The sequence below is a fragment of the Castanea sativa genome, chromosome 8, assembly GCF_040712315.1.
Source record: "Castanea sativa cultivar Marrone di Chiusa Pesio chromosome 8, ASM4071231v1".
Classification (NCBI taxonomy): domain Eukaryota; kingdom Viridiplantae; phylum Streptophyta; class Magnoliopsida; order Fagales; family Fagaceae; genus Castanea; species Castanea sativa.
The window spans coordinates 34,566,123-34,638,211 of record NC_134020.1 but is presented as its reverse complement, the minus strand read 5'-3'; the positions used below and the strand labels follow the sequence as shown (position 1 = coordinate 34,638,211).

The following is a 72,089-nucleotide window of genomic DNA, read 5'->3' as shown; positions in this document are numbered from 1 at the left end:
CTTCATTCACAACCAACATCTAGTCTATTAAAAACACTCACCTTCTCCAAAAAATACAAAAACAAATAAACAAACAACAACCAACATCCACCACCCTCTTCCGTCACCCTATATAGTAAACTAACGAAATTAAAAAAAAAAAAATTGCATAAGCTTATTTTGCAAACACTAAAGTGAAAATCTTATTTTGCATAATGATATATACATGAGCTGATGAGGGTGAATTTTTGGATTTATTGGGCAAATTTAGGGACTCATTCTATTTTAACTTAAATGATGAGAATGCTCTTAGTTAAGAGGCAAAATGATTTTGAATCCAAGTATTAAAAATTATTATCTAAGATAAAGAGAAAATTAAACTAATTTTAGTATTTTCAATATAAAACATTTGCAAACAGTTTTGCCAAAGAAAGTGACAATGAAATGGCATTCATTTTATGAAAAGTAATATGCGGAAGCTTGCAAGATATGCGCTTATATGTACTGGAGAATCTATATATATATATATATAGACACACACACACTTGTGTAAAAGCATTTGCAATAAACAATATAAACTATAAAAATTGCTCAATTTTACACATCTGAATCCCAAAATCACTCACATTAATTGATGATGCATAAAATCTTCAATGAATTGATCATCCACACGCACGCCAAATGAGGTACTTGAAGAAAAAGAAGACGAAGAACCAACAAAGAGAATCGGTGGGGTGTCGGCCAAAGACCCTCCAAAGGTTAAGTCAGTGATAGAAGAATCTCCAATAACTCAAAAGTATAAGAGTTGGGAAATTGCACTTACCTCAAGAAAGAGGAGGCCTAGTGCTTATATAGTGGTGTAGAGCTAACCAAGATCCCTTGAATGTAGGGTTTTTCCTTGTAGAGAAGATTTGGAGTTAAGACCCTAAGATCTTGGGCTTTTCTTCCCATATAGGGAAGACACGAGCGTGCAGTATAGTCTTTGGGCGTGGTGCGCAAATTCTTTCCATATAAGGATGCATGAGTGAAGAATACGTAAAGGTTTGTGGGACCCAATTACTTAACCATCAATATGACCATTCATTGTGGGACCCAATTACTCAACAATTAATATAACCATCCATCTATCGGTATGAATACGAAGGATAAGATGTGACCATCTGTCGAGTACAAATGCAACCATCTATTGGGCACATATGTGGAGCACTGATTTGTAGAGACTTCAAGGAAGTTAAATAAGAAGTTCATCCATGGGTCTGTAGTTGGCGAGTCCCACCAGAAGAGGCTCATACCCTGGGTTAGTGGCAAAGCATTCCATCCTAATGGGTCAAAGTTCTTGAAGGACTTTATTGGACGAGAATACCCTTATTAGTGTGTAAGTTGGTTTGTTGATTGGACGATTATAGTAGGTCTTCTATCAAAGGTGCCTCATCAATTTAGACAAGTTAGATTCTACATGTTTGGACGATGAATAGGATACCTAACGACCCCTTGGTACGTAGCGACCATCAGGGTGTAATGTGTCACGTGGTATCAAGGAAAGTACCTGACGACCCCTTAATACGTGACAACCCCTTGATGCGTGACGATTGTTAGAGAGGAATGTGTCTCATGGTGTCAAGGAAGGTACTTGACGACCGTACTTGGGGACCCATTAATACATGACAACCATCAGGGCAAAGCGTTTTACACAGTGTTAGGAAATGTACTTGACAACCCCTTGGTAGCTGACAATCCATTGATACGTTACGACCATCAAGACGAAGCATGTTGTGCGGTGTCAAGAATGGTACCTAACGACCACTAGGTCCTTGACGACCCCTTGGTACATAACAACTTATTGATACAGGACGACCATCAAGGCAGAGCATGTCAAGCGATGTCAGGGAAGGTACCTGATGATTGCTGGGTACCTAACGACTCATTGATACGTAACGACCGTCAAGGCAGAGCATGTCGTGCAGTGTCAAGGAAGGTACCTGATGATCATTGGGTCCCTAATGACCCATTGATATATGATGATCGTCAGGGTGGAATGTATCACGCACTGTTAGTGAAGGTACCTAACGATTGATAGGTACCTGATAACCCATTGACACATAACAACTGTCAGGGCAGAAAGTGTCGTGCATTGTCAGGGAAGGTACCTGACAACTACTAGATACCTGACGACTCATTGATACATGACGGCTGTCAAGGCAGAGCGTGTTGTGCAGTGTTAAGAAAAGTACCTGACGATTGCTAGGTCCTTGACGACCCCTTGGTGCTCAACGACCTATTGATATATGATGATTATTAGGGCGAAGCGTATCACGCTGTGTTAAGGAAGGTACTTAACAATCACTGGGTACCTAATGACTCATTGGTACATGATGACTAACAATCGTCAAGGCAGAGTATGGCGCATGGTGGCACACTCCCTTTTTGATCGATGATGCTTTTGGTGACTGAAGATTCTTTTGGTAAGCTCATGATGTTTCTGGTGACCGAAAACTCTATGGTGTTAGAAAAAAAAAAATTCTAGTGAAAATATTCCCTATCAATTACCCCCTTATTTCGTGGTCGACACACATGTGGACGAGTGCAAAAGATGAAGGCTTATGCTGTAATCGTAGAATGTTGGGGGTTCTTTCGCTTGCCCCCCATTCCATGAGTGACTTAATTGGAGGATCATTACTTAAGTCGATTGTCATCGAAGGATCGCTACTTGACTCGATCATCTTTAGAGGGTCCTTCGTCACCTTGGTGACTTGGTTCGACGATTTCTACTTGAGTCGATCATCTTTAGAGGATCACTTGGATCATTCGTCACCTTGGTGACTTGGTTAGATGATCTCTACTTAAGTCGATCATCTTGGGAGGATCACTTGGATTGTTTGTCACCTTGGTAACTTGGATCATTCATCACCCTGTAGGTAGGAGGACTTAGATCTTTTACCAAGGCACTCGTTGGAAACTTGGTATTCGTCCGTCCACGCGTAGGTAGTAGGACTTAAATTTTTTACCAAGGCATTTGTGAGTGGCTTGGTTCGTCCATCCTCCCGTAGGTAGAAAGACTTAGATTTTTGACCAAGGCACTCATGGATGGCTCAGTTTGTTTGTCCACCTGTAGGTAGGAAGACTTAGATTTTTTGCCAAGGCACTAGTGGTTGGCTTGGTTCTTCCATCCACCTGTAGTCAATTTTGGTTGTTATTATTCCCTCTTAGGTATGAATTTACTTTGGACCACCCACCCTCAGCAACTTTGGTTTTTTATCCACCCGTAGGCGACTTTAGTCATTGTCCTTCCCCCTTAGGGATGACTTTCCTTTGGACCGTCCACCCATAGGTGATTTTGGTCATTATCCTTTCCTTTTGGGATGACTTTATGTTGAACTGTCCTCCCGTAGGTGACTTTGGTTGTTGTCTTTCCCTCTTGGGGATAGCTTTACTTTGGACTGTCCACCCATAGGCGACTTTGGCTGTCTGTCCACCCGTAGGTGACTTTGGTTGTTGTCCTTCCTTCTTAAGGATGACTTTATGTTAGACCGTCCACCCATAGGTGACTTCAGTCACTATCCTTCCCTCTTGGGGACGACTTTACTTTAGACCATCCACTCGTAGGCAACTTTGGCCGTCTGTCCACCCGTAAGCGACTTTGGTCTTTGTTCTTCCCTCTTGGCAAGAACTCAATGTTGGACAACTTTATGTTGGACCGTCTACCCATAGGCGACTTTGGCCATTGTCCTTCCCTCTTGAGGATGAATTTACTTTGGATCGTTTATCTGTAGGCGATTTAGTCGTCTGTCCACTCGTAGGCGACTTTGGTCGTTGTCCTTCCTTTTGGGGATGACTTTACTTTGGACCGTCCACTCATAGGTGACTTTGGTCACTGTCCTTCCTATAGATACTGTATTTTGTACCCCTTACGACTCGGGCCCCCGTTCCCCAATGATATTGAATTTTAAGACCCAGGGTTGGTTTAGGGACCAATCAGATGTTAAATTAACTTGAGAAATGTTAAAATGGAAAATATAACTTTTATTGAACAAACAAATCTATTTTTGAAAAAGTGAGGCCAAGAAAACCCTCGCTATGCACACGTATGAATCGGCATATGCACGCAACTTTCTACATGCGCACGCAGGCACGATCTTGTGCGCGCATAAGGAATTCCAGAAACTAAACAAGATAAGTTTTCTGCATTAATGTTGAGATTTGGAACGAATCCCACATCATTTAGGAGTCGTTCCAAACACCTATTTTAACACTATAAGTAGCCTTATATGGTATATTTTCAAAACACACAAAAATCTCATGGGAAAATACTAAGATTCACTAGAATTAGTGAATCAAAGAGGGAGATTTTCACAAAATATCCTCAAGTCAATTTTCTTTTGATTATGGCCTTTTCTGGCCTTGATCTTTGAGTTTAGGTTTACTAAACACTCATTTATTGAATTGTGAATAGATTTGATTAAGGGGAACAGTAAAAAATCAAGCTTGAAGAGCTTTTGTTTGAGGTATCTAGTCTAAACTTTTCCTTTTTTTTTTTTTTTTTTTTTTTTGCTCTTTAATCTTTCTGTTTGCTTTAGTTTCTTGTTATAATATGTTTATGTATTCTAGGTTTATGTATTTGTATGTCTAAAAAGTATGTTAGGATGTTAGATTTAGCATTTTAAAGCTTTGCTGTGTTTCTAGGTAGAAACCCATGTGCGCATAATCTTGCTTGCGCATGCAGGCTTGATTATGCGCACGCAGAATTGTTCATGTGTGGAGATGAATCAGCCTAGAAACCCTAATTTTTTTTTATATCTTTTTTTGCTTCTGCCTTCAAATGTATACATCTGTTTAACCTCTTTGACATGTTTGTATGGTTTTAAGTCTTTTGTTTCACATGTTTAAATTGCTTGTTTGCCTTCGCATGTTAGAATTAGGGTTTGTTCTATCTTTGTTTTGATTCCATGAACATGTAGGGCTAGCCCTAGGCCTAGGCCAATTAGGCCATCGCCTAGGGCCCCCTATTAGAGAAAGGCCCCCAAATTTTGGGCAAAAATTGATATATTTTTTTGGGAAATATAGGGAAAAAAATAGTTTTACATTTTTTTTTTCTACTTTTAAGAAGTTCCAAAGAATTGAGTAATGTTAGAGATAATACAACTTTAAATATGTGTGTTTTACAAATACGTGTCATTAATTATAAAAAATAATTCAAATAGAAAAATGCTAAAAATATTATAAATTTTACTTCAAAAGCTTTAAAAATTGATGTAACAATTAATATAATTTGTGAACGTAAATAACTTATTAAATACATTTTTGAATTGGTGATATATCGTTATAAACCTCATGTTATCAAATTTATAATATCCTAACATCCTTCATTCAAATACTTGTTTATTATTTTCTTGAAGTGTCACTAATCACATCATTGCTACATTGTTTGTAAGTTTTTTTTTTTTAATAATAAAATTTGCTATAGCTTTAGCATTTAAAAAAAAAAAAGCATATTACAAAAAAAAGCACATTTTGTTATAAAAAAATTATGATATTAAATACTTGTTAAACATTATTTAAGTGATAACAAAAAAGACTTATAAAAAAAGTGATAACGAAGAGGCCTCATTTAAATATATCGTCTTAGGCCTCCAAATTAGTTGGGCTGCCTTTGTAAACATGCATTCATATGCTCATGCATAATGTTGTAGGAGCTGAGTTACTACAAGGTAAATGAGGTAAGTTATGCATTCACACAAACATGCATCTTTGAGTAGGATTTTGTTTAATGATAGATGTGAATATGATTGTTTCAATGAGTTGCGCTTAATCACATGTTTGTTTGAACCTTTTAATGCCAATGTTTCTACCTTGAATGGATATGATGATATGATGATAGTAACATGCTAGGGTTTATGTCATGCCATGCTAAATGAATGTTAGGGTTTATGATGTGATGATATGTTTAGATGTATGTTAGGCTTTGTTTGACAAGCATGATAGATGTATGGTTAGGGATGATTGATGACATGTTGTGTGTTTAGATACATGTTAGTGTGTGTGTGTGTGTGTGTGTGTGTGTGTGTGTGTGTGTGTGAGTTAGATAACAATTAATATTAAGTGTGCCTTTAATAAGGTTAAGACATAAGACACAATGAGGGGAAGCCAACCTTAAGGTTGAGCGGTTTTGGGTGCCTAACACCTTCCCAAGTTCGTACTTCAACTCTGAACCCATATTTCTGCTAGTAAGATCAATGGTCCTTTCTCGAGAGGACGCAATATATATGGTTCCCAGACCATTGTAAAAACTAGGTGGCATCTCTTGACATTCTATTGTGCCCACACTTGTCTCTTGGGAATGACTTTACTTTGGACCAACCCCCCGTAGGCAACTTTGGCCATTTGTCCACCCATAGGCGACTTTGGTCATTGTCCTTCCCTCTTAAGGATGACTTTATATTGAACTGTCCACCCTAGGCAACTTTGGTCGTTATCTTTTCCTCTTGGACTAAAGTGAAATCTTATTTTGCATAATGATATATACATGAGCTAATGAGGGTGAATTTTTGAATTCATTGGACAAATTTAGGGACTTGTGCTATTTTAATTTAAATGATGAGAATGCTCTTAGTTAAGAGGCAAAATAATTTTGAATGCAAGTATTAAAAATTCTTATGTAAGATACACAGAAAATTAAACTAAACTTTCTTTTACAATAAAATTTATAATAATTTTAGTATTTTCAATATAAAACATTTGCAAACAGTTTTGCCAAAGAAAGTGACAATGAAATGGCAATTATTTTATGAAAAATAATGAAGCTTGCAAGATATGCACTTATATGCACTATTAGACCACATCGGTATGCAAGCTTTGTTGTCTACAAAATTAGTTCTATTTACATCCTCTGTTAATTTTGTTGACGATTTTGTCACATTTTATCCATAATTTTTAATTGAATGAAGTCTTCCTTAAAAAGTCATGATTATTCTGAGCATAAATTATATGATAAGTGTGTGAAATTATATCATATAATTCTAATCTTCCTTGTAAAGTGATTATCGCGCCAAGTATGCATGGTGATAAGTTTTTTATTAAATAAACATAATTTTCTTCGGGACTTAACTCTTGATTAACTTAATTTATAACTAATTAGTAGACTAAATCTAGGTATTAAATGGTGTGGAACATACACATATCCCAAAATGTTATATAAATGATATCACATATTTATTCAATTGAGTAGTAAATATAATATTTTGGGATATCATAAATTGAGTAGTGAATATAACATTTTGGGATATCATCCCAAAATGTTATATTTAGAAGCAGGAATTATATGATATACAACATGTTCTTGTTACATAATAGACATGGCGTTCAAAGTTCTAACTACAGTAATTTTCCATTTTCTAACCATAAAATCAATTTTCTATTTTCAATTATTAATTACAACTATTACAAAAATGAGAGAACTAATGATTCAACAACCAAGAACCTTGGGGTTTTGATCCTTTGAAAACTTCAATGAAACAATGATTGCCGCCGAGCTTGCTTGGTGGATTCTATCCGACAAGGATAGTTTTTGTATCGAAAAATTGAGAGCTAAATACCGTGTTCGATCTACTGGGCATGTGACAGAAATTTGTCCTCGTAAGATATGGTGTTGTAATGCTATAGTTAACACATTTTATAGGACATGGTGATTATATTGTCAAAATTCGAATTGGGAGAGCACTTTTTTTTCCTAGTAATTGAAGTACTGTCAAATACATGTTTAATTTTTTATATTTTTTATTATTATTTTTAATTCTAAGCTATTTAAACAGTAATTCTAATTAAAGGACATGTTCGTTATGTTGACTAATTCAAGATTCGATTTGGGAGAGCACTTTTTTTCCCTAGTAATTAAAGTTTCAAATGTCAAATACATGTTTAATTTAAAAAAAAAAAAAAAAATCTAAGCTATTTAAACAGCAATTCTAATTAAAGTGTCAACCAAATTAATTTAAACTTTCTAAATATGTACAAATGATTAAATTAGTTAAAGAAATAAAAAAGACATGATTGAAGTAATCTTGAAGTAATCTTGCAAATTACATTAATATGCATTTTATAGGAAGGTTGACATGCACAAACAAAATAAATTAGTAATTTATAGGAAGATTGATATAATATGTTCTTATTTAACATATTCCCTAATAAATTCTTAAGAAAATTTTGTGAGTAATTACCTCAATTTTAGCATTTTGTTATTGGAAGTAATGATACTAATGGCATCAATTAACTTTCTATACAGGTGAAAGTCAAAATAATTATATAAGATAGTAGTTAACTTTACAAAGAAAAAATAAGTAGCAATTATACTTTCCATACAAGTGAAAGTTGAATTCAAGTTATAACCACAAACAAAAATTCAATTAAGATATTCGACTTTACAAAGAAAGAATAAGTAGCAATAATATTTTCCTTACAAGTGAAAGTCAAATTCACGTTCTAATCACAAACAAAAATTCAATTAAGCAAAAAAAATGTAATTACTCAAAAGGTGCACTTACTAAACCCAGAGAACAATTAGCATAATGTGCCTTGCATGGTGGCATCCCGACTAATTAATTAATGTAACAAAATAAATTGGGTTGGGACTTGGATAAATTAGTCCAGTTTTTTTGACACACACACAGTAAATTAAGGCCATTTAGAACATTCCAAGATAGAAAGGATCCCAGGAGGACTACCGAGGACATTAATGCTAAATTTTACCCGGACATAGGAGCTCAACCAAATATGATTTTTTTTTTCTAGCTTTTATTTTTTAATATAATATAAATTATTAATCATATTATTACAAAATTATTTTCTAAATATAAAAGGGACATATTAGTGACTACCTTTAGAGCTATTGTTAATAAACTATTTAAGAAATGTTTTGATCACTTTTATGAAAAATTAAAAAAAAAAAATTTAAATTAATTGTTTTTTTCTTTTCCCACAAAAGTTTACAAGAATATGTTATAAACCAATGTTCTTAGAGCATCCGTTAACTTTTCTTAATATTAAAATTTAATCATTATAATAGTTAGGGTAAATTGCAAATTACATCCCTAAAGTTTAGAGGTATTTGGAATTAATAAATTGAAATTTCAGAATTTGGATTTCACCTTCTGAAATTTGGACTTTGGATTTAACACCCCCAAATTCTGAAAATTTCATGGTGCAAATTCCAAATACTCCAAAACTTTAAGAAGTAAAATCCAAAAACCCCTAAGAGTAAATTTCAAATTCTAAAATATTAGGGTGTAAAATCCAAATACTCTCAAACTTCAAAGGGGTAAAATTCAAATTCTAAAATTTCAAGGTATAAAATCAAAACATTTTATTATAATTGTGTTTGTATATGAAAAATTAAAGACAAAAAATTTATAATGATAATTGTTATTAAAATGTATTTATTATTAAGGGAGTGTTAATTTCTTCAACCTTAAAGGAGGTAAGTGTTTTTTTTTCCCATTCATGTTTGGGGTGAAGTATCGTTCTCCCAAACCTCAAAGGAGGGAAATTTAATAGAGTAATGCTAGAAATACAAAATTTTCTACAATTTTTTTTTTTTTTTTTACAATCTACCAATGTGGTGAGTAATTATTGGTAAATAAAAAAGTAATATTAATGGTGGGTTTAGATGAAAACCAGTTAAAAGCTAGCCACATTAACAGTTTGTAAAAATATTGTAAAATAGTTTGTGATTCTAACATTACTCAATGTAATAAGCCCTTTTGGAAATAATCAATTTATATCATTAATGGCATCTTTTTTTTCTCTCTCTCTCTTTCTTAGTTATTACATTTAGTGGGGACTTATTTGTTTCTTTAATGACATTTTTTTTTCTATCTTTTATTTATTACATTTAGTGAGGGCTTATTTATTACAAAGAAACATTTGCCTCTCAAACCTAATAAATAGGAGAGAGAGAAAATGATGCTATTAATGACATAAATTGAGATGGCAAACAATAAATTCCCAATAATGACATGATCAATTGTAAATGATGTAATTTTTGTGAAGTTACAGTAGTTTTAACTTGAACCATCTCATAATGAATATTGATGTGTAAAATTGCGAGGCCTCAAGACATAATATGACAAAATATCATTAGTTTAACCGAAAGTCAAATGTCGTTGTTAAAAATGTATGATAGACCATTTGTCATGACAATAAACATCATATTTCCTTATAAAAATCAACAAAGTTTCTCTCTAAACTAGTTTGGAAAGAAACCATTCAAAGTCCTTATATATCTATATATTGAGTATAAATTTTGAAAATCTAACCATTAGATTAAATTTTTTTTATTATATAGTTCATGTCTGCACAATTTCAAGAAGGTCAAAGATTAATTGCCATGTCATCAAACAATTGTTAAAATTTCAATTTTTTGTGATATAAAATATATTTATTGATTGAATGTTAAATGACATCTGATTTGAACAAAATTTGATATGCATGTTAAGAATATAAGGAAAATGAAATTCTATAGTTAGATTTTCAAAATTTACACACAAAAAAGAAATATATGAGAAATTTGAAAACTTTCTTTCCAAACTAGTTTTGAGAGAAACATTGCTCTATATAAATAGGAGTTGTCATTACAAGATTTTCATGTACTAGCTTCAGGCTTTTTGTAAGATTGTGCACTAGTGAAAGAGAGCGATGGATTTTCAAGCACAGTTGTGCTTCTTCCTCTTGCATAGCTTTGCCACAGTGTGCTTTGCTCGCCAAATCCCTTTGGGTATGTATTCTACATTCGAAACAATGTTGAACAAACTTTCATTTCTCCATAATATAGAAGAGAATCATGAGAAATTTTTTTATTTTTAATTTAGTTGGCAATTTGGCAAAAAGATTTTCTTAAGACAATTCATTTTACTCACAAATAATGAGGAGACTTTGTTCTTCGACTACATCCCAACACATACCCCTCCACATACCTTTCAACCTTCGTCGGATGTGTCCACTTCACTTTTAAGTATGTTTGATAATTTTTCTTTACAAAACCATTTTCTACATAAATTGTTGTGAATAGCTTAATAGAAATTAATTTTTAACTTAGCAGAAAATTTGGCAAAGAGGGTTTCTCAAGACAATTCATTTTACTTGTAGAAAAGAGGAGACTTTGTTTCCCGACTACACCCCTCCACATACCTTTCGTCCTCCCCCAGATGTGTCCACTTTACTTTCAAGTATGTTTGATCATTTTTCTTTACAATAGCCATTTTCTACATAAATTGTTGCGAATAGATTAATAGAAATTAAATTTTAATTTAGTTGACAATTTGCAAAGAGGGTTTCTCAAGAAAATTCATTTTCCTTGCAGAGAAAGAGGAGACTTTGTTCCCTGACTACACCCCTTCACATACCTTTCATCCTCCATCAGATGTGTCCACTTTATTTTCAAGTATGCTTGATAATTTTTCTTCATAACAACCATTTTCTACATAAATTGTTGTGAATAACTTAATAGAAATTAATTTTTAATTTAGCTGACAAATTGGCAAAGAGAATTTCTCATGACAATTCATTTTACTTACAGAGAAAGAGGAGACTTTGTTCCCCGACTACACCCCTCCACATACCTTTCGTCCTCCCCCAGATGTGTCCACTCTATTTTCGAGTATGTTTGATCATTTTTCTTTACAGTAGCCATTTTCTACATAAATTGTTGTGAATAGATTAATAGAAATTAAATTTTAATTTAGTTGACAATTTGCAAAGAGGGTTTCTCAAGACAATTCATATTACTTGCAAAGAAAGAGGAGACTTTGTTCCCCGACTACACCCCTCCACATACGTTTCGTCCTCCCCCAAATGTGTCCACTTTACTTTCGAGTATGTTTGATTATTTTTCTTTACAACAACCATTTTCTACATAAATTGTTGTGAATAGATTAATAGAAATTAAATTCTAATTTAGTTGACAATTTGTAAAAAGGGTTTCTCAAGACAATTCATTTTACTTGCAGAGAAAGATGATACTCTGCTCCCCGACTACACCCCTCCACATACCTTTCATCCTCCCCTAGATGTGTCCACTTTACTTTTGAGTATGTTTGATCATTTTTCTTTACAATAGTCATTTTCTACATAAATTGTCGTGAATAGATAATGAGAAGACATTTCATGTTACTTACAAATAATGAGAAGACTTTGTTCCCTAACTATGACCCTCCACATGACCATAATCGGTCTCGTCCTCCTTCGTTGGACATGTCCACTTCACTTTCAAGTATGTTTATGTTTGACCATTTTTCTATACAATATCTGTTTTCTACATAAATTCTTGTAAATTGCTTATTTGAAATTAAATTTTAATTTAGTTAATAATCTAGCAAGGGGAATTCTGAAGATATGTCACATTATTTACAAATATTGTGAAGACTTTGTCCCCCCTATCCCCTCCACATGAAACATTTTGTAGGTTTTTCATTTATTTATTTGACACCTAAAATTGTGGTGAAAACTTAACACATCAAGGACCTACACTCTGCTGTACAATTATTGTGTTGAAAATTAATTTTTATTAATTAAAAAACAATTGAGTTCTTGATATTTGAATTTTTTTTGAGAAAATATTTGAAGTTAATTTATAGGAATTGAAAAGATGTTATGAGAATTATTATTATTATTATATTTTTTAAACAAGATAAAATTTCTACTCTAACATAATCTAAGTGTATATGTGTGTGAAGCTTCCTCTTGGAGACTTGAATCTCGGCCCTTGCCCCCATACCCTACAAGCACTTATACTTGTGGAGTGACCATCGCATCAAAGGTGTGCGATGATATTATGAGAATTATTAAAAGTTATTAACTGTAGAATAAATTAAAATTCCGTAAGTAGTGAAACATGCTTATTCATCCGTTAATTGTTGTACATATATACGTACGTGTTGTCTTATAGACTTTTACTCTTATTCACTATGTATGTGAAATTATTATGTATAGATTAACTTAAATTAGATAAGATAGATCTACACCATATTTTTCTTCAAAAAAAAAAAAAGATCTACGTCATATTGTTTTATTTATTATATAAATACAGTAGATTTTAAATCTATAACATCCTCTTCATAATAATTATTCTTATTATCAAGCTACAATACTAACTGCCAAAGGCCTTAAAGCTGAATTGGTACCACTGCATTCACAAAGTGCTTGGAGGTCTAGGGGGGAAAATGGTTCGAGTTGTGAGATTAGCAGCATGTTGTAATTATCTCTCTCTCAAAAAAAAAAAAAAAAAAAAAAACTATGATACTAACTGTGGGGAGTAAAAAGACCCTGATGGAGATATGGGCCTTTGGGCCGTGCTAAGGAAGGCCGACCTGCTCTTGAGTTTAGAACTTGTTAGTACTACGGGTCGGCCCATGCGCCGAGGATCCGAGGATCCAGTCGAGGGTGAATTCCTCTTCGGACGGACACCGGAGAACCCGGGACTTCATGATAAACGTTAGGCAATGACATGGTCAGAACCAATGGATAAAAGGGGTAAGCCCTTGAATGTCCTAGAAGCACCGATGTTAGAGAAACACCAAGGATAAAGGCTGTCACCTCCACATTAAAGACCCTGCACCTGCCACCCTGGCCGCATTAATGGGGAAGTGACACCTGAACAGTGGAAGGGAAACTTCTGGTTACTATTCAAAGGCACTGAGAAAAGAAATATCTAGGCTAAGGGGGAGTTGGGGCAACAGGTGTACAAAGTATCAAAAAGAGAAGTATTTAAGGAGCAACTTAGAATAGAAAGGGGGACCCCTTCTTTGTAACCTAAAAGAAAGAGAAAAAAGAGAGAGAAATAATATAAGAACAGTTCTCGGCTTACGTCCGAGCAGGTTGATTTACAGTATTCATTGTTGTTTTCAAGTGTTTACCATCTTTGGCTTGTCATTTAATCCTCATACACTTCTAACCTGGGTTTCAAGCCCACGCTCTACAAATCATATTGTTTAAGGCTCATTGGGCCTGAGCCCGTAACTGTTCTTGGGGCCAGGTGCAATTGTGCACTTACAATTGGCGCCGTCTGTGGGAAATCTAGTCTAGAAGTGGCAGGGATACTATGGCAGGCTTAGGTGCTCACCGTGCTGAGTCACAGGGATCACAGCCGGTGGATCATTTCGAATGTCTTGAACATCGAAGGGATCGTGAGGGGAGTGTCCATACAGAATATCCAGGTGCTAGCCATATTCATGAAGGGGGTAGCACCACCCACGATGAGGGTTCTAAATCCATGCAGAAGGAAATCAACCGTTTAAAGAGAAAGCTACGCCGCGCCAAGCGTAGGTTTTCACCGTCCTCATCTAATTCTTCCTCAGAGGAGGATAGGGGGGCTGGCTACAGCTCAAGGTCGCGCTCTCCCGCCAGTGCAACATCCTTCGATGAGGAGGGCGACCGGCCAACTCGCAGACGTAAGAAGCCTCGTTCTAGGGGCTTAGGCAACGATGCTATGAGTAGGGCGTTGCACCAGCTCTCCAAATCTCCATTTGCACGGAGGATTGAGAAAGGAAGGCTTCCCAGAAGGTTTACCCAGCCCACTTTCACTATCTATAATGGCCGGACTGATCCGGTGGAGCATGTGAGTCACTTTAACCAGAGGATGGCGGTGCACTTTCACAACGAGACTCTGATGTGCAAAGTTTTCCCCTCTAGCCTGGGACCTGTTGCTATGAGGTGGTTCAACGGCCTTAAGTCGGGGTCTATAAGTTCGTTTGGGGAGCTTACTAGGGCATTCGCTTCACGGTTCATCACGTGTAGCAGAGTACCTCGGCCATTGGACTCGCTGTTATCCATGACCATGAGGGAAGGGGAGACGTTGAAAGCATACTCTGATCGTTACTGGGAGATGTTTAATGAAATAGATGGCGACTTTGATGAGGTGGCGCTTAATACCTTTAAGGTAGGCCTCCCTACTGATCACGACCTGAGAAAGTCTTTGACTAAAAAGCCTGTTCGCAGTGTACGTCGCCTCATGGATCGTATTGACGAGTATAAGAGAGTGGAGGAAGACCAACAGCAAGGAAAGGGAAAGGAGAAGGTTATCCTGCAAGAGAGAAGGGATTTCAAGTCGGACAGATATCACAATAACAGGCCGAGGAGAGATTACGTTGGACAATCCGCCTCGGCAGCACCTCAGGCCGTGAACACTGTATTCCGGGAACCAGTACATCAGCTGCTGGAGAAAGTTCGTAAGGAACCCTTCTTTAAATGGCCTCGATAAGATGGCAGGAGCACCTCGCGAAGAGGAATCACAACCACTTTTGCCAAGATTTCACGGGATGTGGGCCACACTACCGAGAACTCGGACCCTCGTGGAACCATCCGGGAGCAGCTCGTCGGAGAGGAAAGTTAAAGCGACCGTGTCGGCCCCACCGGGTCGGTCAAAGTTGGCTTAAACAACTGTGAGGAACAATACGTCTCGGCCGGCATTGGGAACAATTAATGTTATCTTCGCCGCCTCCGGCAGACCGGTTCGGAGTCCCACTAGGGTGATGGCGGTTTCCCATCCACAGACCGAGGATGTGTGTCACAGGCCGAAGAGGTTGAAGGGCATTTTGCCCGTCTTGGACTTCTCGGAGGAAGATAAGGTAGGGACTATCCAGCCCCATGACGATGCTCTTGTGGTTACCCTCAGGATAGGGAACTATGACGTGAGAAGGGTGATGATAGATCAGGGCAGCGGTGCAGATATCATGTACCCTGATCTATTTAAGGGGTTAAGGTTGAAGTTGGAAGACCTTACTCCTTATGATTCGCCACTTATAAGCTTTGAAGGGAGAGCCGTTGTGCCGAAGGGACAGATCCGTTTGCCCGTCCAATCCGGCTCAGAAACGGTGGAGGTGGACTTCATCGTGGTTAATGCGTACTCTCCATACACAGCCATCCTTGCCAGGCCTTGGCGGCATGCGCTTGGAGCCGCCTCCTCTACCTTACATGTTAAAGTTAAATTCCCCTCGGGGGAATATGTTGAGGAAATCCTCGGCAGCCAATCGGTAGCCGGGCAAAGGCATATCGGCTGCAAGATCGCATCGAGAAACCGAGTCTTCGGCTTTGGTCACCAAAGACTTATAGCAGTTAACGGCTCCTGATTCATCTGGAATGGTGACAGGAGATGAGACACAGTGCGAGGGATTAGAGAAGTTTCCAGTGGCCGATGACCCGGAGAGATTCTTCCAAGTCGATGTACTTTTGCCACACCAAGAGAAGATGGAGTTGTTAGAGTTCTTGAAGGATAATGTTGATGTTTTTGCATGGGATCCTTATGAAGCTCCAGGCGTGGACCCGGGCTTCATTTGTCATCACTTAAATGTCAACCCAGCCATTATTCCGAGAAGGCAGCCACCTCGGCGCTCTTCCAGGGAACATTCCGAGGCTGTGAAGGAAGAGGTGCTTAAACTCAAGAGGGCTGGGGCTATCAAAGAAGTTTTCTACCCCGAGTGGTTAGCCCATACAATCGTTGTTAAAAAGAAAAATGGAACGTGGAGGGTATGTGTGGACTTTACTGATCTGAACAAGGCCTGCCCTAAAGATTCGTTCCCAATGCCACATATTGATCAATTGGTGGATGCCACTGTCGGACATCCTCGGATGAGCTTTTTGGACGCCTTCCAGGGTTATCACCAGATTCCCTTGGCATTAGACGATCAGGAGAAAACTGCCTTCATTACACCGACGGGGAATTATCATTATAAGGTCATGCCATTCAGCTTGAAGAATGCCGGGGCTACCTATCAAAGGATGATGACCAGAATGTTCGAACAACAAATGGGGAAAACCATTGAGGTATATGTTGATGATATGGTGGTCAAAAGCAAAACAATACCCTCACACGTGAAAGATTTGGCCGACACTTTTTAGATACTGAGAAGGTACAAGTTGCGCCTCAACGCCTCAAAATGCTCTTTCGGCGTGGGGTCTGGAAAGTTCTTGGGATACATGATTACTCATAGAGGCATAAAGGTAAATCCAGTGCAGGTCAAGGCTATTCAGGACTTGCAACCTCCTCGGAACCCAAAAGAAATTCAAAAGTTGACGGGAATGATTGCCGCTTTGAACAGGTTCATATCTCGGTCAGCTGACCGGTGTCGTCCTTTCTTCCAAGTTGAATAAGTGGAAAGGGTTTCAATGGACCGAGGACCGAGTTAGCTTTTCAACGAGCTCAAGCAATATCTTTCTCGGCCACCCATTCGTCTCGTCCCGAGGCGCATGAGATTTTGTTTGCTTATCTGGCAAGGTGGCCGTCCACGCGGTTAGCTCCTGGTCCCGATAAGAGATGATAACGGGGTGCAAAGACCGGGGTATATTACGTTAGTAAATCTTTGGGTGATGCCGAGGTGCGTTATCAACCCTTAGAGAAAGCGCTACGGCCGTGGTTCATGCCACGCGAAAGCTTCCCCATTATTTTCGCTCCCACACGGTGGTTGTTCCGACCCAATTGCCCCTTAAGGCATGCTGCGTAGCGCCGACTACTCAGGAAGGATAGCAAAGTGGGGGACCATCCTAGGGGCTTTTGATGTAAAGTATAAGCCTCGCACCTCGGTGAAGGGCCAGGTCCTCGCTGACTTGGTGGCGGAATTTGCCGAGCCATTACTGGAAGAAACTCTAAAAGAAGCGCACATGGATGAAAAATCAGTTGGTGTGATTACGGCTGTCATGCCTCTGATTTGGAAAGTGTATGTGGATGGGGCGGCTAATCAGAGAGGATCTGGTGTTGGACTTGTTCTAACGTCCCCAGAGGGAATTGTCTTTGAAAAATCTTTGAGATTGGCGTTCTCGGCTACTAACAATGAGGCCGAATACGAAGCGGTCTTGGTAGGCATGAAAATGGTGCATAGAATGGGTGGAAAGGAAATCCATATCTTCTCGGATTCTCAACTGGTGGTCGGCCAGGTCACGGGAACCATGGAGGCTAGAGATCCAAGGATGCAGGAATATTTGGCCGGATTAAGCGCCAAAGAAACCGAATTTGACTCCTTCGCCTTAACTCATATCTCTCGGAGCGGAAACACCCATGCAGACTCCTTAGCCACGCTGGCAACGTCCTCGGCTCAAGGTTTACCTAGGGTTATCCTCGTTGAGGATTTACTAGAACCCTCTCTTGTCATTACCAACGCGCCTCGTATCCATCTAATAAGGCCTGGACCTAGTTGGATCGACCCGGTCGTATCTTTTCTTAGGGATGATGTCCTTCCTGAGGACAAATCTGAAGCAGATAAGATACGCCGAAAGGCGCCACGTTGCTGGTTGTCCGAGGACCAAAAATCGTACAAACGATCCTTTTCGGGACCGTACTTGTTGTGTGTACACCACCGATTCAACGGAGGGGCTTCTAGAAGAATTGCATGAAGGGATTTGTGGCGGCCACACCGGGGGAAGATCCTTAGCCCAGCGAGCTCGACTCGGGGTTATTGGTGGCCCAATATGCAAAGAGAGGCCCAAGACTATGCCAGGGAAATGTGATCAAGTGTCGAGGCTTGCTCCTAATATTCATCAACCCTGGAGGAGTTCTTAACCCCTTTCCAAGTCCTTGGCCCTTCGCATAGTGGGGACTAGACATAGTTGGGCCATTTCCGAGGGCAACGGGCAATAAAAGATGGCTTCTTGTGGGAATGAGACGTATCATTTCACTAAATGGGTTGAGGCCGAGCCCTTAGCAAATATAAGAGATGTTGACTCCAAGAAGTTTGTCCGGAAAAACATCGTTACTAGATTCGGTATACCACACACACTCATCTCGACAATGGTGTTCATTCCCGACAAGTAAGGCTTTTAGGAAGTATTGTGGTGACATGGGTATCATAAATAGATATTCCACCCCGGCTTATCCTAGAGGAAATGGGCAAGCCGAGGTCGTTAACAAAGTCATTGTCGATGGCCGAAGAAAAGGTTGGATGATGCGAAAGGCAGATGGGTAGAAGAGCTCCCTCATGTTCTGTGGACGTATCGGACCACACCGCGCAGGTCCACTGGAGAAACTCCATTCTCTATGACTTACGGAGCCGAGGCGGTGATACCTCTGGAATCTGGTTTTCCCACCCTAAAGACCAGCTCCTTTAGCCCGGAGAATAACAATGGGCTCCTGGAAAAAGGCCTAGATTTGCTTGAGGAACGGCGCGAGGCAGCAATGGTCCAAATGGCTTATTATCAACAGAAGCTAAAACGAGGATATGACGCCCACGTGAGGCTAAGGCCACTTGCACCTGGTGATCTCGTACTAAGAAAGGTTGTGGGCACCTCTAAGAACCCAGCTTGGGGTAAATTAGGACCCAACTGAGAAGGCCCCTATCGCATTATTTCAGTAGCAGGCATAGGGTCCTATCGGCTAGTTGACCTAGATGAAAGAATTGTACCCCGCCCATGGAATGTAAATAATCTTAGAAGATATTATTATTAATAAAATGTGCTTTTATCAGTGAACATTTCAAAGTTATGACTACCTCTGACGCATGAAGTTACTGTTCTTAAGAATCAAACAAAAACTTGGTTAAGTGCAGTCCTCGGACCACAAACCTTGTGGAAATTGATGTCTTGTCATTTGTTAAACAGAACCTTAGTTATGCCGGGTCTTCGGACCTCCTACTTTGGGGAAATTAACATTTGAAGTTACTGATCTTAAGAATCAAACAGAAACTTGCTGTTAAGTGCGGTCCTCGGACCACAAACCTTGTGGAAATTGATGTCTTGTCATTTGTTAAACGTAACCTTAGTTATGCCGGGTCTTCGGACCTCCTACTTTGGGGAAATTAACATTTGAAGTTCTTGATCTTAAGAATCAAACGAAACTTGGTTAAGTACAAATCCTCGGACCACAAACCTTGTGGAAATTGATGTCTTGTCATTTGTTAAACCTAACCTTAGTTATGCCGGGTCTCGGATCTCCTACTTTGGGGAAATTAACATTTGAAGTTACCGATCTTAAGAATCAAACGAAACTTGGTTAAGTGCGGTACCTCGGACCACAAACCTTGTGGAAATTGATGTCTTGTCATTTGTTAAACAGAACCTTAGTTATGCGGTCTTCGGACCTCCTACTTTGGGGGAAATTAACATTTGAAGTTACCGATCTTAAGAATCAAACGAAACTTGGTTAAGTGGGGTCTCGGACCACAAACCTTGTGGAAATTGATGTCTTGTCATTTGTTAAACGTAACCTTAGTTATGCGGGTCTTCGGACCTCCTACTTTGGGGAAATTAACATTTGAAGTTACCGATCTTAAGAATCAAACGAAACTTGGTTAAGTGCAGTCCTCGGACCACAAACCTTGTGGAAATTGATGTCTTGTCATTTGTTAAACGTAACCTTAGTTATGCCGGGTCTTCGGACCTCCTACTTTGGGGAAATTAACATTTGAAGTTACCGATCTTAAGAATCAAACGAAACTTGGTTAAGTGCGGTCCTCGGACCACAAACCTTGTGAAAATTGATGTCTTGTCATTTGTTAAACAGAACCTTAGTTATGCCGGGTCTTCGGACCTCCTACTTTGGGGAAATTAACATTTGAAGTTACTGATCTTAAGAATCAAACAGAAACTTGGTTAAGTGCAGTCCTCGGACCACAAACCTTGTGGAAATTGATGTCTTGTCATTTGTTAAACAGAACCTTAGTTATGCCGGGTCTTCGGACCTCATACTTTGGGAAAATTAACATTTGAAGTTACTGATCTTAAGAATCAAACAGAAACTTGGTTAAGTGCAGTCCTCGGACCACAAACCTTGTGGAAATTGATGTCTTGTCATTTGTTAAACAGAACCTTAGTTATGCCGGGTCCTTAGACCTCCTACTTTGGACAAATTGACATTTAAGCTTATTGATCTTCAGAACCAACGGGAAATTGTTTAAGTCTTGTCCTCGGACCACAAACTTGATTAAATTTAATTTCTTATTGCGCCTGGAAATTAATGCCTTACTGGTCATTAATTCGGATCTTAAGTTTTATATCTTTAAGTGTTAAGCAAATTTGTGTAAGGAATGGTCCTCTGACCTTACATCCTACTAGAAACGGTGCTATACATTACAAGGGTTTGATCGTTATATGAGGTCTTTTCTTCTTTTTAATCAAGGCATTGTTTAAATATCTCAAACATGTCACCTTCTGTTAAGTCTTTAAGAACATGCGCATGATTATGTGGAAGTTGTGGCTGTGCAATCCTTGGAGTTAGATTTGTTTACTCTGAGAAACTTTTGCTATGTATTAATGGGAAATTTTTGCGATAATTATAAAAAGAATAGAGTAAAAACAGATGCAACACGATTGAAAATCAAATAAAGTTGTTCTTCATTAATCATTTGGACATGTATTACATATAAAGGCTGAACATTGAGAAAGAGAAGCCCTAAGCTAGGTCCTAAGCTTTTGGAGGAGGATCTTGCTGAGAAGTGCCGGGTTCCCTCATCTCTTTCAACTCAGCTCAAAGGAAGTCGTGACTTGCTTTCCTTTGTCTAATGTCTTCGTTGGAAGGACGTTGGGTTCCACCGTCGGCTCAAATCCTTCTCTGCATCCCCTCCTCCTTCCTTCTCTTTGTTGGAACCTGAAGGTTCTGTAGGATCTGGAATCAGCTGTGGGACCATCGGAGGCAGAGCAGGGAGAGTTGACTCAGGGATAGGAGTAGCAGCAAGGGCCTCTTCAATCTCCTGTATCTCCAGGGGAAGCCAAACGTTCTCGGACTTCCTCAGATCCGAGGATAGCGGAACTCCAGCTACGTTTAGGGCTTCCCCCCAGACTTTCTGACAGTATTCCCGGCACAAAGCCGCGAAGGCCTCTGTCAGCTGCTCCTCGGTGGTTGCTACCCCTTCCTCGTAGCTCGTCTGCTTGGTAGTCTGTAGAGAACGTTGGAATGAGCTGGCTTCTTCTTTCATTAGCGCAAGCTCCTTTTCCAAATCCGAGCGTTCCCTTTGGGCTCAGGAGAGCTCATCATCTTTTTCGCGAAGGAGTTTGCGCTGCCCTTCTATCTGGGTCTTCATGGTCTTCAGATTAGACTCCACCCCATTCTTTTCTCTCTTCAGATCAGCCACCTCCGCGACAAGCTTCTCGTTCTCAGCGAGGGCTGTGCCCAAGGACTTCTCAGTCTCCATCCTGATCTCCAGCTCAGTTCTGGCCTTCTTCCGAGTGTCTTCTATGAACTTCTCGGCTACGAAGACCTCCTGAATGGCCTGTAACAAAATATGATGGAATTAGGAATAGTAGAAAACTTATGAATATTGTTAGAAGTGGAATATTCCTAAAAAGGGGGAAACTTACCAAATCCGCTAGGTCCCTTTTTAAAGAAAGGAATAGTTGTGGCCGGCTCATTTTTTCCAAGGTCTCCATATCCTTGGGCGGCGTGAGAGGCGCTCCAACACTTCGGCCGCTGGTGGGCATGGCCTTGTTGAATCCGCCCTTATCTTTGGATTGGCGGGATATCTCAAACATGTCACCTTCTGTTAAGTCTTTAATAACATGCGATGGGAGCACCATCCAATCTTAAGTCAGGGGACCAGGTGACCGGTGCTCGGTGCACTTCGGCCTCATCCCTAATCTCCCCACTTTCAACTGAGCGGGCCCTACCCTTGCCTTTATCCAGCCTGGCCTAGCCGAACCGGATCGGGGGTTGTTGTCGTGGTTTGTGGGGGTCCTTGCTGAGCGTCCCCTCAATATCCCCTTTGCTCTTCTTCGTGGGAGCCTCGGCTGGAAGTTTTGGCTCAGCTGGAGGAGGGGGAGGTGGCAAAGATGGGGGAACTTGGGACGCCCCCGTCTTCTTCCCGGCGACCTTTGCACCTCTCTTGGTTAGGTGATCCTGCATCCTAACCATATCTTCCTCGGATCAGTCTTCCGGTCGGGCAACTATGAACCCCTACGAATTCCGGAGGCCTCGGTGGCTTCTTCCTCCTCGTCGGAAAGTACGACGAACCGAGTCCCTTGAGGTCTTTCGGTGTCTTCGAGTTGGAATTGATCTATCTCTTCGTCTAGCGTATGCGAAGAAGACACCTGCTCTTCTGGAACAACAGTCGCCTGAGAATGCACAGCGAGGGGGGTTGCCGCGATGGGCTGTCCGTATAAAACGGTGTCAGGGGCGTCAGGGAGATCGTGGTCGTCCAAAAAGTGGGGCCGGGCTACGTTTATCTTCCTTCGCCTTCGGTCACCGGCTACTATGGCGTTTTCTATCTCCTGGAAGTCCGAGGAGATGGGAGTGTATCCTAGGATCAGATGAGCCGCTCTGAGTTGTAGGTCCTCGCTGACAAACACCTCGGAGCGCAGTACCCGGTTAAGATCTGCAACGTTGCAGTGGCTTAAGCGTGGGCGCACGTGTCGCTTATCTGCAAAGGAAGACACCAAATCAAACGAATATGGTCAGATTCATACAATACACGATGAACCTAAGTAAACGTGAATGCATGTAAGTGTGTATTTTTGTAAATATTAGAGGAGTTTGTGCGGGGGAAGGAAGGCTAATCCTAAGGTGTCGCACCTAGATCTCCCCACTCAACTGGGCAGTGGAGGCCGTCGTGCCAGTTTCCAGAGACGATCAGGTAGTCATCCTTCATGCCTTTGTTGGATTCAAGGGCATGAGATTAGCCTAACGACGCTGGAGCGGGATTTAATGTAGTAACCTACTTTGGAGAGTTTATGGGACTCGTATAGAAAGACAACATCGTGCCAGGTGAGGTTTAGACCCATTTGCTCGTTTAGAGCATCGACGCTACCCAAAACTCTAAAAACGTTTGGGAGGCATTGATCGGGACACAACCGGTGGTTGCAGAGGTATTCCCTAGTTACAGGCCTCATTGGGAGGGTCATCCCACCCTCTATAAAGGCTATCATTGGGATGATAACCTCTCCCTCCTTTCTAGAACCGGCCACGGCTACTGCCGGGCAATATTTCAAACCTACATCGCCGGGAATGTGGTACTTGGCTCTGAAGCCTTCCATTCCAGCGGCGGTATCAACTAGACACTTAAACCTACCCATCAGAAAAGAACGAAAGGCTAAACTCTAAAGGGGAGAATGTCTACGAGGACAGCCGAGGACTATATTCGAGGAGAAAAGGTTAGAGAGAGAGAGAGCAAGAACTTACAAAGATAAAGGTGTGCAAATTTTCACCGTTTTCTGCAGGTAAAGTATGATTGCTGATGTTTTGATGGGATTAGCCCCTGGGAAATTAAATGAAGGCGCAGGTTCCCGAAGCGTAACGATGTGCGGAAAAGCGGCCTCGAAATTATGTTTATCCCGCCCAAATTTTCGTGGAGTAACGAGGACCGTTGGATACCCATCTCGCCGTTGAACGTGGAAGACAAAGTGTGGCTTACAGTCATAAATGCGCGCGTTTTTGAAAATAAAACCGCCAGGTGGCATCTTCTGGGACGCGAAACGATTTATGCACGTGTAATCACTCACAAAGTGTGTAGAGTAGGTTCTCGTCAGATCAAAACCCTATTTTTCTCCTCGGACGTTGAAAATTAGTGTTTTGAGGGGCTATTGTGGGGAGTAAAAAGACCCTGATGGAGATATGGGCCTTTGGGCCGTGCTAAGGAAGGCCGACCTGCTCTTGAGTTTAGAACTTGTTAGTACTACGGGTCGGCCCATGCGCCGAGGATCCGAGGATCCAGTCGAGGGTGAATTCCTCTTCGGACGGATACCGGAGAACCCGGGACTTCATGATAAACGTTAAGCAATGACATGGTCAGAACCAATGGATAAAAGGGGTAAGCCCTTGAATGTCCTAGAAGCACCGATGTTAGAGAAACACCAAGGATAAAGGCTGTCACCTCCACATTAAAGACCCTGCACCTGCCACCCTGGCCGCATTAATGGGGAAGTGACACCTGAACAGTGGAAGGGAAACTTCTGGTTACTATTCAAAGGCATTGAGAAAAGAAATATCTAGGCTAAGGGGGAGTTGGGGCAACACGTGTACAAAGTATCAAAAAGAGGAGTATTTAAGGAGCAACTTAGAACAGAAAGGGGGACCCCTTCTTTGTAACCTAAAAGAAAGAGAAAAAAGAGAGAGAAATAATATAAGAACAGTTCTCGGCTTACGTCCGAGCAGGTTGATTTACAGTATTCATTGTTGTTTTCAAGTGTTTACCATCTTTGGCTTGTCATTTAATCCTTATACACTTCTAACCTGGGTTTCAAGCCCACGCTCTACAAATCATATTGTTTAAGGCTCATTGGGCCTGAGCCCGTAACTGTTCTTGGGGCCAGGTGCAATTGTGCACTTACACTAACTATTTTTAGTGTAGGCAAAGTTTGAATTGTCAAAATTTTTGAATGATTAGATTTTATATGAATTTCAATGACATAACAAAGTATAAGTTATGAAGTTATGGGAAATTACTTTAAGGCGACATGAACATAAAAACTTTATGCTGTCTTTTTATTTTATCTTTTTTGGTCGAATGACATGGAATAAAATAACCTCTAATAAGTAATAATAGTTTCTTATTGGAAAAATTCTCAAAAAAAAAAAAAAAGTTTCTTATTGGAAAAATTTTCAAGAATTATTTACTTATTTGTCTATCATGTTGTGTACTAAATAGGGGTGTTCACCAAACCGCATAAACCACACAAACCGCACCAAAACCGCTCGCAAAATAGCATAACCACACCGCACCGCATGGTGCAGTGCGGTTTGTGGTTTTATAATAAGAAAACCGCACAAACCGCACCGCACCGTACCCTCTCTATATGTTAATATATTTAATTATTTTTAATATTAAATATATTATTAATAGTTTAATAAACCTAGTTTTCAAAAAAAAAAAAAAGTTTGATAACCCTTTTTTTTTATAAGTAGTTTGACAACCCTAGCAAGTGTTGATTAGGAAAACAAGCCCAAAATAAAATAAAATAAGCTAGCTCAATAGTTTAAAACTTGGACCAAAATAAAGAGAAAAATTAGTTTTGGGCTGGGTAGAAAAAACCCAAAATTTGAAAAATATATCAACTTCAAATCATTCAAATCGCATCTTATATATCGCATCGCATATGTGATCGCAAAAATGAGGTGTGGTGCAGTTATAGTTTTGGCTAAACTTTAAACCGCACCGCACATGTGACCCCAAAAATTAAGGTGCGGTACAGTTATGGTTTTAGCTAAACCGCACCGCAAAGTGTGGTGCTAAAAATGGCCCAAAACCGCACCATACTGCACCGCGAACACCCCTAGTACTAATAATAAGGCATCTTCATTAACCACAAAAATTTGTGTCATTTTGCAACGAGTGGATAGGAGAGCTACAACCCTCTTCATTCTAGATAGGGTGGCAACGTTGCGAAGAAAAACTAAATTTTTGCGATCGTTGATTAAATATAATGTATTAACAATAAATGTGGAAACGTAGTTTAGCATTTTCAGAAAACTTTTGTATCTTGTCATCTAATATCAAGAACTTTGTAGCTCAAACTCAACTGATTGGCAATTAAAAATTTAAAATGGCACTTCCTATCTTGATGTCTTTAAGGTTGGTAATTAGGGTTCAAATATCCCCCTTCTCCAACTATCGATCTATTAATTAAATAAAATATATAATTTCCAGCAATTATTTTCTTCTATCAGATCATTGCTCTCAAACATGAAAAGAATTCAAAGCATAAATTTTAGGCATAGTATATATATAACTCTACAAAAATTATACATTTTTTAGATCGTAGTTTTTTATGAAATCTAAGGGTTAGAAAATATCTATAATCAATGTCATCTTTATAATTAATTGTTGTTCATATTAGCTAACCTAATTAATTTTACATAATGTTATAGTATTTTCTTTTCTACTTTTTTTTCTCTCTCCTAATTAATTCAGCCATAACCTTGCACAAGAGCCTATTCTCAATGTTCTTGAGTTGTAGATTTTCTTTCTCATGGACTTATTCTTATCTGGTATTTACATATTTGATTATTTGATATGTGAGGCCATTTAGCAAATGACTATTTGGGTCTAGATTAGATTTCTTTATTTTGGATTCACAAATCTTGTGGTGGAATGTGAAAATCAACAGCAGATGGATGCTCTCAATAAGGGAGATATTTATCTTAGTGAGGAAAAGTTACTGTTAAATGATCTTAGCCTCTTAGATATTGTTTTTATAAGGAGAAAAACAAATGAAACCAAATATGATCCTTAGAGATAAAATAAAATTATCAAATTGTAAAGATTATAATGAGATTGAACGATCAAAATTTGACCCATAGTGAATAGAATTTGTTTGTATTTCAAATTCTAATCCCTACCATGGAAAATTCTTAGGTAGTCTTGGAGTATAGTGAAATGGTGCTCTTTCCTCTCACATTCATGGTGGACCCCACCATGAATTTAATGAGCGGACCCTACTATGAATGTAAGAGGAGAAAACACTATTCTCCGTACTCCGGGAGTACCTAAGAATTACTCACCATACCATATGACAAGACAACAATAATGCTAGGAGAGTAGGAATTCTTACCATATTAACTCTCTCTCTCTCTCTCTCTCTCTCTCTCTCTCTCTCTCTCTCTCTCTCTCTCTCTCTCTCTCTCTCTCTCTCTCTCTCTCTCTCTCTCTCTCTCTCTCTCTCAACATTTAAGGAGCCACCAACCATAAAAAAATTAAAAAAAGAAAAACGTTTAAGGAGCCAATACGTGAATATTCTTAGGTTAGGATTATCTAAACTTCACAAAATACCAAATAAGAATATAAGTTTATAAGAAAGAAAATCTGCAACTCAAGAACATTAAGAATAGGCATTTGTGCAATGTTAGGTATGAATTAATTAGGAGAGAGAAAGAAAGTAGAATATAATATAATATAATCTCAAATTAATTAGGTTAGCTAATATGGAAAGTAATTAATTTTAAAGATGACATTGATTATAGTGATTTTCTAATCATTAGATTTCTTAGAAATCTACAGTATAAAAAATGTGTAACTTATTTACTATTCGATTCATAAACTCATATTTTATGCAATATTTTAAACTACAAAAACTTGAATTTAAACAATTGATTGATAATATGGCTATTGATATTTGATCACCTTGAAATTTTGCAAATATGGAGAATATACAAAGGCAATGTAATCTAACGATTGATTTGTTAAAATTTTCGCATCCAATTAAAAAATATTGAGTTGTGTAACATTACGTAGAACTACACCTGGTGTCTATATATATATATATATATATATATGAAATGGATTCAAATTATACCTAGTTACACCTATTTTAAACCATTGATTTCTCACATATCTAACGGTAGAAAAAAAAAGTTAGTATTTATTGCTTTCCAACTCATCTCATCTAAGAGTTGTCTAGGGTTTGTCTTGCCATAACTCCTTACTTGGTCATATTTTTGAGGATATTTGTGCTTACCTTAATGGGATGCAGCATGTTTCAATTAGTTGTATAAAGAGAGGGGGGAATATGGTGGCACATTCATTAGCTAGGTATGCAAAAAATATTAGAGATGAAGTCTATTGGGTAGAGGATTCACCACCACCTGTGGTGGAGGCTTTGTACCAAGATTCTTTCCATATTATTGAATGAATGAATGAATGCCTTGTTTTCACCCAAAAAAAAAAAAAAACTCAAGTAATTAATACTAGCATTTTTGTGTCTATCTTATTTATTACGTATAACAATTTATAAGTATCTTAACATTTAGGGATATAATCTCAAGCAATTAATTTCTTGACATAAATGTTCCAGGTGTCAAGCATTTTTGTCAATTTGCTAAATGCTTATTACGTATAGTAGGTTTTAGGATAGAAACTATTCAGCCGGTAATCATGGTAGACCAGTTGTCAAGACAATAGTCAATAGACATCATTTTTCCTTATATATACGGGTTGTCATTACAAGGTTTTCACGTACTAGCTTCAGAATTTTTGTAAGAGAGTGAGATAGTGAAAGAGAGGGATGGATTTTCAAGAGCGATTGTGTTTCTTCCTCTTGCTTAGCTTTACCACAGTGTGCTTCGCTCGCCAATTCCCTTTGGGTATGTATGCTACATTCATAACAAAGTTGAACATACTTTCATTTCTCCATAATATAGAAGAGAATCATGAGATTTAAAAAAAAAAATATTTGATTTATTTGACAATTTGGCAAAGAGAATTTCTCATGATATTTCATTTTATTTGCAGAGAATGAGAAAACTTTGTTCCCTGACTATGATCCACCACATGATCATAATCAGCCGCCGCCTCCTCCGTTGGATGTGTCCACTTCACTTTTGAGTATGTTTGTTAATTTTTCTATATAATATACATTTTCTACATAAACTTTTCTAAACAGATGAATTGAAAATCAATTTTAATTTAGTTAATAAGGTGTTTACGTACCTGTTAATCCACATGTTTGTTAATCTCATCTACATTTCATGTTACTTACAGATAATGAGAAGACTTTGTTCCCTGACTACGACCCTCCACATGACCATAATCAGCCTCCTCCTCCTGCCTTGGACGTGTCCACTTCACTTTCAAGTACATTTGATGATTTTACTATATATTATCTTTTTTCTACATAAATTATTGTGGGTAGTCAAGTTGGAATGCATTTTAATTTAGTTAATGATTTCGCAAAAACATTCTCTCAAGACAATTCATGTTATTTACAGATAATGAGAATACTTTGTTCCCTTTACACACCTTTCGCTTGCCCGCCCCTCCTCCACCGTTGGATGTGTCCACTTCACTTTTAAGTATGTTTGCTAATTTTTCTATACAATAGCCATTTTCTACATAAATTGTTATGAATAGTTGAATAGAAATTAATTTGTAATTTAGTTGAAAATTTGGCAAAGATAATTTCTCATGACATTTTAATTTATTTGCAGAGAATGAGAAGACTTTATTCCCCGACTACGATCCACCACATACCTTTCGTCAGCCCCCTCCTCCTCCATTGGATGTGTCCAATTCAGTTTCGAGTATGTTTGTTAGTTTTCTTTTAATATACATTATCTGCATAAACTTTTGTAAAAAGATGAATTGAAAATTAAAATTTTAATTTAGTTAATAAACTAGATAAGGAAATTTCTCACGATGTTTCATGTTACATACAGATAATGAGAAGACTTTGTTCCTTGACTATGACCCTCCACATGACCATAATCAGCCTCCTCCTCCTGCATTGGACGTGTCCACTTCACTTTCAAGTACATTTGATGATTTTACTATATATTATCTTTTTTCTACATAAATTGTTGTGGGTAGTCAAGTTGGAATGCATTTTAATTTAGTTAATGATTTCGCAAAAACATTCTCTCAAGACAATTCATGTTATTTACAGATAATGAGAATACTTTGTTCCCTTTACACACCTTTCGCTTGCCCGCCCCTCCTCCACCGTTGGATGTGTCTACTTCACTTTTAAGTATATTTGATAATTTTTCTATCCAATAGTTATTTTTTCCATAAATGTTTCTAAATAGTTGAATAGAAATTAATTTGCAATTGGGTTGACAATTTGGCAAAGAGAATTTCTCATGATGTTTCAATTTATTTGTAGAGAATGAGAAGACTTTGTTCCCCGACTATGATCCACCACATACCTTTCGTGAGCCCCCTCCTCCTCCGTTGGATGTGTCTACCTTACTTTCAAGTATGTCCGTTTGTTTTCCTATATAATATACATTTTCTACATAAAATTTTGTAAACAGATAAATTGAAAATTGATTTTAATTTAGTTAATAAATTGACAAAGGAAATTTCTCACAACGTTTCATGTTACTTACAGATAATGAAAATACTTTGTTCCCCGACTATGACCCTCCACATGACCATAATCAGCCTCCTCCTCCACCATTGGACGTGTCCACTTCACATTCAAGTATGTTTATGTCTCACAATTTTTCTATACAATATTTGTTTTCTACCTAAATTCTTGTGAATAGCTTAAGTTAATAATTTGCCATTGAAAATTCTCAAGTTATATCAAATTATTAACAAATACTGTGAAGCCTTTGTTGCCCCTATCCCCTCCACGTGAAACATTTTATAGGATTTTTTTTTATTTGACACCTGAAAATTATGGTGAAAAAATAACACATCAAGGATGTATTGTACAGTTATTGTGATAAAAATTCATTTTTATTAATTAAAAAACAATTGAATCCTTGATATTTGAAGTTAATTTATAGAGAATAAAAAATGTTATGAGAATTATAAAATGTTATTTTTCTGTAGAATAAATTAAAATTGTGGAAGTAGTCTAACATGTTTACGTACCTGTTAATCCTTATAAATATACAGGTTGTCTTATTCATTATGTATGTGTAGTCATTATAGATTAACTCAAATTAGATAAGTTAGATCTACACCAAATTGTTTTATTTTTTATTTTTTATAAATATAATAGAATTTAAATTTATAACGATCCCATCATAATGATTGTTCTTATTATCTAACTAAAACACCAATTAACTTTGGTCTAGGCAAAGTTTGAATTGTCAAAAGTTATAAATAATAAGATTTTATTTTAATTTCAATGACATAAACAAAGAATAAGTTACAAAATTATGGGTAACTTTATGGCGCCATGAACATGAAAAACTTTATGGTGTCTTTTCTTTTATCAATTTTGGTCTAACGACATGGAATAACCTCTAATAACTTTATGGTGTACTAATATAAGACTTCTTCGTTAACCCTAAAAATTTGTGTCATTTTACAGGTAATGAATAGGAGGGCTACAATTCTCTTCCTTCCAAAATTAATGGGTGGCAACGTTTGCAAGACAAGACTCTAAATTTTTGTGATAGTTGGTTATATATAATAATATATTAGCAATAAATGTGGAGATGTCGTTTAGCAATTCTGGAAAGCTTTTGTATCTTGTCATATAACATCAAGCTTGACAAGAACTTTGTAACTCAAACTCAACTGTTTGGCAATTAAAATGACACTTTCTATCCTAGTCTCTTTAATGTTGATAATCGGGTTCAAATATCCCCCTTTCCCAACTATCGACCTATTAAATAAAATATGTATTTAAAAAATAAAATAAAATACGTATTTTCAAGCAATTACTTTCTTCTATTATATCATTGCTCTCAAACGTGAAAAGAGTTCAATTCTTAAATTTTAGGTATATATATATATTTTTTTGGATGAATTATCATAAGAGGTCAGATCGAGGTCAAAATCACTAGTGCTACTTGACATGGGAAAATTGAAATGGGGGACCAGCTGAATTCATATATGTATTATCTCCCTTTCTGGCGCAAACTGAAATGGTATTTTAACTTCCAATCTTTTACAATGAAATTCGCCTGGAAGTACCAAAGAACACAAAACAGACCAACAAGTTAAGAAGAAAGAAATCACCATTTGTGCTTTAGAAGACATCATGATCTTACTATTGATTTTGGTAGTGGGTCATGTTGCCTACATGTGCAAGTTCTTAATGGCTGGGACGTAACTATTAGTAGATCAAGGGGACATGGCCCCTCCACAATTGTTTTCTATAATATAAATAAAAATTATGTAATACTTTATGGTTTGGCCTTCAAAAGGATAAGTTCATTACTACTGTGCACCTTTTGTGTGAGGATTATTCTACAAATATAAAGTTTTTGTGGAATAAAGAAATATGGGCCGGGTTCAAATCTCTAGAAGGGATTTTCATATACACATACATTTTTAATAGAGGATAAGTTCACTTTTGATGGAGTGAAATTGGGGAAGTTATTAGTCTAACCTATTATAGATAGTTCAAGAGATTATTCACTTGTAATTTATTGAGTTGTCTCATTTGGAGTCAAAGCACGGGGAAAAGAGAACAAGCCCATGAGCCATAACCATAAGTTTTCTTTAGGTTCTAACTTCTAATATATCCACAGTCTTGCTCGAACAGAAAATTCAACACTAAAAATTTAAATCTCATATTGAGAACTTTTTTTTATTAGGTGTATGCTGCATATCATCAAGCGCGGTAATGATGAAACTAAAGAACATGTTTAGTTTTTGGCACCTAGCTACGACAATATTTGCAGAAATCTTAAGCAGTGATGTTCTTTTCATAATTATTCGAAATGGGGTTATGTAATTTGTCAGCCCAAATTGGTGTAAAGCATGAACTGAACACAAGTCGAAAATTTCATGTCAGAATTATCAATCACTTTTCATGCACTAAATTGAGACTTTTTTTATTACTTTTTGTTTAGGGAGTTTTAACCGAACTCCAGAGCTCTTATTTGACAATAAAATGCTTTACTAATTGAGCTCTTTTTATTATTTTGTTGGCCTACAAATGTAATTCAGTTTTGGATAAGGTGTTACGGGTGTAAAGTAGTTCTGCTCCTTAACCTAAAGTGAAGAGCATTAGTTACACAAAACATAATCTTACGTGTTTCCACCCCATTTTTTAAACAGGCCACAACGAGCCTAAACCCAATGGAAGCCCAAATTTGTTGGCCTTTGAGAGTGACAACGCCCAAACTAAAACATTGGCTAACAAGTCCCCATTATCAGAAGGCAAAATACAACGAATTCCGCAGAATAAGTCAAGAGCCCTAAATCTGCCACGATATGTTCTCAGCATGTGCCCCTAGTGGCCCAAGCCTAAAAATCCGAAGCCCTGGGTCCGATAAAACTTGAGGAAGCTAGCCTAGGTTATGTTGCAGAACAGATACCCGTTAGGAAGCTTAATTAGAGCACTAGTATTGGGGCATGTAAACACCCTTAGTTGCTATTTTACAACTCAATAGAGCAAAAATCCACTTCATCTGGATTTGGATACCTAAAAATATTTGCAACCTTACTATTCATAGGTTGTAAAGAAAAAAAATTATATTTAATCTTGTGGTTATGTGTGAAGAGAAAAAAATAATGGGAGAAAAGAGAGAAATAATAATACTTTTTTATTATTTTATTAGATAGTTTATATTATTTTATTGAGTTGTATGTAAAAAATAAAAACTGGAATGTAGGGTAAGTTGTAAAATGAATTGATAAAATAGATAAAATAGTTTTTGAGAATACAAAATAGATTTTTTTTTTTTTGCATCCTCGGATGCTAGTGATTAGCAACCTAAGCTTGCAAAAGGAACCTAAGCCATCACCATTGAATCTAGAGAGGTACGATTTGTTCAGAAGGGGAGGAGAAATCTGAAGAAGTGGTTGTTCCTCTCTTCCTCTAATCTCTCCTACCCATAGTTTTCCGCCTTGAAATACTATTTTCATTAATTACAAGGATGGAAGAAGAATGTTCACTTTAGGCAGATCCCAAACCTCACAGCTTTGAACATCCTTTGATAGTTCTCAAGTTTGCCGAAGTTAGGGTGACTCAACATTTAAGATGAATGCTCATATATATACATATATTGGATTTACTTTATCTTTCACCAAAAGATAATCACTAACCCTTTTTACTTATTATTATGTTTCATAAGATGCTATTTGGGTTTTAATGTTTGTGTGCAGGCTAATAGTGGCAAAAAAAAAAAAAAAAATGTAGCCCTTTGGCCCATCCTACGGTAAAATAGGACCCAAGAGTGCTAATAGTACATGTTTTTAAGCACAAACAAATAATTGTTTTCTATATTTGAGATCAGTTTGGGTATTGGATTATAGGATCGGCATAAGTATAGTAAGATTCTACTTTTCAATTAAAAAAATATACTAAAAAATACTCATAATTATAGTTCAATATATGTATTAAAGAAACATAGTAAAAAGTAAAATTTTTTACACAAATTAGTAAATTACTAACAAAAAGAAAAGTACCAAATTACAATTACATAAACAAAGTTCAAAGTTCAAAAGTTACAACTCACAAAATACCAAATTCTAAGTTAAACAACTCAAAGCATATACAATTTCTCACATAAACAACTCAAAGCAAATAACATAATTAGTAAAATACGTTATGCGTTTAATATGGTAAGTATATGGATGAATATTATTCGACATCTTTTTAGAAAGTATGTTTCCAAAATTCGGCATAAAAATATGAAAACATTGAATAATATGTATGTGCATGGTACGGGTATAATGCATTTATTTTTAAAAAGTACGTAAAAAAAATAAGAAAATATTTACCATATACTTTTTTTTAGATAGATACAATAATCTTTGCATCATGACATTTTAACTCCTACCAAGTGTGATATAATTATTGGAACATCCAAATGTAATCATGGTCACAAAACTAGCCATGATTATTATGAGTTATGTAGAATTAGGGTCGAAATCTTCATTCACCCTATTATTGAATCATAAAAATAAATAAATAAAAGTGAAGGTCTAAGGACCAAAAAAAAAAAAATTACAATACTTTCAAAACAGTCTTATTTTTAGTTGTGGTGGGGTTTAAATATAATATTTTATTATTTCATTTTATTTTATTTTAACCTATAGTGAGCTGACACTTTAACTGTTATGACATTTTGTTGTGTTTTTAGCGCAACTCTTAAAAATAGACCTAATATTATTATTATTATTATTATTATTATTATTATTATTATTATTAAGTGCACAATTTGTACCCGAACCCAACCAAGTGATGGGCTCAGGCCCAAAAAACCTTATACAATGAAATTTGTAGAGCGTAGACTTGAAACCTAGGTTTTATGAATATTGGACAACAGATAGGTGGGCTAGATCGCCACTACCTACGCAATCAATGGATGAAAATAACGAAAATTCTTCTCGGACGTAAGCCGAGGATCACTTGTATTGTCTTTCTTTCTTTAAACAAAAGATTAAAACTGAAGATAATGTGTACAATGTTTTCTCTATCTCTTCCTCTCTTTTTTCTCCCATTCCCTTCTATAATGTCTTTCTCTTCCTTTTATATCTCCTCCCTTCTTTCCCCTACCTTCCACGTATGGATCAAATCAATGATCCAGATCTTTTTTTCTCTCCACCGCCCTCTGGAAGTCCTCAAATAACAGCTGTAAGGCTAACTTGTACTGCTCAGATGTCATTTCTCCATTAATGCGGCCAGAGAGGTAGGTGCAGGGTTTTTAATGCAGTGGTAGCAGCCTTTTCCCTTGATATTTCTCATACGTTCTTCCTCTCGATAACAGTGTGGAACACATCTTTACCCACCAAACCTTCCAAAATTCTCTCCCCAAATATCATGACGTGTCATACAATCTTTACTTGACTTAGCCGATGAGATGTCTTTCCTCGGACAACCGCATCAACCTTTCTAGCAAGAGCTGGCTTGTGGGCCTCAAAGGCTCTACTCGGATAGGCTCACACAACCAAATCAAGCCCAAGGTCCAAATGCATGTTTTGACCATTTTACCCCCACAATTATTATTATTATTATTATTATTATTATTATTATTATTATTATTATTATTATTATTATTGTAGGGATAAAGGGCCCAAGAGTATATATTGGGTCATGGGCCTTATCCGAGGATGCTTAGTGGTTTAAAGATAGATAGACGATAGGGAAGACGTAAAAGCCAGAACTCCACGAGCAAACTATGACTACAAAGATTTGGGAAGATAGTCTGAGGAGGAATGCCTCCTCGGCTAAGCAAAGCAAATGTCAGAAGGATTGGTCTGCCCTTGAGGGCAATGCTTCGAAATGTTCTACTTATAAGCGTAAACATCAGGGAAACATAGGACAGAGGGAAGCTAAGAAATATTTAAGGGAAAACTGTTACCACCGTATTAAATGCTCTGCAGCTCACCCTTTGGTCGCATTAATGTGGAGGTGATACTTGAATAGTGGCCAACAGCCTTACAGCTACTCCCAAAGACTTTAGGAAGGTGTTGATGGGATAATGATCAAAGTCAACAACTTAACCTACACGTGGATGGTGGAGAAGAAAAAGAGTGGCATATATAATAAAGAAAAAAACCCCTTACAAGGGGGATCAGAGATTTGAGAGAAAAAACACAGTAGTAACAAGAACTAGACTTATAACCAAATTCAAAAGATATATATATATATATAAGAACTAGTCTCCTCGGACTGTGCCAATGACAATTTTCTTTAGGCAAAACCAGTTTATTCTTGTTTTCTTATCATCTAGGTTCATTGTAATTACTATCTAATTCATTAAAGCCTAGTTTCCTAGCCCACTCTCTACAAATTCATTGTATTGGGCTCTTTAGGCCTAGATCCTTTTCCTTTTAGGTTTAGGCACTAAATTACGTCCTTACAATTGGCACCGTCTGTGGGGAAATACTTAAGCTTTGGTGAGATTAGCATTCAATTATGGTAGGCACAAAGTCAAATTGGGAGGAGTCTATTGGGTCTCAATGCCAGTATCATTTTGTCAATCTTAAGTGGAGAAGGGACCGAAAGGTTAATGTGCACACCGCATACACTGGTGGGGACCAGTCTCGTAATGGGAGTCATATCTCCTATGAGGAAAACACTAGAAGCATGCAACTGGAGATTAATCGATTGCATAAGAGGTTACGCTGCGAGCGACATAGGGGGACTCCCTCTAGTTTTGACCATTCTTCTGGCGGTGATAGTGACAATAGCTACTGGCCTAGGCCAAGGACTCCCCCCAATGAGTCTTTTTTGTGTGATGAGGAGCGCCATTATAGGCGGAGAGGGAAAAGTCCAACTCACAGGGGCCTGGGCAACAATGCTATAAGCAGGGCCTTAAATCAGATTTCTAAGTCACCCTTTACTCGAAGGATTGAGAGGGAGAAGCTTCCTCGACGATTTACTCAGCCAACATTCACTATCTACAATGGCAAGATAGACTTTGTGGAGCATGTGAGCTACTTCAACCAGAAGATGACTATTCACTCCCAAGAATGAATCCTTGATGTGCAAAGTGTTCCCATCCAATTTGGGGCCCGTGGAGATGAAATGGTTCAATAGTCTAGAGGAAGGCTCTATTGCCTCCTTTAAAGAGCTCACAAGAGCCTTTGGTTCTCGTTTCGTCACTTGCAGCAGAGTTCCCCGACCTCTAGACTCCCTGTTGTCTATGACTATGCGAAAGGGGGAAATCCTAAAGACGTACTCTAACCGATACTGGAAAATGTTCAATGAAATAGATGGGAATTTTGATGACGTGGCTATAAAGACATTCAAGGTCGTCCTACCTGCCGAGCATGGTTTGAGGAAGTCTTAGATTGGAAAACCTGTCAAAAATGTACGTCAACTCATGGACCACATTGACAAGTACAAGCGAGTCGAAGAGGACCAACAACTAGGTAAAGGCAAGGCTAAGGTGGTCTCTCAAGATAGGAGGGACTTCAGGTCAGACAAGTATAATAATAATTGTCATCGGCAAGATTTTGCTAGGCAATTTGGAACTGCTGCTGCTCAATTGGTTAACACTATATTCTGAGAACCAGTGCATCAAATCCTAGAAAAAATTAAGAATGGACCATATTTTTAGTGGCCAAATAAGATGGGAGGGGATCCCACAAGGCGAAACCAATGCCTTCATTGCCAATACCACCAAAAGCAAGGGCATACTACAAAGGACTGCAAAACTTTATGGAATCACCTGGAGCAGCTGGTCTGAAGTGGTAGGTTAAATCAATTTTTATATCACCCCAATGGGCAAGGAGATCAGGCAGGGTTAAGATCTTAGAGAGATGCTTCTTCAAAGCCACCTTTGGGCACAATCAGAGTTATTCTTGCAGTTCCGAGAAGGACTAGTTCCCACCCTTCTAGGGTACTGTCCGTAGCTCAGCCATTCGTAGAGGACTCGTCCCCTGAGCTAAAGTGGAGAAAGATGGAGGTCCGACCAGCATTGAGTTTTTCCGATGAAGATAAGGTTGGAACTGTGCAGCCATACGACAATGCCCTGGTTGTCACTCTTAGAATATGGTCTATGATTGAAGAGGGTGTTGGTGGATCAGGGCAGCGGTGTAGAAATCACATACCCTGATGTGTACAAGGGGCTAAAGTTGAAACTTGAGGATTTGGCATGTGATGATTCACCTTTGGTAGGTTTTGATGGGAAAGTTGTTGTCCCGATGGGTCAAATTAGACTACTGGTCCAGGCAGGTTCAGAGGTGGTCGAGGTGGACTTTATTGTTGTGGATGCTTACTCCCCCTATACTGCCATTATGGTGAGACCCTGGCTTCATGCCATGGGGGCCATTTCTTCCACTTTGCATCGCAAGGTGAAGTACCCATCAGGGGACCGGGTAGAGAAAGTGGTTGGAAGCCAATCTATGGCTAGACAGTGCTTGGTGGCTGCAATTAGGCATCAGATTGGGATGGAGTCCTCGGCCTCTACTGGAGAGGGCTTATAGCAATCAAAAATGTCAGTGCTATCTGTAGATGTTCAATGGAAGGGGTAAAGTGTAAGAAGTTAGAAAAAATTGTTATAGATGATGAAACGGAAAAGTTTTTCTAGCTCAGAGCTCAGTTGCCTCCTTGGGAGAAGGAGAAGCTGATAGTGTTTCTTAGGAAGAATATTGATGTGTTTGCATGGAGTGCTTACGAAACTCCTAGGGTGGATCCAAATTTCATTTGCCATTATTTAAATGTCAATCCAGCCATCATGCCCAAAAAGCAACTACCTCGGCGCTCATCTAAAGAGTATTCTGAGGCTATTAAGGAGGAGGTGATCAAGCTCAAGCAGGCTAGGGCTATTAAGGAGGTGTTCTACCCTGAGTAGTTGACCAACACGGTGGTGGTGAAGAAGAAAAATGGGAAATGATGAGTATGTATAGATTTCACAGATTTGAACAAAGTTTACCCCAAGGACCCCTTTCCCATGCCTCAGATAGACCAGTTAGTGGATGCCACTGTAGGCCATCCTCGGATGAGTTTTTTAGATGCCTTCCAAGGTTGCTATCAGATACCCTTAGCTTTAGATGATCAAGAGAAAACAACTTTTGTTACTCCTACTGGAAATTACCACTACAATGTAATGCCCTTTAGTTTAAAGTACACCAGATCCACCTATCAAAGGATAATGACCAGGATGTTTAAGCCTTAACTAGGAAAAAATATTGAGATTTATATAGATGATATGGTGGTGAAGAGTAAGTTAGTATCCGAGCATGTTAGTGACCTCAAAAATTTCTCCAGAATATTGAGGAAACACAAGCTCCCCCTTAACACTTCTAAGTGCTCTTTTGGGGTTGGTTCAGGAAAGTTTTTGGGTTACATGGTCACTCATTGCGGAATTGAAGCCAATCCTGACCAAATTAAAGCGATTAATAGTCTGCAGCCTCCTCGGATCCCCAAAGAAGTCCAGAGACTAATAGGAATGATTGTCACCCTGAATCGATTTATCTCTCAATCAGTAGACAGGTATAGACCTTTCTTCCAGTTGTTGAATAAGTGGAAAGGGTTTGAATGGACCAAGGAGTGTGTCCTGGCCTTTCAACAGTTAAAGGAATACCTTTTTCAGCCACCCATCATGTCCAAGCCTAAGGAGGATGAGGTCATGTTTGCTTACATTGTTGTTACTCCCTATACAGTTAGCCTGGTACTGATACAGGTTGATGGTGGGGTCATGAGCAAGTCCTTACATGAAGCAGATGTTCGGTATCTACCATTGGAAAAGGCCATATTGGTAGTGGTGCATGCTACGCGTAAACATGGATGAAAAATTAGTTGCAATGGTCTCCTCACAAGAACCCCTGTCCTAGAAGGTATATGTTGATGGTGCTGCTAATCAAAGAGAGTCCAGGGTGGGGTTAGTCATGGTATCTCCTGAAGGAATTGTTATTGAGAAATCCTTAAGGTTAGGCTTCTCAGCCACAAATAATGAGGCAGAATATGAAGCTTTGTTAGTAGGGATGACTATGGTTTAGAAAATGGGAGGAGAGGTAGTAGAAGTATTTTCAGATTCCAGGCTGGTTGTTGGATAGGTAGGGGGAGAATTAGAAGCTAGGGATCTGAGAATGCAAGAGTATTTGAGTCAGGTCAGACATTTACAATCAGGGTTCAAGTCTTTCGCCTTACAACAAATCCTTAAAAGCAGAAATACTCATGCTAACTTTCTAGCCATGCTCGCAACCTTCTTTGCCCTGAGTTTACCTCGGGTCATCCTAGTTGAAGATTTGTGTAAACCTGCCAAGGTAAAGAAAGAGGGGACGCAGATTCATCAGATTAGAGTGAGACATAGTTAGATGGATCCCATTGTTATGTTCCTTCAGGATGACATCTTGCCCAAGGAGAAAGGAGAGGTCGATAAAGTGTGAAGAAAAGCTCATTGTTTTTTGTTGCACAAGGACCAAAAATTGTACAATTGTTCCTTTTCTAGGCCATATTTTTTTTGTATCCATCCTAAGGCAATAGAGCCCCTCTTAGAAGGATTACAAGAAAGGATTTATGGAAGTCATACAGAGGCAGATCACTGTCTCACAGGGCCTTCACTCAAGGATATTGGTGGCCAAGTATGTAAAAGGGAGCACAAGAATATGTGAGGAAGTGTGACCAATGCCAGAGGTTTGCCCTAAACATTCATCAGCCAGAGTGCGTTCTTAATCCTCTCTCTAGTCCATGGCCTTTTACTCAATGGGGCTTGGACATTGTGCGACATTTCCCTAAAGCAGCAGGAAAATGTGGATGTCACTAATTACTTCACCAAATGGGTTGAAGCTGAGCCCCTAGCAAACATCAGAGATGTGGATGCTAAGAGATTTGTGTGGAAAAATATTGTCACTCGGTTTAAGATTCCTCACACCCTTATCTCGGACAATGAGCTTCAGTTTGATAGCAAGGCTTTCAGGAGGTATTGTTGTGAAATAGGTATTAAGAACAGATATTCAACCCAGGCTTATCCCTAAGGAAATGGACAAGCCGAGGCGATGAACAAAGTCATTGTTAATGGGCTCAAAAAGAGGTTGGACAATGCTAAGGGCAAATGGATGGAAGAATTGCCACATGTTCTTTGGACATATCAGACTACCCCTCGTAGGTCCACGAGGGAGACTCCCTTTTCTTTGACTTATGGGGACGAAGCTATAATTCCTCTGGAAATTGGATTCCTAATGGTGAGGATAAGTTTGTTTACTCCCGACAACAATGACATGTTATTAGAGAAGAGCTTGGATTTGATTGAAGAATGAAGAGACTTTGCCATGATTCAATTGGCATATTATCAACAAAAACTTAAGCAGGGGTACGACTCAAATGTGAAGTTAAGACCATTAACTCTTAGAGACTTGGTACTGCGGAAGGTTTTGGGTACTGCAAAGAATCCAACATGGGGAAAGTTAAGGCCTAATTGGGAAAGGCCATATTGTATGATCTCGATAGCTGGTATAGGAGCATACTTCCTAGAAGATCTAGATGAAAAAGTTGTACCACGCCCCTGGAATGTAAATAACCTACAGAGGTATTACTACTAATGAAAGGCATTTCTGCCATATTTTACTTAAGATATTATTTGTTGCATTGATTATTTGTCTAAGTATTAAACAGAACCTTGGTCATGCCTGGCTCCTCAGACCACAAACCTTCGGTAAATTAATACTTCTTATTACATGCTTAAGTATTAAACAGAGCCTTGGTCATGCCTGGTTACTCGAACCACATACTTTGGGCAAATTAATACTTCTCATTATTTAACTAAGTATTAAATAGAACCTTGGTCATGCCTGGTTTCTCGGACCACATACCTTGAGTAAATTAATATTTCTCATTATTTAACTAAGTATTAAACAAAACCTTGGTCAATGTCTAACTTCTCGGACCACATATCTTGGGTAAATTAATACTTCTCATCATATGTTTAAGTATTAAACAGAACATTGGTCATGCTTGGCTCCTTGGACCATAGACCATAGGTAAATTAATACTTCTTATTATCTGCTTAAGTATTAAACAGAACCTTGGTCATGCATGGTTCCTTGGACCACATACCTTGGGTAAATTAATACTTCTCATTATTTAACTAAGTGTTAAAAAGAACCTTAGTCGTGCCTGGCTCCTCGGACCGCATACCTTGAGTAAATTAACACCTCTTGTTATCTTACTAAGTGTTAAACAAAACCTCGGTTATTCCTGGTTCATTGGACCACCTACCTTAGGTAAATTAGCACTACTAAACATTTAACTAAATGCTAAACAGAACCTCGGCCATGTCAGGTTCCCCGAATCACATGCCTTGGAAAATTAGTAACCAGTCTAGCTATGATGTATAATCAAGATTCTCATTGTGGTAATTTAAGAGAAGGGAAACATTTATCTATTGCTAAAGGGAGGATTATGTGGAACCATCGATGAATGCAAGGTTCTTTAAGTTATGTGTAAGGTATGTTTGTGAAGTTAATGATATATTTTGTTGAGATTATAAACTTGGATGGTTTTGCCAAATCTATTGTTGATTGTATAGGATGTGGCAATTGATTATCACTTATAAATATAACTGAATTAAATTATATTTTGTTTTTTATGTTAGCTAAGTGTGAAAGGTATGTTCTCTAAGTTAAAGTCATTTTTGGTTGAAAAATGTAAACTTGGAAAGCTTCACTTATTTTGTAATTAATTATGCGAAGTAGGGCAATGATGTTGTCACTTACACAAATGATTATTAATGTTAAGTACATAGCCATGTGTCAATTCAGACACTATTGTCCCTCATTCTTATACCAATTAAGTGTAAAGTAAAGGACAGGATATATCAGAAGCTTGCACAAAACATGTATAATAAAAATTTTATAACTGTCATTAAACCAAGCCTTGAAAAAAGGCAACTTGATTACAAATTTGGGAGGCCAAAAACAACAATTAAAAAAAAAAAAAAAAACTATTCTAAGAACTACTTAATTTTAAGTACAAGTTTGTCTTTTGCTAGGGTCTTGATGAGCTAGGCAAGGATTGTTGTTGAAGATGCTGGGCCTTTACCCTTGAGGTCCTCCTTGGTAGTCATAGGCAGAGTTACGAGGACAAGCTTTATATTGTAGGGGGCCTTTTTCTCCTTGGAGGGGCCCTTAGGAGCAGCTGGAGGCTGGGTGACCTCAAGGGTCAATTCCTTGGTTGTATCAGCTTCCTTTTCAACAACCTTAGGCTGCTTGGCCTCCTTGGAAGGACCTTCAGAAAAAGGAAGGACCTTAGCTGGGCTATCCTTGCCAGTATCTGCCTCCTTAGAGGCAATGTCAGCTTTAGAGCTCGAGGAGCTAGAAGCACGGATGGCAGGAGGGTAATATACACTCTCTGCTCTCCTAAGGGTAGAGGAGGCCTCAACTCCAACTTGGTTGAGGGCCTCATTCCACACTTTAAGGCAGTAGTACCTACACACCTCTGAGACCTCAGCCTTGAGGGCCTCCTCGGTCTCTGTCACTCCCACTTCATATCCGTCCTACTCAACTTGGTCCTTGGCCTTCTCGGCCTCCTCCAGTTTCTTCGTTAGGACTTTTATTTGTTTTTTGGCTGTGGCGAGCTTGTCCTGGGCCTGACGGAGCTACTTACGCTGAGCCTCCACTTGCTTCTCTACCCCGTTTAAAGCGGCCTCAGCGCTTTTCTTTTCCCGTTTAGCTTCAATTATCTTAGTATTAAGCTCTTGTATCTTTCTCTCCGCTAACTTGAAAGCCGCCACGATAGCAATGCCCCTAGCCTCCTCCTCCTTCATTGATTTATGGGAGCTGGTGACTATTTCCTCGGCTTTGTGCCCAGCTTGGACAGCCTTTCAAACAAATAAAAAATAAAAAATATGAAGGTTAGAGAAACCAAGTATAAGTACGAGTTTTAAAAAAATGAATAAATAAAATAAGATAGAGGGGGTAGTTGGTGGACTTACCAAAGTGAGGTCCCACTTTAGGCTGAGGAACACCTCATGTTTTCTCATCGACCTTAGGTCGGCCATGTCCTCAGGAAGCAATAAGGCATGCTCCATGGCATCGGCCACATATCTGGCCCTCCCTTGTTGGAAATCCCTGATGGAGGCATCAACGGTCAAGGCAGCTCTATCTAACACCAAGGCAGGAGACCAAGCTAGAACAAAGACCTGAGAGTCACCTCTTTTCTCCACCATTGTCTGCGTTATTCTGGCCTGTCTGGCTCCCTTTTAGAGCTCGGCCTCCTTGAAAGAGTAGCTTTTTCCCCCCTTCCACCACCTCTTTACCTCTTTGATCCCTCTTCCTCTTAAGATCAGTGGGGTCGGGTCGGTGAGCTTGGGTGGATGGAGGGGTGGGAGGTTTGGTCTGGGCAGCTTTCTCTGGCACATGGCCTCCTACCTAGGACTTCATTAGGTCCTGAAGAATTGATTTGGTCTTGCGCTGGATCACTATAGCGTCCGGGATGGCGGGATCTTTTTGGGAGTGACTTACTTATATTGGGGGGAGAAGGCTGAGATCACCAACCAGACTTTTCGAGGAGAAGGGTAGGTTGAAAATTTCAAAATCGTCTTCAGAATCTAAGACTTCAACTATCTATTCCTCCTCTTCTTCTTTGATAGCAGGCTAAGAAGAGGTGGCTTCTCCGACTGTATACTGAAAAAGCAGGGTTACTTCAAGTACCCCTCTTGGAGTAGGGCTAGTGATGAGGAAAGTTGGGGCGGCAACGCTTATCTGGTGCAAGCGTGTGTCTTTCGCCTTGATCACACACTTTAATGCTTGGAAACTAGTCGAAAAAGGGTTGTAGCTGAGGACGAGGTGGGCTACTCTTAACTGACCATCACTGTGAACAAAAACCTCGGCTTTCAGTATTTTTTCTAGGTTTGGCTGGTTGACAAGATTTAGGTTTGGAATGGTGGCGTGCTTATCTGCAAAACCATTAAAAAAATTGTCAAAAAAATGGCATGAATCAAAGAATATTTCAACTACAAACACACACAAACAGAGAGAAAAGGATGCAGAAGATGTATAAGAGAAAAGGGGGTGACTTTAGAGTAATAAGCCTAGAGCTAAGAACCCCACCTGGTATCCCATATCTCATCGGATAGTGGAGGCCATCGTGCCACTCTTTTAAGATGAGTAGAAAATCTTTGTTCATGCCTTTTTTGGATGCAAGGAGGCATGAGATGAGCCTAACCTCAGGAACCCTAGTTTTTAGGTAATATCCTTGCCCTTTTAAGTGTTGAAGGTTGTAAATCCAGTTGACATCGTGATAGGTGAAATTTAAGCCCATTTTCTCGTTTAGGGCGTCTACACTATCTAAGATCCTAAACATCTTGGGGGCACACTGGGTGGGGGAAAGCCTATGAGCTATTAGGTAATCCCTCATGACTCTGCCAATAAGGATTCTCATCCCTCCTTCTATAAAGGCAATCATAGGGATTACGACTTCTACAAAAACCTCGGCTTTCAGTATTTTTTCTAGGTTTGGCTGGTTGACAAGATTTAGGTTTGGAATGGTGGCGTGCTTATCTGCAAAACCATTAAAAAAATTGTCAAAAAAATGGCATGAATCAAAGAATATTTCAACTACAAACACACACAAACAGAGAGAAAAGGATGCAGAAGATGTATAAGAGAAAAGGGGGTGACTTTAGAGTAATAAGCCTAGAGCTAAGAACCCCACCTGGTATCCCATATCTCATCGGATAGTGGAGGCCATCGTGCCACTCCTTTAAGATGAGTAGAAAATCTTTGTTCATGCCTTTTTTGGATGCAGGGAGGCATGAGATGAGCCTAACCTCAGGAACCCTAGTTTTTAGGTAATATCCTTGCCCTTTTAAGTGTTGAAGGTTGTAAATTCAGTTGACATCGTGATAGGTGAAATTTAAGCCCATTTTCTTGTTTAGGGCATCTACACTATCTAAGATCCTAAACATCTTGGGGGCACACTGGGTGGGGGAAAGCCTATGAGCTATTAGGTAATCCCTCATGACTCTGCCAATAAGGATTCTCATCCCTCCTTCTATAAAGGCAATCATAGGGATTACGACTTCTCCCTCTTGCATCATGGTGTGCCACTCCCCCTGTTTGCGATACCTAATGGAAACCCCTGGTGGGATTCGGTATAGAGTCTTGAAACTCTCTAGACCCTCTAGGGTGTCTACTAGATAAGCAAATCTCCCCATGTGTGTAAAGAAAAGTAAAGAAACTAAAGAGATGAGATGAAAGTGGATAGGCCAAGGAAGAAAGAGATCTAAATGAACTAAAAAAAAAAGGACTGAAGAGGAAGAAAAGATTGCTAAGAACAACTTACAGGAAGGAAGAAAGGTCCTCGGACTAGCTCTTGAATTTTTAGAATGCAAAAAGTGAAGTAAATGAACCTTCTTAATAGTATATATATGAGAGAGAGAAAAGCAAGTGGGAGAATTCCTGCTTGAATTCCCGTAAAAATCCCCAGCCATTGGATCCCCATCATACCATAGAACGTGGGGAACATAGAGCCGCAAGAATTAATTGCAAATGCATTCCGGATGCCGAAGTGCCAAAAGTGTGCTTCTAGGTAGTTGAAAAGACACCTACACAGACAGGAATGATGTGAGGGAAAAGCAGAATTGGGATTATGGTATCAAAATACCTTTCTTTTCCAAGGAGCAAAAGAAGGAAATTTTGAGGGGCTATTGTAGGGATAAAGGGCCCAAGAGTATATATTGGGTCGTGGGCCTTGTCCAAGGACGCTAAGTGGTCCGAGGACAGATAGACAATAGGGAAGACGTAAGAGCCAGAACTCTACGAGCAAACTATGACTATAAAGGTTTGGGAAGATATTCCTAGGAGGAATGCTTCCTCGTCTAAGCAAAGTAGAGGGTAGAAGTATTGGTCTGCCCTCGAGAGCAACACTTCGAAAGGTTCTACTGATAAGGATAAACATCAGGGAAAACTAGGATAAAGGGAAGCTAAGAAATATCTAAGGGAAAGCTACTACCACAGTATTGAATGCTCTACAACTAACCCTCTGGCCGCATTAATGTGGAGGTGATACCTAAACAATGGCCAGTAGCCTTACAACTACTCCCAAAAATTTTAAAAATGTGCTGATGGGACAAGGATCAAAGCCAAAAACTTGACCTACACGTGAATGGTGGAGATGAAGAAGAGTGGGGTATATAATAGAGAAAGAAGCCCCTTATAGGGGGGATCGAAGATTTGAGAGAAAAAACATTGTAGCAACAAGAACTGGACTTGTAACCAAATTCAAAACAAAAAAAAAAAAAATATATATATATATATATATATATATATATATATAAGAACTAGTCTCCTCGGACTGTAACGAGGACGATTTTCTTTGGGAAAAATCAATTTATTCTTGTTTTCTTATCATCTTGGCTCACTGTAATTACTATCTAATTCATTAAAGCCTATTTTCCTAATCCACTCTCTACAAATTCATTGTATTGGACTCTTTGGGCCTAGACCCTTTTCCTTTTGGGTTTAGGCACCAAACTGCGTCCTTACAATTATTATTATTATTATTATTATTATTATTATAATTATTATTATTATTATTATTATTATTATTATTATTATTATTGTACGTTTTTAGAACCCTTAAACACAACCAGATCTAAGTTAACACATATAAATCATATCATTGTAAAGTGTGGAAAATAAAGAACACAATAATATGATGACCCAGGAAAACCAAACTGGTAAAAAACCTGGGGAGGAATTAACCCAGCTATCCTCAAGGTAAAACTGAATCCTCTATGAAAGAATTGAAGTTTACACAATAGTGACTTAGATCATTAACATCATATTGCTACCTCGAGTAGGAAACTTACTACCACGACCACGTAACAGCTTCGAGTCCACAGACTACTTCTTTCTTGGACTCCCAGCAAGCACAAGCACTCCTGCTTGTATATCTTTAAGCTCTTGAATTTACAACTGAATTGATCACCAAGCTCTTGACATCAATCTAGATCTTGATAACCCTAAGTGTATGTAAAGGCAAACACCTCTAGATCTCACAAAAGATTCACACACACAACTAAAGAGCATCCATAAAACATGGCTAGGGTTTTCCCTTTTACACCTAAGGCAAAACGTAAAACCCTACACGTAGAACAGGCTTGGGCTGAGTTGGAAAATTCTGTAGAAAAACAATCTGCACGAGCTTCGATCGATCAAGTTTAATTTTCGATCGATCGAGCCAGACAGATTTACACAGTAAATCTTGCAGTGCACTCGATTCCAACTTTGCACTTCAACATACTTTGAGCAAGTCTAAAACAAGACTAAACATCTTGATCATGATTTGCCAGCATTACAAAATGAAGTTCTAATACATTTAAACTCAAAGTCTTAGAACCCAACAAAGTCCCTCTTGGGAAATCTGTGACAAAACACAAACTTAAACAAAATGCTCAAAGTTACAAACAAAACAACCCTTTACAAAATCATAGCCCAACACAACAAATTCAACCTAACTACTATCCATCGATTGCAAGTGTAGACAGCAGCACAACTGAATCAACCTGTATATTCCTGTAACACTTAACAAACACATAAACGCATATGTAGGAAATACAAGTAACACAAATATAACTTCTTGATTTGAAATAACACACAATACAGACATATATCATGAATAACCTCATAAATATAAATCAATAAACAATGTGAAACAACAAGAAATATATATAATCAAAGTATCTCCCCCTATCATGGATAATCCATACACAAAACATCATGAGCCAAAAAATGTAAATATAGAATGAAGCACTTAGATGCAATCTAAAAACTCCATAGCTCCAAAGCATCAAAAACTCCCCCTAACATCAAAAACTCCTCTCTACAACATATGTACTCCCCCTTTTTGTGACGAATTGCCAAAGGGCACTCACTCATCATCAAAAGGAAGTGCAGAAGAAGAGGAGGCTTTCCTATTAGCTCTAGTCTTCCTAGGCATGGTGCTATGGATAGGACAAGACACACAGAAAGAACCAAGAAAAAAAGAAAAACTAAGGGTAGATTGCAAGTTAGCATAAAACAATATAGAAAAATAACAATCTATATGATGCACGAACAGTATAATCAAATGATGCATGAACAGTATAATCAAATGATGCATGATCTAATACAATGAGAATAAGTTCAACTTAACTTTAAAAACACAAAATTGGCTTGAGCATAGAGTTTATATCAAAAACACCAAAATTTTGAAAAACCACTTATACAATTTTCAAGAAATTGACCAATTGATCATTAAAAAAGATAGATAATACATTATAATGATCAAATTAATCAATCCAACAAGCCAATTTCATCAATTTAAACCAAATTGAACAAAATTCCCAAATCGTGTAATTTCAAGCCCTAGAGTTTTCAAATTTTCAAAATTCATCAAATTGATCAAATTAATTCACCAAGAACTATTGTAAATCATCCCACAACAAAAACCCATTGATCAATTTCACAAGAAAAAGCTTGAATCAACACAAATCCCAAAATCCCTTAGGTTCGAAATTCTCCTCAAAATGTAAAACAAAAAAAAAAAATGCATGAAAGATGAAAATAAAAGAAAAAGAAGGAAAAAAAAAGGTCTTACCGGTCTTAGATGACAAAAACCTTGCAAACATTTCAAGGGAAAACAACCAAAATCTTGCTTGGACCCTTAGACCGATCGAATAGAGAGAGAAAGAGTGTTGAAATTTTGAAATAGTAAATGAACACATGAGAAAACTCAGATTTAAAAAATAAAAAAATAAAAAAATAAAAAAAAAAACCTCTCTATACGACTTTCGATTGATTGAAAAACATATTCAATCGATCGAAAATGCCATTCGATTGATTGAATATCAATTGAGCACTGATCGAAACACACAGAACCAAAAAAATATTTTAATCGCAATTTCGATCGGTCGAGAAACAGGTTCGATCGATCTAAATTCTGGAAAAACCAAAAAAGTTTTTTAAAAAACAAAGCACTTTTATGCAGAAACTCCTCAAAGCATATTAATTTATGAATAAAATGCATGAGTATGAGATGAAATGCTTTTCAAAAACACATGTTTTGAACCCAGTTTTCAAAAAAATTAATATTTTCAATCAATTCACCTTAAATTCTCAAACTTCAAATATGTTTTGCATAAAATTCAAGGAATTTTTCAAACTTGGTTGGCCAAACCAAAATCACACACAATAACATGTACAAAGTTTAGCAAAGAGTAACTTGTGTAGTGTATGCAACTAGCAAGAGATTGAGGTACATGTGAGGTGATATGTGAATAGAAATCAAGCACAATTTCTACAAAATCCATCACGTACATTTAAAAGAGACTATCCCTTAAAGATTTACATCATATAACTCTCACATCTCCTAGAATAAAAGCTTGCAATCATGTAAGTTTCTTGAGTTTCCTCATAATGTACACTCCAATTTTATTTGATCAGAAACTTATTAAGCATAAGCCGGGATAATGTACACACCAATTTTATTTTATTGATTTAATTATAGTCCAATAATGTACACACCAATTTTAGCGTTTAAACTGAGGCTACACCTTATGTTCTTTTTGTGCATGTGCTACACTTTCTCAAGCACACAATCTTACGATATGCACTAAGATGTTCATGATTGGCTAGTAAACAGTGATGAGATGGCTATTTATGCCTTTCTCATTAAGATCAAATCCGACAATCAAAGGCACGTGACTTTAAGATCAAGACAAAGTGATCAAAACTATAAACATCTTCCGACACAACATGCACTACAAAGCTCAAACTAGTAAAGTGCAATAAAATAAGCTCATCCTAGCTAAACAAGGTACATAAACATGTTATGTAAAAATGAAATGGCCAACCTTGATTTCAAATTCAAGAAAAATAATGCAAAACACATTTTGCTTCCCTTTTCCTTTTCCTTTTTTTTTTTTGTTCTTTGTTTTATTTATTTATTTTTTTATCAAAATAACAAAAACAACCTAGAATGAAATGCATGAATGTTATGCAATGCAAATCTTAGAAAGACAAGGAAAACAAAAACAACAAAGAAGAATGGTCACAAAGATAAGAGCGATGAAGCACAAAGACCATGTCAGAAAAACTCAATTAGATCGAGCCTTTTGCATCCAAAGCTTTTTAGATGCAACTCTAGCATTGGAGTTATTATTCACATTAGAATTTTAAGCAACTCTAGGATTGGTATAAAGATTTAAAGCCTTTACCAACTCACCAATAAGTACCATAGGATCTTGTGCTTGAGGCACAGGTACTTTTGGTTTATTTGCTCACTTAGCAGCTTGCAGCTTGAAACAGTTTAGACGAATGTGCCCAAACTTTCCACAAAAATGACAAACCCATACAGGTCTATCATGCAACTTTCCCTTAGGAGGATTAGACGTCTTAGGTTTAGACTCTTGAAGATCAACCCTAATTTTCCTAGGAGGTGTTACTTCTACAGGTTTGACAACCTCACTCACAGGGGGCTCAGAAGAAGAAACAAAGTTTGTGGAATGTGTTTCAAAAACAGAGATGCTTTCTACAAAACCTAAGCCAGTTTTTTCTGAAGGGGACTTTTAAACACTCAACATATGATCAAGTTTGGAACTAGCAGACCTATTAGATTGTTCTCTAACAACTGATAATTCATGTTCCAAATTCTTAACTTTATCAAGCAAAAGCATGTTCTCAGTCTTCACATTATTCAACAATTCATTAGCATTAAACAATTTCACAAGAAAATTTTTCTTATCAAGTTCAAGAGATGCAATTTTATTTAAGTCTGGATCAACACTCATAGCATCCTTTGCAACAACTTTGCAAAGCTTATTGTAGACTTCTTGTAAATTTGCATCCTCAGAGAGTTCCCCATCAGAAGGGTTCTCCTCAACAGCAACACTTTCATCAACTACAGCAGTAGCAGTGAAAGTAATGAAGTTTCCATCCTCATCACTACCAGACTCATTGTCAAAAACTTCATTATCACTAAGGGTTACAGCCATAGCCTTGCCTTTAGACCTCAAGAATATTGGGCATTCAGGTTTCACATGACCATACCCTTGATAGCCAAAACATTGTTGACCCATAGAACTATTAGAAGGTTGACCGACTTTTTCTTTAGGTTTCTCATTATTGTTCACCTTAGTGGGCTCATTCCTACTAAAATTTTTATGTTCAGCATTGTTTTTACCTCTTGCCCTTCTGTTGTTATTCTTAAGAAAATTTCTAAAGTTCTTAGCAAGATAGGCAATCTCTGTAGCAGAGAGCTCATCATCAAATCCACTCATATCAACATCATCAACAAACTAAAGAGCCATTGATTTGGATTTTCTAGTCTTCGGTAGGTCAAACTCATAGGACTGAAGAGATCCTAAAAGTTCATCAATAGGGATGGAGTCCACATCCTTACTTTCAATGATGGCAATTACTTTGGGTCTAAAATCTTCAGTTAAAGATCTAAGTATCTTCCTAACAATTTTAGGTTGATCATAGATTTCACCCAAATTATGAGTAGAATTAACAATATCATTAAGCTTAGCATAGAATTCATCAAAAGTTTCATCATCAGACATCCTAATGCTTTCAAATCTAGTTGTTAACTACTGCAGCTTATTGATCTTAACTACCTTTGTGCCTTCATGCACAGTTTGGAGAATATTCCATGCAGTGTGAGCAACCAACATTAGAAATTCTCTTGAATTCCTCCATAGAAACAGCATTAAAAATAGCATTCATAACTTTGCTATTAAAAGCGTCTGCTTCTTTCTGAGAAGTTTGCCACTCACTCACTAGAGTAGTGGACTTCTCCCATCCATATTCAACGGAGTTCCAAACTCTCTCATCAATAGATTTCAAGAATGTTTTCATCCTTACGTTACAATAAGCATAATTATTCCCATCAAAGTGAGGTGGGATCACAAGAGAGTGACCGTGTTCCATGACAACAGGGGTCAAGGATCAACTCTTAGATCAAAGGATCTAAACACAAGAGCTAACCCACTCTAATACCACTTGTATGTTTTTAGACCCTTTAAACACAACCAGATTAACCTAGTTATTTAGCCAAGTGATTAACTTAGGTAAATTATGCAGATCTAGGTTAACACATATAAATCATATCATTGTAAAGTGTGGAAAATAAAGAACACAACAATATAATGACCCAGGAAAACCAAACCGGTAAAAAACCTGGGGAGGGTTTAACTTAGCTATCCTCAAGGTAAAATTGAATCCACTATGAAAGAATTGAAGTTTACACAATAGTGACTCAAACCACTAACATCCTATTGCTACCTCGAGTAGGAAACTTACTACCACAACCACATGACAGCTCCTAGTCCACAGACTACTTCTTTCTTGGATTCCCAGCAAGCACAAGCACTCCCACTTGTATATCTTTAAGCTCTTGAATCTACAATTGAATTGATCACCAAGCTCTTGACATCAATCTAGATCTTGATAACCCTAAGTATATGTGAAGGCAAACACCTCTAGATCTCACAAAAGATTCACACACACAGCATAAAGAGCATCCATAAAACGTGGCTAGGGTTTTCCCTTTTATACCTAGGGCAAAACATAAAACCCTACACATAGAACGGGCTTGGGCTAAGTTGAAAATTCTGCAAAAAAACAATCTGCACTAGCTTCGATCGATCGAGTCTAATTTTCGAAAGATCGAGCTAGGCAGATTTACATAGTAAATCCTGCATTGCACTCGATTCCAACTTTACACTTCAACATACTTTGAGCAAGTCTAAAACAAAACTAAACATTTTGATCATGGTTTGCCAACATTACAAAATGAAGTTCTAATACATTTAAACCCAAAGTCTTAGAACCCAACAATTATTATTATTATTATTATTATTATTATTATTATTATTATTATTATTATTATTATTGTTATTATTATTATTATTATTATTATTATTATTATTATTATTATTATTTTGTGTTGCATAATTATTTTTTTTATTTAATTTTAGGATTTAATAAAGTAAAATATATTAAACTATAAGTCTATAAGAGCATTAGCATCCGGAATTGCATAATAGTTTCTATTTTACCATGTAAAAATCTACTTTATCTATTATATAATATCATTTTACAATACACCTAACATCTCAACTTTTATTTTAACATATAACACATTAAAATAATATAAATTATACAATTAAATAATATAAAACTATCTATCTCTCTTCTCTCTGATTTCTCTCTCTCTCTCTCTCTCCCTCTCAACCACACCACCACCAACAATAGGACGCACCACCACACCAAAACCCATAGTTTAACCACCACAACCATCACCAACCCAACTAGGAGCAAAGCAGCGAACCCACCATCACAGCAACCACCATGACCTAAGAACAAAACACAACCACCGTGCCAAGAACAGAACCATCGTGGCCCAACCACAACCACAACCCAAAACCCCCCAACTTCCACCACAAACGCCACCATAACCACAACCCATGACCTCCAAGGCTCAACCACGAACTACCACACCAAAACCCATTGTTTCTGCTACAACCCGCACTAATTCAACCAAGAATAAAGCCCAACAAACCCATTATCTCAACAACCGCCGTGACCCAAGAACAAAACCACAATTACCTATCCATAACCACGGCTCCACCATGTCTATGCCTTCACCACAGAAGCCAATTTCCATGCCTCCACCATAGACCATTGTCTCCATGCCGATTTGAGAGAGAAGAAGGAGAGAGAGACCTAGACAAAAGGAGTGGGGAGAGAGGCTGAGATTACAGAGAGAGAGAGAGAGAGAGAGAGAGAGAGAGAGAGAGAGAGGAGAAGTAATAAAATTTAATAAAAATGATTTTGCAACTTGCTACAGTATCGTCTAAAAGTACCATCTTACTATAGCTAAATTGCAAAAAAAAAAAAAAATAGAAATAGCAACTGGAATAATGCTTGTTTTTGTTGGTTTGATGGTAAAAAAAATAGTAATTTGGGGGTTTTACAACCCCCAATAGTAATTTGAGTTTTTTTTTTTTTTTTTTTTTTTTTTTTTTTTTTTTTTTTTTTTTAACGCCTCACACCCCTTGTTTTATGTCTGACACCATTAGGGATTTGTAATTCACTTAACCAAAATTTTTGTTTTTGTTCTTTTTTTCTTTTTGGAAATTTGGAAACCAATGTATTTAAGAAACAGTCAATACCTAATGTCCTACACAAATAAAAATATTTCGAATAACACCACAATGACACTCAATCATCATCAAGGCCAAAGGTTTGGTTATCTTGGATGGGTTTCTCAAAGTACGGTTGATCATTATAAACATCATTGTAGTCATTATTAGCAAAATTAAATTATTAAAAAAAATCACCTTTGTAGTTAATGATCTCTCTCACAGTAGCATCACCCTCAGATTTCTTAGCTTTTCGCACCCGCCTTCCCTTCTCTAGTAGTCTAGTCTCTTCTCTTCTTTTTTGTCTTTTGTGATTTTATTTATTAGGTTAAAGTGACGACTGGTGACTAACGTGAGCATTAGGGGTTTTTTTTTTTTACTTTTTTAAAATCAATTTGGGCTAGGGCCACTATGCTGATCTGTTTATTACATTTTTTATTAGTTTAGGGTCTTTGAACTCCATTTGGAGGCCCAAAATAAGCACATGAAAAAAATTGAATTTTCCTGTATAGCACTGGATCTTTATTATCTCTATGAGATTGGAATTCTATAAGATCCTGAGATCTGGATTGGAATCTCACACAAATTTCACTTTATTAGAGATCCTAGAGAGATCCAAAACGTTTTAGGGATGTAGGATCTTAGTATCTTAATATCCTAAGATCCAGATAGGGATATTGATAACCATAGACTATACTACTACTATTTAAAGGGTTTCTCCTATTTGGAATGAACATTTTGGTGGTCCAAAAATACCCCTATACCCAATGTTTAAGAAGAGACAAAACTTGGGGATAACCCAGTAAAAATACATATATAACTCTCACATAAATTATCTTAAAATTTAAGAGTGATTTACTTACCGGCCCCCCTAGAATTTCGGAAATTAATTGCTTTAGACCTCGAATAGTTTCACACTTTTAACCCAAAGAGAAAATTTTGATATAAAGAACCCAAAATCAAAAATAAAATTTGGCCATTCATTGAGTTGTTGACCAGTAACTCCTCCAAAATAAGCAACAAAGTAATTTTAATAAATTCAAACAATCACAAAAGGATAAATAGAAAAAATAAATCCAAGTCTTTTCTATTCAAGACTCTTAAATCAAAACTCTCCTAATAGAAATGAAAAAAAAAAACTCATCTTTATATATATATATATAGCAGAAGCACTGTTTAATAATCTATTGAAAGAAAGTAATAAGGCGGTAGAACCGGTCAAGCAATATAATAAACAAAATAAGCAGTATATAAACAAAGTAATTTAAAATAATGAGGCGGTAGAACCAGCCAAGCAGTTATAATATAATCAAAGTAACACAAAGTTGAAAGTAGTTATTATTGAAAATAGATAACAATACTTACAGCAGTAGTAGTTACAGGATCCCAACAGGTTAACAGTACAAAACTTGAAACTAGTTCTAATTACAAGATTCGTAAATAGGGAAATAGTGTAGTAGTGAATAAAATTTTGAAGAGAATATCTAAAGGAAAACACAATATTCCTAAAGAGGGCTCTAAAGAATCCTGGTTTAAATTTAAGGGACATCCCCCCTTAAATAGGCAAAAACGTAGTGAACAGTAAAAGTACAGTGAACTATAGAAAACAGTAGCTGTGAACAGTAAAAAGTACAGTGAACAGTGACTGTGAACAGCAACTTTTCTTTTCCTCATCAGAACCGGTAGAATCTCTTCGATTTGTAGAAACACTTTAATCATTGCCCCTTTTGGCGTTTTATACCGAAAGAGATTAGGTAGCATCATGCGGAATCTCCTTTAGCAAAAGTAGTACCAGGAATAGCAGTACAATAATTGAAGCTTTCATTAAGAGTAAATATTGTAGCAATTTGGCTGTTGTGTAGGCCAAACAAATAGTGAGAGTAGCATCAATCAGGGCCTTTGTGTAGGCTAGACAAATAGTGAGAGCATTAATCAGGGCCTTTATGCAGGCTAGACAAATAGTGGAAGCAGCATTTATCAGAAGAGCACTAGTAGTGGCCTTTGTGCAGGCTAGACAAATAGTGAAGACATCAAATTGCTCCTAGGTCAGGAGTATCTTCCTCATCATGCCCAAACCAATCTTTGGGATAAGGTTCAAGATAGGGGTAGTAAGGGTTTTTTGTAACAGATGCTTCAGAGGACCGTTCATCTCCTGAATCATCAGCAGCTTCTTTCTCCTTTGTTAACATCTTAAGGAGAGCATATAAAGCATTAGGGTCCTTGCGAATTTCATCTAAAGTAGAACCCTTCTTCTTAGGCTTAACAGAGTCTTTAACAGTTTTAGTCGGTGTGGAAGCAAGTGCATCAGCTAGTTCAGCCTTTTGCACTGGGGTATTAATTTTCACTGCGGGTAAAGCATTTGGTTGAAAATCCATGTTAACATTGTTAATAACTGACTGTGTGTGTGGAAACTTATCCCACCATTTAACATACCAGCGGTGCACAAGAACATCTCAGTCCTTATCATATTGCCATTTCAGGATCGAAGGAACCTTGTATCTCTTAATGAAGTGGAGCAAAGGAGGGAATTTAGCACCATGAGCATTAACTTTGAACACACTTTTAAAATATTGAAAAGAATTAATCAGTGGTTCTAGGAGTATTTCAATAGTAGAGCCAAACTGGGTCCACCAGCGGATGAACCAAAGAGGCAAATTAGAATTGAACTCCTTATCAAAATTAACAAACCATGAATGAGTCATGCTTTCATTCTGGTGTAACATAAATCTGAACCAAGCAGTGAGGTAATCATGATATGAATAAGGGACAAATGAGTTTGGTAGCCTTCTTGTGGAGGCAAGGTTGGGGCCCCACATTTCTTCAGAAATAATATGATTCAAGAAAACACTGTGGTAAATAACCTTAGTAGCATCAGCGTTATCAGTTATGGCTTTAATAGTGATTGATTTTTCATGATGCAAAATATTAGAATAATATTGCACAGACTTTCCATTATGTTTAGGGATCCAATGAAACATTGGGGGGAAGTAGCTGGTGGCAAGTGTGAAGGGATCAGGAATGGAATTCCTATTTAACTCAATGGAAAACAGGTTTTGAAAATATTGTTTTCTAACATACTGGGAAGCATTGGAAGCTTTGGGGTAAACAATTTTAACAGGTTGATTAACTGGGGTTAAAGCATAAGGATCATAGGGTGAGACCAAAATAGAAGAATAATTAGGCTTAGGAATGGTACCTAAGGGAGTGAAGCGGTTAACAATCTCCAAGGAGGAAACAAGTTATTTTTTAACAATTGGTTTATCAGTGGCAGGGCTCTTGTCTTTTGACCACCTACTTGCCATTGTGACACTGCAGAAATTCACGGGTGAGAAAATCAGGGATGGTATTTTGAGATCCTTTAATATATTCAATATCAAAATCGAAAACACTTAAAATAGTGTTGGGTAATTTAGACCCCGGTTGATAAAGTTAACAAGTTTTAAACCCAAATTGTTAATTAGATTTATTATGCATAAGACTTGTTAAAACAAACAAACATCAATATCATGTCAAAACTAAGTGCAGTGGAAAAGTAAATAAGACAAGATATGATGACCCAGGAAAACTAATGAAACCAACCAGTTTCACAGTAAAAAACCTGGGGGGAAACCTTCCCGAAAAGCAATCCACTATAGTAAAGAGAAGTTTCAGATCTAGTACAAAACCTTTGTCCCTAGACTCTACAATCCCCGTAGATGAACTCACAGCAGAAACCTTCTACCTCTTCAGAACCTCTGAACTCTTCAATAGATGAACACCACCCTTTGATGCACGAATCCCAGTACATGACTAACCAATTGTGCGGATCCCAGTACGCGACTTCAATCACCAACTAGAGAAGAAGATGTTGGTTGCAAATTTCTTCACTTCATCAACAATGAAGATCAAGAGGCACTTGGTTACAAAACCCTAAGGCGCAAAAGACGCAGTAGCTTCTTTCAGAGAGAATAAGGCTTCGGTCACTTTTTTCATATGTTCTCCTTGTATTCTCTTGTGTGACTGCCTCTAAAATAAGCCTTATATATGCCTAGGGTTGTGAGAAAAGAAACCCTACACAAATACAAAAGCCTGGCCCAAAAATCAGATCTGAAAATTCTGATTTCCGTAACCTCGATAGATAGCATCTATCAAGCCTCATTAAACCTCGATAGATAGCTATCTGTCGAGTAGCTGTCCAGCAAGTGTCTAGCTTTATTAAACACATTTTCTTCACTTGTTTCTTGGTCCAATCTTCATGGCTTTAATACTAGAATTGAACAACATGTTCTTTGAAGTATTAAACACATCCTAGATCTACCCAATTACAAGTAAAGTGTGTTTTGTTAAAGGATTAGCCAACTACATAAAATATGTCCTTAACAAATAGCTTGCCATCTAGCAAAAATATGTTTTGAAGCAATATTTTCAACATCTTTTTCAATAACATATTTAGCACTTTTGCAATCAATTCTTAACAAAAACTTTTGGTTTAATAAATCACTTTGAAACTTTAAAATACATAGTACTATAGATAAAATCTCTTATTTAATAGTACTATAATTTAACTGTACAGTGTTCTAGATTCCAGAGTAGAAGCGAACAATTTGTTCAGATGAATCCGGGGAAATTCTTTATTCAAAATACCACCATAACCAATGTTAGAAGCATCAGTCTCAACAATTTTGAAAGTATTAACAGTAGGAATACTGAGACAGGGTAATGTCTTAACATGAGATTTGATTTGTTTAACAAGGGAAGTATGGACATCAGACCAAGGTGGAGGATTACTTTGTAACCGATCAAAAAGGGGTTTACATTGTTTCCTCATATCCTATAGAAATCAGCAACATAATTTAGAGACCCAAGAAATCTTTGAAGCTGAGTTTTATCAGTGATGACATCAGGGAATTTATCAGCAAATTGAATGGTTCTATCAATAGGACAAATTTGTCCTTCAGAGATGTCATAGCCAAGGAAACGAACTTTTTTTTTTAAAACAAATTAATTTTCTTAGCAGAGACAACAAGACCATTTCTTTTAATAGTATCTAGAAACAAGTACAAATGTTTCCAGTGTTCATCCATAGAGTTAGAGTAAACAAGAACATCATCAATTTAAACAATGGTGAAATGGCTGAAAGGATTAAAAATGCCATTCATAATATTTTGGAATGCACTAGGGGCATTCTTAAGACCAAAAGGCATAACATTCCACTCATAATGCCCAAAAGGAGTAGTAAAAGCAGTTTTATACCTATCATTCTCACTAATTTGGATTTGCCAAAATCCAGATTTCATGTCAAACTTGGAAAATACCATAGCCTCACTCAGTCTATTAACAAGATCATTTTTGTTAGGTATGGGATACCTAATCCATTATAAAACCTTATTCAAGGGCTTATAATTGATCACTAGATGAGGGTACCTCTCTCAATCTCAGTATTTTTCTGAACATAGAAAGTAGCACAAGACCAAGGGGGACTTGCTATTTCTAATGAGTTTTTTCTTAAGCAGATCATGGATTTCTTTTTTACAAAATTCAACAGTCTCAGCATTCATTTGAACAGGGCAAGCTTTAGTAGGAATGCTCTTTTCATCAAAATCTTTAACATCAGAGCAAACATCATCAATCAGAGTTTTTTGAAAATTATCAATTTTGACTGCAACAGTTTATCAGAAAGTTGTTCAGCAATTTTCTTGTATCTAACTTCTTGTTTAAGGAAGTTTAGATGGTTAGTTTTAGCATGAATCAGATTCAAAGCATAATCAGTATCAATTTCAAACTTTGAAGCAAATTTGAATTTTACTTTAGTAATTCCATCATGTTCAACAAGTAAGGGATACAAAGCATTTATAAATGGAAGTCTAGGAATCACTTTATCAGTCATGTTTTTAACAAGAACAAAGTGAATCTTGAAACAGACATTATCATGGCAAACATGAGCATTATTCAATTCATATCTAATCTTCATTTGAGTACCATTAGCAGAAAACAATCTTTCAGTTGATTTTTCAAAATATTTGGAAGGGATCAATCCCTCTCGGATACAATTCATATCCACACCAGAATCAATTATAGCAATAACATTGAAATGATAATCATGGGAAACAACAATTTTTACTTTTGTAAACCATTTTGGAGGCAGCACTTTGTTAACAAGATTAAGTTGAGAATCAGCAATACCTTTATCAGAAAGAAGAGCCTGCTGAGTGGATTTATCTTTATGCTCATCTTGGTTATTATCAAATTGAATTTTACCAAGAGTTTTATCCATTTTTAACAGTAACAATTATGGTTTATTGTTATCACTTTTAACAATTCTAAATTCATTCTTCAACTCAATTATCTCTTGTTTGACAACATTGATTTCATGTTGGAGATCATTAACAGTTAATTCTTTGGATTTATTTTTATTAAATCTTTCCAAAGTTTCTTCATCTTTGGTTAACATATTAACAGATTTTATATTAATACAACAGGAATCTCTACAACCAATTTTATCATCAACTGAACTAGACGAATCATCAGTAGAAATAGAAAATTGGGTAAGAGACACAGGATTGGGTTTTTCAAAAAAAATTTTAATTTCTAGTAAATCATCATCAAAAGTCTTTTTAGTAGAAACAGAAGATAATGAGTCAGAATCTGTGTTTTCATTAGAAACAATTTCTTTCTCATTTCATGAAATAGTTCGAGTAGCACTTGTAGAATTACTCTCGGTTTTAAATTTCAAATCAAGAAGCATTTTTCAACAATCTCAAGGGTTTTTGACTGAGAAGTTTTAAACTTCAACTTTGTATTTTGAAGGGGTAAATCAATCAAAAGTTTCTCAGGTTGTGAAACAGCAATTTTGTCAACAATTTTTTCTTCAATGCAGTCAAGCTGTTGACCAATAATATGCAAAGATTAATTAGTAAAGTTGTTTTGTTCAATAATAGCAGAAACAAAGGTTTTATCATCAGCAATTTTGAAAGGGGAGGTCTTCACCTCAGTATTTTGGCAAGTTATCAAAACAGTTTCAAGGGGTGGATGACTAGACCTAACAGTGGTTTTGTCTTCCTTAACAAAATTTGATTTCTTTATTACATTCAAATGATGTTTTGAAACTTCATCTTTTGAAACATAATAATTTTCAAGGAACTCAAAAAACAAAATATGTTTCATCAATTGATTCATTTTTTCTTTCCATTTCCTTTTAACACAATCTTTTTCAAACTGAGCAAAAGTGCTTTGGTAATATTTTCTTTTACTTCTGTTTTTAGTATAAATAAATTCATTATACAAATCAACCATATCAATTTCAAAGTTCTCATCAACAACATTTAGAACTCTTAACTGACTTTGGTAAACAGGGGTTTCAATAGGGGAAAATCAGAAACAGATGGAGCAATAGATTTAGTATCTTCTTCTTCTTCATTAGCAGTTCTGCTATATGGAGAGGAAGGCTCAGGTTTAGTAGAATAAAAAGCAGTGCTAACTTGGGAGTTGTTACTTGAAACTCCTTTTAGCTTCAAATCAGGTTTTTCAAAATTCTTTTGCAAAAAATCATCAAAATTTCGATCTATTTTTGAAACGCTTTCAGATCCAGCAAAGGAATGTCTTCCTTCGTTGATCCTTAAGGGTTTGTTATCACCAAAACATATTTTAACAGTGCCATCAAGATATTGTTGAATATGAGTGAGATCAAGTTCATCAAAAATAGGTTTAACAGGTGGAGATTCTTTTTCCAAAATCCATTCTTTGGGAAGAGTAACATCTTGCCATTGAATCATTTTGGGGACTTGAATCTTAGCATCAGGAGTAGAACATTGGATTAACATGGTTTTACCAGCAAGATCTCTTCGTCTAGCACGAGGACTCAATTGAGAATCAAACAATCGATAATAAATTCGGTAAATAAGAGCAAAAGGCTTACTACCTTTATCCATGTCATAACCAAATGTCAATATGTTCAAAGTCAAAGCTTTAACAATATTTGGATCATCCAAAGCAAGAGCAAGATTAGGATAACAATCAAAATAAATAGGACCATCATACAGAGAAGTAGTAATCATACCAAGAATGCTATCATTAAATTTCTTAAATCTAGCATCTCTTAAACACATGAGAACAGAAGCATTAATTCCTTTTCTGGTCAATGGTTTAATAGCAACTTGAACAAGACCAATATGCAAATATTTAAGTTTTTTAGTCATAAAATCATTAATATTTTTCTTGGAAAACAAACAACATTTTTCATGAGTTCTAGAGATAGAAAAAGTTTGTTCAACAGTTCTAACTCTATATTCAGAAAAAGACATATTTTCAGCCCAACTAAGCTGATAAACAGACTTAGCAGAGACTTTTGGGATATTCCATTTCTGGAAATCAGGGTACTCACTTTCTTCAACAGTGTGATCTTCCTCATTCACAATATCAGGAGGACAACCAATCCTAAACTAACAGAAGAATTGGCTCTCCACAACCTATCCATACTATCCTAGTTATAACACTCAATTATCATGTTTTTCTCACAACTGTTGCATTTCGTAACACATACCGTAACCAACCCTATACCTCTCATGCCCTACACGCTCTCCTAGCTCAAACAGGCCTTACTGTTCGGTTCTGGGACTTCACTTTACGACTACGGTGGCGCCAACGACAGTAAGAAGGGAACACGACAACAAAGTATCACAGTTTCGGATAGACACAAACAGATCGCAAACAACCCCATTCTTCACCCATCACTGCTTGCTGAAAAGAGCTCCATCAAGTTGAAGATCTGACTAGCCAACAAGGGACAATCGGCGCAAATCTAGCCTCCAGGCCCTCTATGACTCCACTGCTGTATTTATCTCTCTTTGAATTCCTCTCTCTGTTTGTATATTCAAACATGTTCACTTTGAGTTTAATACTTAGCTGCTCTTTGTTTTAGTGAAGTGATGGAAAACTATAGTAACTTGTAAAATAGTAATATAAAATAGGATTGTTAATTATGTTATTATTTTATTGATTTTTTTTTTTTATGGATGAATATAGATTGATATGTTGACAAGTGTAGTTCAATCAAACCAAATAAGATCATTGTGTAGTATTGTAGAGGACTAGTAGCTATATTGTTAACTTGTGAGTGATCATCAATTTGCTTTATATTCAATGTAATTTTTATGTCTACATTGCAATTTCAATGTAAAAATGTGTGATAGACATACAAAATGTAATAAATATTGTATATATTTGTAAAAAAATGGTAAATATTATATATTTTTTGCAAATGTATATAATATTTGTCACTTTTTTTTATACAATATAAATTTATATTATAAAATTTTACAATGTAAAAGAAGAATTTCCCTATATTTTAATTTAATAATAGTGTTTCTATTATAATAGTATTTGCTTGAGTAGTTAAATTAAGCCATTCACTCATTCTTATAGACTTGTTTATTAATTTTGTAAAATAAAGCTTTTTTTTTTGTCATGATTTTTTTTAGTTAAAAACTTTTATTATCTTTGGCTTGGCCTCCTATAAAGTATTTTTGGTTTCCCTATTGACTATATAGATGCTTATTTGAAGTTTTATTTTTTACTCATACTTTGCCCTCCCTAACTTGAAATCCTGAGTCCAACCCTGAACTATTGCAAAATTGAAGTCTTGACATTGTCACAATTAATTGCTAAGGTGATGCCTGAATAAATCAATCATGAGCACGTTGTAGTACTTGTTGAATATTGGTTTTCAGGAAAAAATAAAATAAAATAAAATAAAATAAAATAAAAAATAAAAAATTATGAACACATAGTATTCTCATTTCATCAAAAAAAAAGAGGAAGGTATGAGTATGACAAATTTACTTGTGCAATATAGTATTCTCATTTCATCAAGAAAAGGAAATTCTTCTTTCATCCACTTTTTTTAAAAATTTTATGTAAAATCAATATTATTGATATATTTTATGAACACATATGGTTAGCGACAAGACTTGAACCTTATCCTTTACCCCAACACTTTACAAGCACCTATACTTGTGAAGTGACCATCATGTCAAGAGTGATGGTAACTTTTTTTTTTAATGCACTTATTCTTCAGGACTTAAATCTTAATTAAAATAATCAATATATATATATATATATATAACCGAATCCTCTGAACCTCCCACAATTTTCCACATCAGCACAATATTTTTTTTTTTAAAACATAAACACAAAAAAAAAACTTTTCACGAAACATAAAACTTTTCTAAAACCTGATGAACGCAAAACCCACTCTCCGCCTTCTCCTTCCTCAATCAAAACCCACCATACCCACAAACCAACAGAGATCTCCTTCCTCGAACAATATTTCTATTGTTCCCCTTCTCTTTTCCCGTTTCACCCACAACCACCACAACTTAGCAGGCAACAGCACCCACAACAACCGCAACACACAAACCACCATAATCAAACCATATCAAACCCACAACCCAAAAGCAAAAAAAGATTCTGAAGATCTACGATTGCCCAAAGTTAAAGTCATTGCTGAACCTTGTTCCTATAACTCCATTATAGAAATTTGAGATCTGGGGGAGTCTGATTCTAGATGAACGCTGGGAAAGAGAGATAGGGGAGGAGTGGCCCAAAATTTCCCACATCTGACACTATTCTCTTCTCCTTTAAATTAATAAAAAAAAATTACTGACTCCAATTGCTCTTGCTAATTTCCTTCAGCTTGGGCATGTAGACTAATCTGAAATAACTCATATGGTGTTCTTTTGGGCATATAGTTTGTTAAGATAAAGTTTGTCAAAGAAGAAGATGACAAAGAAGAGCAAGAGCAAGCCAAAGAAGAGGACCTATGATTTCTGTGATTCAAGGTTCATGATTTGAGATTCAAGTAGAGATTTTGCGATGACGATGGTGAAAGATGATTTGTGTGTATGGGCAAAGTTCATTCTTCGCTTGATTCAGTTATAGTCTAATCCAATCATGGGTAACTTCTTCAAACTCTTCTTCTACTTTGTCTTCTTTTTTTATTATAACTAAATATCGATTAATTATCCTAATTATCTCTCAAATTTTGAATGGTGGTTGTGCTTTTAATTGTGGCATGTTAAATATCAGTTTTTGCTTTATTCGACAAAATGATAAAAAGAGTCTCTATAATAGTGCCTGTGAGGTGTTTGATGCTAGGTCTTAGTAGGATTCTACATATGGGAAGCAATGATAAATTTGATAGAATTACAACAATTTTTTTATTTATTTTCTATTATCTGAAACAAAATTGAGCCCTATTCAATGCACAGGGGAAAATTTCATATATTTTCCTACAAACTTTTCTAAAACCCGATAAACTCTTTCCATAATCCCATGTTTACATAACTTTTACTTTATAACCTATATGGAACTTAAGGAACTAGGTGGAACACTGATCAACATCCTAACCACCATTATATTAATTGAAAATAGGGTAGCTGAGTAGGTGAATTTACCGGACAAGTCTGGAACTTTGGTAGAAGAAAGGGTGGTAAAAATGGACAAATATAGACAAGGCTTTGTGGTTGAGTTTCTATTTCCTTTGATAATCTTGAGAAGCTACCAAGGCTTTGTGAGTATTTGTTATCTATGTAATTGATTTTTAATAAAGTTTGTTTAATGATTTATATATGCTTCATAATTGTTCATAAGTCACTGTAAAAAAAATTTTAGCTTCACTACTATAACATTGATTTAAGGGCATCTTTGTAAGTATATGTTTCCACGTTCTTACCATGACAAATACTTGAAAGGAATGTTAGGGGATTTTTTCCAGATAGTTGTCTACAAACCATTTTTAAGGTTGCTTTGAATGTTGTGTAAAAAACAAAATACAGATCAATCTTACTTTATTTACTTATTGTGTTTTTTGGTTTGTGAGAAATTAAAAGTTATGCATAAGTAAGAAGAAATAATGTGTGAACCCAATAACTTGAATATTTGTTTCAAAAACTTCAAAACATAAAGAAACAAAAGCAAAAAGAAAAGGAAAAAAAAAAAGGAGGCATATAGAGCATGTAGGTGAGAATTCGGGGTAGAGCTCAAATTCAATTAGAAATAAAAATGAATAAAAGCAACAGTCGATTGCATTGTTGAAGCTTTTTTTTTTTGTTTTTGAAAAAAAGATGCAAATGATATGGGAATTTAATATTTTTTTGCCTTTTTGATCAGCAAATGATGAGTGTATCAAATAAATTAAGCCACAACCTTGCTTTTCAATTCTTTAAAGTAGTGTAGATGTCAAGTTTATTCATTTTCTTGACTGTAGTTTTATTTATCAATCTATTAGTAAAATATATAACTTTTAATTGTATAGAATATATAACTTTTAACTTGTTCTAGAATCGTTGTATTTTTGGAAAAAAAAAAAAAAAAACTTAAGACTTCTTGGCTTCTACAGCGATTTCCTTAGCTGGCAGACCACACATGATAGCAGCTATCAATCAATCATTCTTCATCTTTAATAGAACTGATTATAGACTTATTTAAATTTGATAAAGATTTAAACTTTAGGTTCAAATGTATAGTTAAATCTGCCCCCAAACACATTGTATCCTTTACTATGTTGTTAATTTAATATGCATTAACATATTTGGTGATCAACTTCTTCAATAACATCATTACAGTCCAATATTTCTGGTGCTCAATGCACTTTGTGGTCACATGCTGTCTTTTAAATCCACAACCATAGTGTCATGTTTTGTCACCAATTGCTTTTGTTTTTAGCACATTCATTCTTATTATTGTTTGTGTTTTTGTCTCTTCAATTAGAAATAACAATGAATTGCTTTGGTGAGAAATTCCATTGTTATGAATCTATTCTGCTTTACTTGGAAATAGCATAATAATTGATAAGATCCTATGCCGTGTAATTTTAATCTCTAAGAATATGTGAAAGGAGTGTTCTGGGATTTTCTTTCAAATAGTTATCTGCAAACCATTTTTAAGGTTGCTTTGAATGTCGTGTAAAGAAGAAAATACAGATTTTACTTACTTCATTTACTTAGTCTGCGTCCACGTCTAGCATTTTAGCTTTTTTTTTTTTTTTTTTTTGAGAAGCACGTTTCAGCTTTCTAGTAGGTCTCATGCACTGTTCACAAGATCCACAAACCTATTTTTTCAACAAAAATTTCATTAAAAATAGGTCTCATGGCACTATTCACACATTTAAAAATTATTTTACTACAGTGTTTTCAGTTTACAATTTCAGCAAAATAAGCAGTATCCAAACACACCCTTATTGTGTTTTTGGTTTGTGAGAAATTAAAAGTTATGCATAAGATGAAATAATGTGTGAACCCAATGACTTGAATATTTGTTACAAAAACTTTAAAATATAAAGAAGCAAAAGCAAAAGCAAAAAGCAAAAAAGAAAAAAAAAAAAAAAAAAAAAGGCATATAGAGCATGTAGGTGAGAATTCGAGGTAGTGCTAAAATGGGCAGTGGAAGCTTCCAACACAAAGTGAGTGTATGTGTATTAAAAGCAAAAACAGAGGTAGTAAGAAAACAATACACCCCAAAACATAAAACATTAAATTTTTTTTTAGTGTATGTGTATTTGCACAAGTGTTTGTGTTCATTTTACAATTACAGTTGGCTTTGGTTCTAGATTTAAATTCAAAAATTAGGAATTAGAAAATAGGATTCTGATATGTGACAATTTTTATTAAAAATTTTTGTTAATATTTTTTTTAATTTGCCTCTTTTGGATTTAAATCATTCAGTTTCTTTGCAGAGATGAAGTGGAATTTTTCACAATGTAGAGACTCTAATGTCATCAAAGCAAAGGTATTAATTTCTTTTTCTAATATTCTCTTCAATTATGGTTTGTTTTAGTTTCAAGTTGCTGGAGTTTTTAATATTGTCTTTTAATAGAATTTATTTTAATTTAGGCTTAGGTTTGGGCATGTGATTTTTTGAAAGAAAAATTATTTCTGTTAACGGAGAATGTTCATAATTTATGATTGTTTAAGGTCCTCAGATATTCCCAAGAATTGTTTTTCTTTTTTGTTTCTCCAATACTACACAGTATACTAAAACATGCATTTTTCTTTACAGAAACAGTCCTATAGACAGTGAGATTGACATGTCCTTCCATTTCATTTTTGAATTTGATTTTGATTGTCAATTTTTCATATACTTATTGATATATTTACTGTTTCTATGTCTTATTGTGGTACAAATCGAATACTTTAGTGGGGTTTTTCAAACTTAGGCTCCTTCCTCTAGAGGTTGAAGATTTTTCTATTTTTTTCTTTGGATTTGGATTATTGGTTCTGAATTTGCATTACTTTGTTGCAATTATTATTTTCAAACATTGTATGTTTGTTTGGAGTATGTTTGTTTATTTCATCAATTGCCCTTTTAAATTGGTAGATTTTGGATCACACTAAATTGTATGGTGCCCTTTCTTCAAAATTTCAGACCTTTATACAACACACATTGAGATAAAAAAAATCAACCAATGAGTACTACAATTTTGCAAATATCAAAACATATTAGAATAGTGAACACTTACATTTATATTGCTAAAATAACTCTCTTTTTTCCCCTTTTGGGAATTTGGATTAATGGGCTTTGGGTATTTTTTCTATTATCTTTCTGTTATTTACCTTGCACTGTTGACATTGAGACCTTCGTAAAACTTATGCCACCAATAATTTTTTGTTTTCGCTTTTTAAATTACATTGGATAGGCTCATAGGCTTTAGGATTTAGGACAGAAGTTAAAACATTCATGAAACTAATGCAAATGCAAGTATATTATTTTAGTGATTGAATAATTAACTTTGTTAAGACATATGTGATTCATGTTAGGAACATATGTTATCATGTATTGGCTAATCCTTTGACAAAACACACTTTACTTGTATTTGGGTAGATCTAGGATGTGTTTAATGCTTCAAGGAACAAGGTTTCAAGTTCAAGTGTTAAAGCCATGGAAGTCTGTCCAAGAATCAAGTGAAGAAGTGCTAGATGTTAAAGCTCGACAACTAGTATCTATCGAGGCTTAAAAAACTGTTTTAGCCCGAGGCTCGACAGGTGTTTGATAAATAGGGTATCTTCGAGATTTAGGAAAATCAGCTTTTCAGATCTGATTTCATTCCAATCTATTAGGACATATGTGATTCAATGTTAGGAACATATGTCACTATTTTATGTAATTGGATAATCCTTTGACAAAACACACTTTACTTGTATTTGGGTAGATCTAGAATGTGTTTAATACTTCAAAGAACAAGAGTTCAAGTCTAGTATTGAAGCCATGCAAATCTATCCAAGAAACAAGTGAAGAAGTACTAATTCATTAAATCTCGATAGCTACTCGACAGATAGCTATCTATCGAAGTCTCGATAGCTGTATCTATCGAGCTTTACAAAATTCAGATTTCTAGATCTGATATTCGGCTAATGCTGATTTGTATGTGTAGGGTTTCTTTTCTCACAACCCTAGGCATATATGAGGCTTATTTTAAAGGCCGTCACACATAAGAATACAAGAGAACACATGCAAAAGGTGACTGAAGCCTTATTCTCTCTGAAAGAAGCTACTACATCTTTGCGCCTTAGGGTTTTGTAACCAAGTGCTTCTTGATCTTCATTGTTGATGAAGTGAAGAACTTTGCAGCCAACATTCTTCTTCCTCAAGTTGGTGAGTGAGTCACGTACTAGGATTCGTGCAAAGGAGTTAGTCACGTACTGGGATTTGTGCAAAGGAGTTAGTCATGTACTAGGATTCGTGCAAAGGAGTTAGTCATGTACTAGGATCCGTGCATCAAAAAGGTGGCGTTCGTATATTGAAGAGTTTAGAGGTTCTGAAGCAGTAGAAAGTTTCTGCTGTAAGTTCATCTACGGGGATTGTAGAGTCTAGGAATAAAGGTTTTGTACTAGATCTAAAACTTCTCTTTATTATAGTGAATTGTTTTTCGAGAAAGTTTCCCCCTAAGTTTTTTACTGTGAAACTAGTTAGTTTCATTAGTTTTCCTAGGTCATCATATCTTGTCTTATTTACTTTTCCGCTGCGTATGATTCTAACATGATATTGATGTTTGTTTGCTTTAACAAGTTTTATACATAATAAATCTAATTAACAACTTGGGTTTGAAACTTGTTAATTCTATCAACCGGGGTCTAAATTTCCCATCACAATCCGTGAATGAATGTTTGGGCCTTCTTTTCTCACAACTCTAAACATATATAAGGATTGTTTTAAGGGCCGTCAAAGGTTGCTAAAGTTGCTCATGCGTGTAGCAAAATTTCGCTTATGCAAATTGTGACCGGAGACAGAATTTACCATAGTTCTTCTTTTTCTTGAAGAAGTT

General features: G+C 36.6%; 1 protein-coding gene across 1 annotated transcript; it reads left to right on the top strand.

Annotated features, from left to right (window-relative positions):
• The first annotated feature begins 38,047 nt into the window (after window positions 1-38,047).
• Window positions 38,048-39,520, top strand: LOC142606239 (uncharacterized). The gene is made up of 3 exons (XM_075777622.1): window positions 38,048-38,215; window positions 38,736-39,121; window positions 39,262-39,520. The coding sequence occupies exons 1-3, from the start codon at window positions 38,048-38,050 to the stop codon at window positions 39,518-39,520; spliced, it is 813 nt and encodes a 270-aa protein (XP_075633737.1).
• Window positions 39,521-72,089: the final 32,569 nt, after the last annotated feature.

Bases quoted from the DNA above. Each gene is read 5' to 3' on its own strand.
- LOC142606239 (XM_075777622.1), top strand. From the start codon at position 38,048: ATGGACCACATTGACAAGTACAAGCGAGTCGAAGAGGACCAACAACTA. The intron at 38,216-38,735 runs GTTAACACTATA...CTATGATTGAAG, and splicing joins GAACTGCTGCTGCTCAATTG to AGGGTGTTGGTGGATCAGGG. The intron at 39,122-39,261 runs GTCCTCGGCCTC...TTTCTAGCTCAG, and splicing joins AGGCATCAGATTGGGATGGA to AGCTCAGTTGCCTCCTTGGG.